General features: G+C 36.6%; 3 protein-coding genes across 6 annotated transcripts; 2 read left to right on the top strand and 1 right to left on the bottom strand.

Annotated features, from left to right (window-relative positions):
* Positions 1-9,843: 9,843 nt before the first annotated feature.
* Positions 9,844-12,985, bottom strand: LOC149843587 (protein CORTICAL MICROTUBULE DISORDERING 4-like). Its single transcript, XM_090000934.1, has 4 exons — positions 12,227-12,985; positions 10,793-10,969; positions 10,600-10,691; positions 9,844-10,507 (listed from the first exon to the last, which is right to left on the bottom strand). The coding sequence occupies exons 1-4, from the start codon at positions 12,983-12,985 to the stop codon at positions 9,844-9,846; spliced, it is 1,692 nt and encodes a 563-aa protein (XP_089857060.1).
* A 25,445-nt stretch (positions 12,986-38,430) lies between these two features.
* Positions 38,431-46,615, top strand: LOC149843586 (uncharacterized protein At4g28440-like). 3 transcript variants are annotated; one of them, XM_090001869.1, is made up of 3 exons: positions 38,431-38,571; positions 39,804-40,041; positions 46,183-46,615. In XM_090001869.1, the coding sequence occupies exons 2-3, from the start codon at positions 39,819-39,821 to the stop codon at positions 46,371-46,373; spliced, it is 414 nt and encodes a 137-aa protein (XP_089857995.1). In that variant the 5' UTR covers positions 38,431-38,571; positions 39,804-39,818; the 3' UTR covers positions 46,374-46,615. The 3 variants fall into 3 exon arrangements, with proteins under 3 accessions (XP_089857995.1, XP_089857996.1, XP_089857997.1); XM_090001870.1 differs by having other exon boundaries at positions 38,533-38,673; XM_090001871.1 differs by lacking the exon at positions 38,431-38,571 and adding an exon at positions 38,973-39,082.
* A 12,332-nt stretch (positions 46,616-58,947) lies between these two features.
* Positions 58,948-70,018, top strand: LOC149843585 (uncharacterized protein At4g28440-like). 2 transcript variants are annotated; one of them, XM_089999936.1, is made up of 3 exons: positions 58,948-59,161; positions 60,302-60,540; positions 69,468-70,018. In XM_089999936.1, the coding sequence occupies exons 2-3, from the start codon at positions 60,318-60,320 to the stop codon at positions 69,656-69,658; spliced, it is 414 nt and encodes a 137-aa protein (XP_089856062.1). In that variant the 5' UTR covers positions 58,948-59,161; positions 60,302-60,317; the 3' UTR covers positions 69,659-70,018. The 2 variants fall into 2 exon arrangements, with proteins under 2 accessions (XP_089856062.1, XP_089856063.1); XM_089999937.1 differs by having other exon boundaries at positions 58,990-59,275.
* Positions 70,019-72,089: the final 2,071 nt, after the last annotated feature.

The following is a 72,089-nucleotide window of genomic DNA, read 5'->3' as shown; positions in this document are numbered from 1 at the left end:
CCCTTAGCCTATGTCGGCCCCTTTGCCTTAGCTAACCCTCCCTGCATCCGGCTACCTGCCGCCGGCAGCCCAGACTGAATCCACCCCACCGTTTCTCTTTTCCCTGAGCCCCTATCCTCACCTCATCGAAGGTCACCCGATGTCAGAACCCCCGTGCACAATCTGTCGCTGGCGACACCCTCCGCCTTTTGCCCCCGCTCAGGTCTCTCTCTCTCTCTCTCTCTCTCTCTCTCTCTCTCTCTCTCTCTCTCTCTCTCTCTCTCTCTCTCTTCCTCTTCGTCTCCTTCTGTTTTTCGGTCGACAGACAAAGGCTGCCTGTCCTCTATTTTTTTTCGGTAGACAGACAGGGGTTGTGCTCCAGCTTGTCTCCCTTTTTCGACCGGCAAGCAGAGGCACCCCTGCCAGTTTTTTCGACAGGTCGACAGGGAAGACACCCCTTGTCGCCTATGACAAAGAACGAGGCAAGGGATTTGGGCACCTCCCTCATTCCTTCCAGTCGGCAGGGGCTTTGCCCCTACTGCTTGGGTGTTTTTGGCATGCGGGTGCAAAGCCCTTGCCCCACCCGTTCCTTCTTTTTTGCCAAAGAGGGGTCGAGTTCCCTCCCTGTCTTCTTTTTCTTGGGTTTTGAGGGAGGGGCTCAGCCCCCTCCCATTTTTCCTTCTTCGTAAGGGAGGGGTTGAGACCCCCTCCCTATTGCTTGGGTTACGAGGGAGGGGTTTGGCTCCGATTGTGCCTCCCTTCTCACTGTCGTCCTCGTCCCTCTTTGCCGTATATAAATATGCATTGCAATATATAAATGTGCATTACAGATAGGTAGCTGAGCTAATTGCATGATGCTTAGTTCTAAGCATCGCATGCGGCTAAAAATGCAATGCAAAAAGAAATAAGAAAAAAATACAAAGACAAAAGCAATGCAAATCGGGTAAATACCCATGGTGAGTAAGTGATGCAAGTGCATTACATGTTATTTACTTTTTTGGATACAACACTTTCATGTTCACACACTCAGTTATAGATATCTAAGACTGCTTTGCTGGACTTTGGAGATCATGCTGAGCATGATTTGAATGTATGAAAATAAGAAGTGCTCTTATTTTTGTAGTTCGGAGTCCATGCTAGTCATGGTAGTAGTTAGCAGGATATTGAAGTGTGTTTGTTGCAGGTACATGTTTGACATTATTGTGATATGAATTATTGAATGTATTGCAATGTTTGATGTGACTGTATCCATGCTTGCATGAAGTTATTTTTGAATTAATTATGCCCTTCATGTGAAATTATATTATAATTGAATGTATCATGTTTATGAATGTAATTTTATCTTTCTAAATATCTTTGTAATATATATATATATATATATATATATATGTGTGTGTGTGTGTGTGTCGTGTATCCATGCTTGCATACCCACCTACACCAGCTATCAACGTGTATTATGTGAATTTCTAACTTATTTTTCTATAGATGATGTTTCGCGTGCACATGACCCACCTACACCAGTTATTCATACACATCACGAGACAACGCCGGATGCAGGGTCTTCTTAATCTCACATACGATGACTCATTCAAATAATGTATATCGATAGTCGACCGTAAGTATTTCATTTTCACTTATCTGATACTTATCTTATAAATAGTGTATATCGATAGTTGATTGTTAATGTGTACCAATTCATGTGCAACGCGAGGTTCGAACCACAAGAAGTAATATAAGGAATTAGACAGTCACTACTTCAACATCTTTCAGGATCAATCGCTCAATGGAAAGAGTACCCGAAGGTGGTGTTGAACAGATTGTGGTCCTCATTCATGGTATACAATCATTTATCATATTTAATGTGTTTCATATTTAATTTTTTGTTATAGTCATGTATACTAACTTTCTGAAATTATTTGTAGGCTTCGAATCGCTTTGTAATTGCGAAGGAGGAACATGACGTAAGGCGGGTATGGCAGAAGGTGGTTGTCAGTCGATTTGCAAACATGCTGCACAATATGAAGACTGCAGTAATAAAAGCATCTGGTGGGATAGATGATCCACTGCAGTGGAAGGGTCATGACCCTCCTACTATCAGGTCAGATTATTAGGATACAATGTGCGACAAGCGGGCGGGTCATAAATTTCGAAATCGCTTAGCAAAGGCTGCATAAAACTAAGCGAAGATGCTCGATGCCCATCTACACACAGGTGGATCTAAGACTTTTGGAAGCCACTAGAAGAAAATGACAACTCATTAATATATATATTGACAAATTTATAAGTATTGTTGCATACCTTTTAATTGATTTTTTTTATCATTTAACCTCACAGGAAGTAGAAAAAAAGGCATTGTGCATTATAAAGATATGTTTTTTGAAACACATAAACGTAAAAGCATGAGAGAGTTCGTATAAGAGAAGGCGAGAGCGACAACAGTATGTATTTATTGTATTAATAAATATTGTAATAGACAAGTTACCATGAATATTGTAATTCTTAATTATTAATCTATATTGTAATTATTACTTTGTAGGAGTCATATGAGCAACATATGATAAAATGATATGGTGATGACTCCACTCAGCATCTGCCTTTTGATCTTGCAGCATGGGTGACTGCAATTGGTGAACCAAAAAAGGGTTGTATGTGTGAGTTTAGGAGTAATATGAACATCACACCAGTTATTGCGTCCTCTAGCTAGGGCTCTCAGAGTTCTTCCGCTAGCATCAACTCCCAGTGTCTGATTGACCCTGCTAATTCTTAGGATGGTGCATGCCAGCTTGTTAAGGACACAATGTGTAACTTTTTACATGAAGTTATTCTCAACGTTGTCCATAATGAGTTATGCAACTTTTCTCGGGATAGGGGAACTTCGTCTGCAGGTGCCCATCAGGTATGAAAGTTTCATGCCATTTATTTCATGTCGTTAGAATTCAAGCTAGTATATTCATGATTTCATCACATATGAGCATGATTTCATCACTATGAAATTGTTTGACTACCTTATAACACATATATGCATGATTTAATCATTATGAGAGATTTTTGACAACCTTAAAACATATATAAGCATGATTTCATCACTATGAAAGTTTTTTTACAACCTTAGAACACATATATGCATGATTGAATTACTATGAAAGTTTTTTGACAACCTTAAAACATATATATATATATATGCATGATTTCATCACTATGAAAGTTTTTTGACAACCTTAGAGCACATATAAGCATAATTTCATCACTATGAAAGTTTTTTGACTGCCTTATAACACATATATGCATAATTATGATACATAACACATTTATTTGACAGCCTTATAAACCATATATGCATGCTTGAATCACTATGACATTTTTTTGACAACCTTAGAACACATATCTGCATGATTGAATCACTGTGAATTTTTTTTGCCAGCCTTAGAACACATATCTAAAATTTGTTAATGTCCTTCACTTTATTGCTAGTCCATGTGTCATTCATCCATGTTACTTTGATTGCCTTAGATTAGGTGTATTGCATATAATTTATTTCATTATATTTTGTTTGTCAATACTAACCTTTCAGTTCTCTTGTAGGATGTTGGAGATAATCAACATAGAAGAGCTGATGGAGGCATGGATGAAGGTGCAGATTGAGACAATGAAGTGGATGATGCTCCAAATCTTGGCACTGATTAGATTCATGTGTTGGATTTGTTGTACCTTCTTGTTGTTTCAAACGAAACTCTTTGTATATGTTCACTTGTAAATAATTAGAACTTGACGAGGATTATAGTGGATCGATAATTTTTTTTTCCCTTGTAATTTGTGTTAAATTTGTTTCACCTACTTTGTATATGTATTTTTTATGTGTACTTTGTTTTTTATACATAGGATATATAAATTGTATAGCGAGAAATTTTTTCTCAATATTTATATTTCAAACAAAATTTTTAATTTTATTTTTGTGACGGTTTAGCGATGGATAATATCTGTCACTAATTAGTATCAACCTTTAATTTAGCGACGGATATTTATCCATCATAAAACTGAATCAACTGATGTTTTGCAATGGATTGTAATCCATCGCAAATTCGTCGTTACAATAGCAACAGAATTAGCGACGGATGTGTATCTGTCGTAAAACCAAATCTCTACGAATTAGCGATGACCTCGTGATGGATCATGACATTCGCTAATTCATCGCAAATTAGCGATGAAAGTAGCGACAAATATGTTTCATCGCTAATTAGCGACTAGAAAATTGTGATGAAAGTTATCCAACGCTAATCTGTCGCTAAACTGTTCAGCGACGGATTACATCCATCGCTAATCCACAGGTTTCTTGTAGTATAATCTGATAGGGGTCTAGATCGTTGTCAAGTAGAGCGCCGAAGCTCCAAAGTATTGTTTAAAAGTGCAGTAGGATCGAGGCAACGAGCACTAGAGGGGGGGGGGGTGAATAGTGCTTTTAAATATCGTCTGCGGAATTTTGACAGATTTTGCAATTCGCAAAGCAATCACACAAAGAACATAATAATTTATTTTGGTTCGGTCTTTCCCGACCTACATTTAGTCCCCAAGCAAAACCAGTTTGAGATTTTCACTATCAACCTTGTGTAACTACAAGATCATACAGACCAAATCCGTCCCACTTTCAGTAACACACCTACTGAAAGCAAACAACTCCTTTAAACCAATGAGTCCTTTTACAGAAAATTGAAATAAGTAACAACTTACAAAACAACCTACGAGCCCTTCTTATTAATGCAAATGAGATGCAATTGGCTTTTGAGGTTGTTGAAATACTCTACTCACGAATTCACTATCACTCGAAGGAATTTGAGTGAAAAGCTAAAGTGAAAAATATCAAGTGAGTGAGAAAATAAATACTTGAATTAATAGGAGTGAAAAGCAAGAAATAATTCAATTGGATTGCATTCAAATTGATTGATTTTGAATATAGAATGCACTCATATTTATAGTTGAAAGATTCCATACGTTGAGGGTATGAAAGGGTGTCAAAACAGTCCATTTTGAATGATCAAAATGTTTGAAAAATGAAAAGACACACCTTTTAAAAGGTTCAGGAAAAACGGCCAAATTAGTCAACTGGAACAGTAGTTAGTCCACTGATAATTAGCTATTAGTAGACTGACAGTTATCATCGGTCGATTGATCTGTTTATCAAGCCATTTGAAAATCTGAAGATTTGAAACTTAGTCGACTAGAGAAAAAATTAGTCGACTGATAATATCATCAGTAGACTGAAAAACCTTTCAGTCGACTGCTGCAAAACTTTTCTGAAAAAACATGTTCTGTTCGGTCGACTGATAAAATCATTAGTCGACTGCTGCTAAATTTCCAAAAAACAGACATTCTGTCTAGTCGACTGATAAAACCTTCGGTCGACTAATTTGACAAAAATGACATTTTGTTTAGAAAATTTGGCGCGAAAGGATTAGTCGACTGGTGAGTCTATTGGTCGACTAATAAACATGAAAAAATAAATAAAGAGTTTTCTAAAAAGATTTTCATGAAGGGTTCTTTTAGAAAAGTTTTTCTAAAGACTTTTTAGGTGAAATGTAACCAAAATATGCACTCTAAGTAAGGCTCTTACAAGAATCAAAGACTTTTAATGAATTTAACATTTGCACACTAGTCTTCAAAGATTTTTTATCGAATTCTTCAATGCTTGTCATCTTTCTTCATTACCTTAGCTGAAATGCAGTTGCTTCACTTGTTCATTATCAAAACCTTGTACTTTAAGTATCATGTATGGCTTCATTGTCGTAACAATCTCCCCCTTTTTTATAATGACAAACTAATCAAAGATAGAGCATATAGATGCATAGATGAAGATTTTACTCCCCCTATCAATATGCTGCAAAACTTTAGAAGTTAGTACAATCAAAGCACATATATCACATATTGATTGGTTTGCATTTCTATTATTACTTCATGCTTTTTTAAAACTTTTTCATAAATGCAATTTTCAATGCTTTCACATGATGTAATTTCCATGTCATAATGCAATATGCAATTTCTATCTTTTTCTTTTAATTTCTCATGTTTCTCATGCAAGTTTTCTCATGTTTCTCATGCATGTTCTATCTTTTTCTCTTAATTTTATATGCTCATGCAAGTTATATCTTATCTTTTTCTCCCCCTTTGTCATAATAAAAAAGAGTAAGGGCATACATAGCATAAGCAAAATATAAGTTCAAGTTCAAAATATTAAAACCCATAAAGTATCAAAGTTCAGTAAGGACTGTAAACAAAGATCAGAAGAGTTGGTTGAGCATCTCCTTGAGTTCAGTAATATCTTTCTGAATTGAAGAAAGTTGTTGAGTCACATCTTCAGGAAAAGTGTGTTGATGCAGCTCCAAAGCTTCCATTCGCTGTAAAACTTCATCATTGTCTTGACTAGTAGAAAATTTCTTTCGTTTTGCTTGAGATGAAGGTGTCACAGAAGATGGTGAGGGTTCAGAGAGTGGTGGTTCAGTTTGATCAAAGTTTAAAGGAGGCAGATATTTGATTTTCATACATTTAAAAATAGTTTGATCAAAGAACTCCTTTTATTCAATATATTTTTCATTGGTTAAGGGTACTTTGAAATATCTGAAAATACAAGTAAGAAGACATCCATACGGAAGAAATGGTTTTTGTTTCCACAAATTAGTAAAATACACGTTGGCCCAATTTACAGAAATATTTTCAAATAAGACATAAAAAGCCATAGAAAGATCTGTGGAATAGTAATCAAAAGATCCAGTTTTAGGTAGAACATTGTGGGCAAGAATTCATCCAGCAATGCGTGCACGAGTTTGAAGATTGGTATTTTTGAAAGGAGGACAATGAGGTGCACCAGGAAGAAGAATTTGTTCAAAAATTCTTTCATCATTAAGTTCAATAGTATTGAAAAGAGTGCCTGAAGGTGGTATATCTAGGATTTGTCCAAGCAGTTTAAAATCAAACTCAATTTCAACATCGCGAACAAGAGAGGAAAGAATTTCAGTTTCATGATCAATTTGTAAATTTGTGTAAAACAAGTGGATCAGAAAAGGATAATGAAAAGGGTTTGCACCGACATCAAAAAGATGTGAAATACCAGGAAATAATTCTCTGATTTTGTAACGAGAAAACAGATGAAACAGGATATTTCAGCCTGGTAAAATAGGAAGTGCATAAATTGATCCAAAAGTATCATATAAAAGAGAATTTCTGAGTAGTCTGAGAGAAAATCCTTGATGTGCTGGAGGTGTAGTAGATGGAGAACCTTGTGCGGATGCAGTCTTCTGACGAGGCATGGTTGATAAGGAATGAAACAGATTCACCTGTCAAAGAAGAATCACAGTTGATGTCGGCTTTCAAATGACGTCTGGTGGGAGTGATTGATCAACAAGTAGAGATGCTTTGAAGACTCTGTAGAGGAGTTGGCTGCTATAAAAAATGATGAGTCTCAGAGAAGAGCAGGTTGAGACACAATAGATGTAGTTTGGCTTTTCAACATTGCCATGGATGTCATTAGGCGTTGCAGTAGAAACTCTTTAGTTGCACCAGGAGGGTTTTGTTGAGAAGGAGTTCGTCTGCTACTTGCATATATGTGATCTAAGGTTGTCAAAAAAAATTATAGTGATTCAATCATGCATATATTTGTTCTAAGGTTGTAAAAAAAAAATCATAGTGACTCAATCATGCATATATGTTCTAACATTGTCAAAAAAATCATAGTGACTCAATCATGCATATACACTCAATCATGCATATACCTTAGAACACATATATACATGATTGAATCACTATGAATTTTTTTTATAGACTTAGAACACACATATGCATGATTGAGTCACCATGGTTTTTTTTTATAGCCTTAGAACACATATATGCATGATTGAATCACAACAATATTTTTTTGACAGCAATAGAACAAATATATGCATGATTGAATCACTATAATTTTTTTTAACAACCTTAGAACAATATATGCAAGATTGAAACACTATAAATTTTTTTGATAGCCTTAGAACAGATATATGCATGATTGAGTTACTATGATTTTTTTTACAGCCTTAGAACACATATATGCATGATTGAATCACCATGGGTTTTTTTTTATATCCTTAGAACACATATATGCATAATTGAATCACTATAAATTTCTTCATGGTAGGCTTTCTATCTTTTCATTGTCGATCATCTTACCCTTATTAGGCATGTCTTATCCTCTATCCCGAAATTTTTTATGTTCATGTTTTTTATGCCCAAGAGTGTGGAGAAGAAGTTCTCCAGTTTGATGACAGATTTTCCTTAGTCTGGTTGCCAACTTCGGACTAAGCGCCACCTGGTTGGATGGAGCTCGTTGGTGTTACCAAGGCGTATGCCTGGTCTGGGGATCTTTGCTCCTAGATTAAGAAGTATTACTCTCGTCGTGAAGCAATGCTGGATGACGCACCGTTCAAGCAATCCGTGTGCTCCTCTGCTCCATGCTAAGTACGGTTCCCTTGAGGCGATCTATTATAGTCGTCGTCCCTGCAGGCTTCATATCTCGCACTTGCATCGCATGTGGCTTAAGGTCATGTCTTTCGTCCTCATGCAAGATGGTGATCCCGGTCCTGGCGTACAATTTTTGCAATAGGCAATTGGGCCTAACATCATTTTTTGCACCAAAACTCTGTATCAGTCTTTTCTTCCACCTGGGGTTGATTGGCTTCATCAGCATCTTTTATGGGCTAATGAACCAACTCCCCGCTCTCGGTTCTTAGCCTGGTTAATTTTACATGTTAGGGTACAGATGAACAACTTTCTTAAGAAGATGGGTTTTCAGTATCCGAGTAGGTGCGTCCTTTGCCAAGCAACGAAAGAATCCACCTACCATCTATTTTGGGCATGCCCAATCTTTGTGGGTCTTTTTAAAAGTACGTCAAATCAGCCTGAAGTCATTGTGAGATAGGAATTCTTCACGCTTGACCTTCTGTGGGGTCTGCTGCGGGTTCGCAGTTGCAAGCGGTGGAGGCTGATCTGGAGAACTTGACTTCTTACTTTCTGGTGGGTTGTGTGGATGACTCGCATCAATGCGATCTTTCATCAAATTTTGGTTGCCTTCAATAAGCTCGTCCATTGCATCTTGGACGATGTGTACACAATTCTGCGCCTCTCTTTCCATGTTATCCATCCCTTTCAGCTGCCTTCTCTTCTTCGATACCTGGTTGATCTTTGTGTTCTTTTATTTTTATGTTTTTCCTTCGTGCTTTCGGCCCTTTGTTTTAAGTCTGTTTTTTTATTTTTTCGCGGGCTCAACTTTTTATTGATCCCTCTCTCTCTCTCTCTCTATATATATATATATATATATATATATATATATATATATATATATATATATATATATATATATAGCTCTCTATGAGACATTTCCGGAGAAGGTTTTGGCTTTTATAAGCTTTTCGAGATTTTATTGAGATGAGCCAAAGACGTTTAAGTCCATTAAGTGCAAGTGAAGCTTTTCCAATTCGGTCCTTTTTTATTTAAATGGTATAGGGTCACCTCTCTCTCTCTCTCTCTCTCTCTCTCTCTCTCTCTCTGGGACATTTCCGGAGAAACTCTTGTTTTATAAGCTTTCCGAGATTTTATCGAAATGAGCCAAAGATGTTTAAGTCCATTTAAATGTGCATTTCAAACATAAAAAGTGTAAAAAGAAAGGTATTTTCCTTAAGATAAAGAATGACGATGCTGTCTATGTATTTTCCTTAAGATAAAGAATAATAATTCTCTATTTCAAGGCGATTCATAAGGTACACTGGCACATGGTACAGCCCTCGATTGTCTGTTCCAATGGCTGAACAAATGAAATATAAATTGGGAAAACAAATAAAATAACGATCATGGATTTTTGGCTTTGATTCTTAACTTTCTTGCTACCACTGAAGCTCTAGGATGAACAGGCCGCTTGTTGGAGTCAGACTGCTCCACCTCCACCCAATTTATAACTTTGAGTATGAGAGATTGTGGGCAGAAGCTACATTTTCTTCCTTCACCATTTGCAGTCCCCCTTGATCTTTTCATGCCCATTTCCAGAGCCTTCTCCAAGAACTCCATGAACCAATTTCCAGCCTCTGTATCTATCTGCTTTCCCAGTTTAATAAGACTGGACAAGCAAGAAGGCTTTGTTTTACAGTCATTTTCAGGTGGTGCTTGATTTTTACTTTCTGCAACTCTCTGATTCAAAATGGACTTCAGAAATTTTCCTTGACTCGTTTCGTTGCCCGGTTTTTCTGAAGCCAGTGAAACTGATTGGGATACAATTGACTTCTTTGCCGAACGCGAGCTTCTTTTCAACAGTCCGCAATGATCAGCAGAATTGTGCTCTATTTCATTTAGAACAGATGATTCCTGATCCTTCGGTTGACTGGTTGTCGAAGTAGCTGCCAGGATTGATTCCATATCCACCATTGCTTGTGTAATTTGTCGATGTAAATTCAGAAAACGATCAAAAGCATCGGCGGGTTCATCGGGTTTAGCTGATGAGCATAAATCAGAAAGCATCCTGTGATAGGAAAGAACAAGTAATTAATCATTCAATACAATAAAAAAGAAGGAAAGAAGTTTTAAAGCATCCTGTGTTTGGGAGTAGCATACTTGAGAACTCGAACAATGGTTTCAGTTGCAGATGCATCTCTTAGTGCTTGAAGTGCAACTCTTTGAGCTGCCTCTTTCTGCTGTATTGCCTCCTGTTATAATTTTGCAGATTTCATGTAAGAGTTCTTGTTGATTGAATTCGTTTGAAACCAATCATTTGACGATAATTAGCGAGGGCAGGGACAAAATTTGCCTTTCCAAGTAAAGAGAGTTTTCCTGGTAACATCAGCTGGTTGTTTGTGTTCTTCGAAGCCGAGCTGCCAATTTTAGATTGTTGTGGAAGAATTGTGCCGGAACTAGACTTATGTGCATCACAAGGAGAACTCAAAGAGGATGATGCTCTTGGTAGCGTCGTTGAAGTCATAGTCTCCTGTCAAATGTTCAATTGCAACCGAACATTAAACTGAAATGTAAGCAGAGAGCAGAATGCAATTTTGCTATCTGTAAAGCAAATGGAAAAATAGTTATCAACTCTGAAGCTGTATCAATAAATTAAGCATAGTAAATCTAAAGGGGGAAAACAGAAAAGAAAATTAGTTTCAAATTTGATTGTTATTGAAAGTAATCATTGTAGAAACACAAAAAGAGAATAAAAAAGAGGGAATAAAAACCATTTCGGAATCACACTTGAAAGAAAACATAGAGGGTAAAACATAAGCACCATGCTCATGTGTCTTTTTTTATGAAAGTCGAGCTGGGTTGAGGCAGACCCCTACCAGTTAAACTATACCATTAGGTTTTGAACCTGCAACGTCCCAACACAAGGTGACGTGCACTAGATACTCATACCGGACAAGCCGAGCCCCCGTTGGTGCTCATGAGACTCTTTATGAAGCTCACTTGATCAAGACCATTTGAGAATCATGGCATTGTGGGATTACTTGAATTTGGACAACTGAAATTAAATTTTCATGGCCCACATGGTGCAATAACATTCTACCATTAGTTAAATTGCTCCAACTGAGAACGTACTGGTTATTAGTCAAATATTCCAGAAAAATATGCAGAACTAACCAAATCTCTCCAACTGTAGTTGAATTACTCCAACTGAGAAAGCACTGGTCATTAGTCAAATATCCCAGCAAAATATGCAGAACTAACCAAATCTCCTCAACAAGGACATGACACTAAAATAGGGGTAATACCAACGGGGGGCTCCGCTTGTTTGGTAGGAGCTGTTAGTGCACGTCACCATGTTGTGTTGGGACGTTGCAAGTTCAAAACGTAATGGTAAGTTGTGTAACTGGTGGGGGTCTGCCAAACCCCAGCTTGCCTATCAAAAAAATAAAAATAAAGGATAAAAAGAAAAAACAAAGGGAAAACTTTTAATTATATGAAACTTCATGTTTATAACAGTGACCATGTAAAGAAAAACCACTATCATGATCAGATTGCAGAAATAAAAAAAATTCACTCGAAAACTATATTGTCAATATGCATGTAAATACGTTCCCCTCTCTCTAGTAACAATAATTTTCTTTTTGGCATAATCTCATTCATTGTCGAACAAATCAAGCTCCATATGCAATCCATATAGTCGCATGTCCAAAAAGAAAGTGAAAAAGAATAAGGGGACACACAAAAGAACTTGCAGGCTCCATTGAGCTGCCAAGAGTAATGTACCTACAGAATTGAGGGGAGATTTCGGTATCCTCGGTTGCCGCTCTCCAATGCTCCTACTCCTCTGAATCCTGGAAGCAGAATCCAACACCACACAATTTTTGAGAACCGGAACAGGGCTCTCCCGCTTCGAATCCCCAATCTTGTCAAACAGAGTACCGCAAACAGACGCCCTGTTCGTCACCGTCCCCGAATTCTCCATCTTCGTTCTTCTCAAAGGTGAAGCTGGATGGCTACCCTTTTCCCTAATCTGTGTCACCTGTTCAAGATCCAAAGCAATCGGCCTGATGCCGACGCAACCCGACGGTTCCCCATCCTGACTCCACGAACCTCGTCGGTGGTGGATCGACCCACCGATCTTCTTGCTCCTGGCATCCACCGACCTCTCCCCCTTCTCTCTCAGACCCATTATCGGCTCAGGCGTTCCGAGCAGAGGGTGCCTTCCGGGGATCGGTTTCGCGCCTTTGAGAAGAGGGACGGGCGATCCGGGCTCCAACCGATCGATGTGGATGAACTGTCCCAGCTGAATTTTGTTGCTGAGAACGAGTTCGTCCTGATCGAGAGGCAGGGTGACGTATATGGAATGCGAGGAGTCGGAGACTTTTATGTAGAACCCGTGCTTGGGCCACAGGTTTTTCTCGTCGAGATCGGCCGGGACGATGTCGGTGACCTGCAAGAGAGCCGATCTGTGCTCCCCTGTGGCCTTGGTGCCCGTGTTCATGGCATTGAGGAGCTTCAGGACGATTCCTGGTGCTAACGTCGCCATCGCCTAAGAAAAAGAAGGAAGAAAGAAGTTGGAAGTGAGAAGTAAGCAGTGAGAAATTGATGAGCGAAGAAGGCTTTCTTTCTCTTTCTCAGGGTTCTTCTTTGCAAACGGTAACCGTGGAGGTGGTGAATGAATGAATTTGAATTTCTGGGGGTCTTTCGGACCGTTGCAGTAACGGTCTGATTTTGGGGGGTGGGGGTGGTAAGACAGGGTTTTATAACAAATCTTCTCCAGTGATGTCCCTATCTTTCAATTAAATGACGGGTAAGTGAGTCTTTAGCTATTATTATTTATTAGGTGAGGACTGAGGAAAAGATTATACATTGATGTGTCTTTTAGAAAAATAAAATCTTTACTGTTACAGCTTTCTCCTGCCACCTGTAAAGATAATTAAACCTCTTACTGACAACATATTCATTAACTTGTTAAGAAGTTTTTTTTTTTAAATAGACTTATTCTTTACTTTATATCTCAAAAAATAAATTTAAAATTTTACAAAAAAGCACCCAACTTTTATCCTACTTACCAACACAGATAATCTTTTGAAATATTACAAATACACTCCTAACTTTTGAGAATTCTATGTAAACTAAGTGAATATTTGTAATATTTAAAAAGATAGATGTGTTTGTAAATAGTCCAAAGGTTAGGCATGTTAATGTTTTGGATTTCAAAAGCGACATATTAAAAGCCAAGTAGCTAAATAGGAAACCAGGTCTTCTTGACATAAGGGTAAACTGCTTCTTTGAAGATAAAGTTGAAATTTGAAAAGAATACCTCTGGTGATTCTTCACCATCAATTCATTAAACTAGCTTTAGCTCTCCCTTCGACTGTTTTGTGAAAAGAAAGAATGGGGCATAGATTTTTTTTTAGACCGTGGGTGTTTATGGAATATAGTAGAAAATGGGTCCTTTTTTTATTTTTCTACACAGAGGGCAACTAGGTTGTTTGGGTTCTATGATGATCAACCAATAGCTCAGACATTCGGGGCTTCCTTGCCCGGTGTCTGAATCGGTGGTTTCACATGGACCATCCAATTAGAAATCGAACATTTCTGTTTTTTAATATTATTATTTTTTTACTTTTTGTTTAGGTAAGGATTTTTTTTTTTGAAGGCAAGCTGGGGTTAGACAGACCTCTACCAGTAATACAATTATTCTACTGGATTTTGAACCTGCAACCTCCCAACATAAGACAAGCTGAGCCCCCATTGGTAAGTAAGGAAAACTTTATCCTAGGCAAGCAGGTCAAATTGTATTTAATCAATTATCAGTTATATTCAATCCCCATCACACGTTAGGGATGGCAGTAGACCGGAGGGAAATGGGGCCTGCCCCTGCTCCATTCCCAATCCTTCTTTTTAGATGACAGTGGACCGAGAGAAAATGGAGCCCCACCTTGCCTCACCCCATTTGAAGAACCGGGGATGAAGGACATGAAACAAGGATGAAGGTTAAAATCAAAACATGTGCGGGGATGGAGGGTAAGATTTTGAGATGGGGTGGGGGTGGAGACCTTTGTTGGCGAATCCTATAAAACAAATACTGACAAGAAGTGTACCTGAATTCGCCATAGTGTGTGTAGGAAATTCGGCATTCTCCTCAGTCGGTCGACGCCCACAATGAGCCCAGGCCTTAGATCGACGGTGAGCAGGACCCTGTTTTGCTGTATCCGAATGCGGAACTGAATTTGGCAAGGTAAATGCTATGAATGTCTCATAATCCTCACAGCCCCTAACCCCTTATGTAATGGGAGATTAGGTAGTTACGTGAATGTGATTTTCTCCACATTTACGTAACTCCCACCCACTATCCTCATTACGTGGCCACTAACGTGACCCACTAATGGGTGTCAAACAGGGTCAGACTTGTGGGTTGGACCCATAACCGATAATGTCCAACATTCTCCCACTTGACCCATTGACACCAAAAGTGTACTAAATCGAGGTATATACTGTTATCTCGATTTAATTCTTCATGTGAGTTCACATGCCACCCTTTATCACAAGGATGAATCGTATGAGTCATGGATATGAACACTCTTTTATAAAATGTCATATTCTCATGTACTACGCTACAATTTACCTTCAGTGCTTAGGCATGTAGAAAATTACCTTTATAAATAGGCTGGTCTCTTACCTATTCTATTGGTCCTTTAATATTGTTATTCTGCTATTCTCTCTAACCCATATGAGAGATTCTTTATGCAAAATCAACAATAACACAAAACCTTAGAGAATCAAAACATAAATATAAATGTGATCACATAATGTATTGTCATACATCAGAAGGAATAAAAAAGACCCATCCCTTTTACATGATGGGAATACAATCCCGGTGCTAGCCCTTTAGTAAGGGGATTTGCAGTCATTTCCTTCGTCCCAATTGTATCAATACATACCAGATGATTCTCAGTCCTTTCTTTAACAACAAAATATTTTAACTCCATGTGACGACACGATGTTGAGCTCTTGTTGTTATTTGAAAATGACACGACTGCTTCATTGTCACAAAAGATCTTTAGTGGTCTCTCAATAGAGTCCACTATACCAAGACCCATAATAAAATTTCTTATCCAAATGGTCTGTGACGAAGTCTCGTATAAAGCAATAAATTTCGCCTCCATGGTATGAGCAGCAGTGGTAGACTGTTTTCCATTTCTCCATGAGACAACACCACCCGCTAGAAGGAAAATGTATCCAGTAGTGGATTTTCTACTGTCAATACACCCTCCTAAGTCCGCATCAGAGTATCCAACGATCTCTAGGTGGTCAACTTTCATATAGGTCAACATATAGTCTTCCGTTTCTTGTAAATAGCGCATGACCTCCTTCGTTGCCTTTCAGTGCGCAATGCCTGGATTTGACTGATATCTACCAAGCATTCCCACAACAAATGTTATATCAGGTCGAGTGCAGGTCTGCGCGTACTGTAAACTCCCAACTGCCAAAGCATATGGGACAACATCTATCTGAGCCTTCACAATATCATCCTGAGGACAGTCTTTTAAGCTCAATTTATCCCTTTTCACTATAGGTGTCGAACAAGGAGAACAATTCTTCATCCCATATCTTTTAAGAACCTTAAGAATATAGGATTTCTGAGATAGGACAAGAACACCCTTAGTTCTGTTACGACAAATCTCGATTCCAAGGACATAAGTGACCTCACCCATGTCTTTCATATCGAAATGAGAGGAAAGAAAATCTTTTGTTTCATGTAAAAGACTCAAATCATTAGTTGCAAAAAGAATATCGTCAACATATAAAACCAAAATTATGAACTTACTTCCACTAGTCTTAATGTAAATACACTGATCAACAATGTTTTTAGTGAATCCAAAGTTCATAATTACCTGATTGAACTTCTTATACCACTAGCGGGACGCTTGTTTAAGTCCATAAATTGACTTATTCAATTTACAAACTAAGTTATTCGAGTCATCTATACAGAAACCAGGAGGTTGTTGCATGTATACCTCCTCATTCAGATCCCCATTTAGGAAGGCAGTTTTCACATCCATCTGATGCAGCTCTAAATCAAAATGAGCTACGAGGGCCATGATTATCCTCAATGATTCCTTAGTTGAGACAGAAGAAAAAGTCTCATTATAATCAATTCCCTCTATCTCTGTAAAACATTTTGCAACAAGCCTAGCCTTGTACCTCTTCATATGACCTTTAGAGTCTGTTTTGGTTTTATAAACCCATTTACAACCAACAGGTCTAACTCCATCAGGTCGAGATACAAGATCCCACACTTGGTTCTTTGCCATAGAGTCAAACTCTTCTTTCATGGCATTAATCCAATGTGTTGATCTTTCACTTTCAATGGCTTCTGCAAATGTGAAGAGATCTTCATCAATGTCTATGAAATCATTTGACTCTTGTAAATACACCACATATTCCGGATGGATAACATATTTCCTAATTTTGGTGGACCTCCATACAGGTACTACAGGTGGTTCAAAATGAGCCTCTGTATCATGTTGTTGTTGTATATCCTCATCAACAACTGGATCTATTTGGTATTGATGTTCATTGACTGAACTTTCTCTTATATTACTCGAAGGAACAATGATAGAGAAAATCGGGTCTTTATCCTTAGCAGGTTTGGAACCTGAATCCTGCATTTCTTCAAAATCAATATTTTGAGACGCATTTATCCCAACAGAACCATTTTCAAGAAATCTTGCTTTATCTGTTTTCACTATATGTGGTATATGAGATGGACAATAAAACCTAAAGCATTTCGATATTTTTGAATAACCAACGAAGAAACACCATAACAAAGCAGTGGACTAGCGGCTACCACATTTCGTCGCTAATCCGTCGCTAACCGGCTTAGTAACGACAAAGCGACGGAAAGCTTACGTCGTGAATTTTTCGATGCTAATTGGCGATGGAATACATCTGTCACAAATTTCGTCGCTAATTGCTACAGAATAACGAACGACGTATTCCGTCGCCAATCTGTCGGTACTAAACGGCGACCTCGATTGTCGTCGCTAGATTTATATGCATAGCGACAGAAAAATCTCACGCAAACACGAAAAAAAATAAAATAAAAATTTATTTGAAAATTAAATATCGAGAACGGTACAATTTATATTTCCTGTACAATTTATATTTCTTGTAAATAAAAAATAAAGTACACATAAAATTTCATATAAAAGGAATCTACAACAATTAATCGTTCCACCTTAAAATTAACAAGTTTAATTATTTACAATTCGACAATTAATATTTCGAAACAAAAAAAATAGAACTTCTTCAACACAGTTCTCTAATCATCGCCAAGATTTTGTGCGTCTTCTTGTTCATTGCCTTAATTTGTCCCTTCAGCTCCGCTACGTTGATTATCGCTAGCAGCCTACACAAGAAAAGAATAGTCAGTATTGATAAACAAAATATTATGAAATAAATTATACACTATATGTGATTCTATCATGTGCTCATATGTGTTCTAAGGCAGTAAAAAAACTTTATATGTGATTCTATCATGTTCATATGTGCTCTAAGGCAGGCAAACAACTCAATATGTGATTCTATCATGAATGATATGTGTTTTAAGGCAGTAAAAAAACTTTATATGTGATTATATCATGCTCATATGTGTTCTAAGGCAGTTAGAAAAACTCTATATGTGATTCTACAATGCTCATTTGTGCTCTAAAGCAGGCAAAAAGCTATATATGTGATTCGATCATGCTCATATGTCTTCTAAGGCAGTCAAAAAAACTTTATATGTGATTCTATCATGCTCATATGTCTTCTAAGGCAGTCAAAAAAACTTTATATGTGATTCTATCATGCTCATATGTGCTCTAAGGCAGGCAAAAAAACTTTATATGTGATTATAGCATGCTCATATGTGCTCTAAGGCAGGCAAAAAACTCTATATGTGATTCTATCATGCTCATATGTACTCTAAGGCAGGCAGAAAGTTATATATGTGATTCAATTATGCTCATATGTGTTCTAATGCAGTCAAAAAACTGAATATGTGATTATACCTGAGAGGGACCTGCAATCGAAGATCACCTGTTCAACAAAAAACTATTGAACTCATCTCGGAGAACGTTGACGACGGTTTCATGGAAGTAGTCACGCAGTGTGTCCATAACGATCTGGCGTATATCTTCACCGGAAAGAATAGCCTGCTGCTTGGAGCTTATGTCGGCGGAAGAAGTCTGTGAGCCGTAACTTGAAGAAGCAATAACAGGTGAAGTGTTCATATTACTCCCAAACCTGAACACACGACCTTTTTTGGGTTCACCTGCTGCAGTCACCCATGCTATATGATCAAATGATGGATGCTGAGTAGCATCATAGACATATCGCTCTACCATCTGTTGATCATATGCCTCCTATAAAATAATGTTTAAAGTATGCATTAATAATTAATGATAACATTATGATAACTTGCATATTGCAATGATTATTAATAGAATAAATACATACCGTTGTCGTTCTCGCCTTCTCTGATACGAAGCCTCCCGTGGTCTTCCGTTTATGTGTTTCAACAAACACATCCTTATATGTTACAATGCCTCTTTTTTTTGCTTCCTGCGAAGTTAAATGATAAAAGACTTAGTTAACAAGTTTGCAACAATACTTATAAAATTAATATTATATATTGACGAGTTACCATTTTCTTCAAGTGGCGCCCAAATGTCTTACATCCACTTGTGTGTAGATGGGCTTCAGGCATTTTCGCTCAATTTTGTGCAGCCTTCGCAGAGCAATTTTGAAATGCATCTCCCGCCCACTTATCGCACATTTTATCCCAATAATCTCTTTGAATAGTAATAGGGCCATGGCCCTTCCACTGTAATGGATCATCTATTCCGTCAGATGCTTTTTTTGTTGCAGTCTTCATATTGTGCAGCGTGTCTGCAAACCGATTGACAGCCACCTTCTGCCACACCTTCCTTGCATCATTTTCTTCCACCGTAGTTGCGAAGCGATTCAGAGCCTACAAATATTTTCAGAAAGTTAGTAGATATGACTAAAAAAATAAATATGAAACACATTAACTATGAGAAACAACAGTATACCGTGAATGAGGACCATAATCTATCTAACACCTCCTTTGGATACTCTTTTCATTGAGCAACCGGTACTGGTAGATGTTGAAGAAGTGAATTCCTAATCTCGCGTACTACTTCTTGTGGCTCAAACCTCGTGTTGCACATGAATTGGTACATAATAAATATCAATATAAAATATTTATAAGATATGCAATAATTGAAAATAAAATACTTACGGTCGACTATCGATATACACTATTCGAATGAGTCTTCTTGTGCCAGACTGAGAAGACCCTGCTTCATGTGTTGGCTCCTGACTTGTGTGATCAACTGGTGTAGGTGGGTCATGTACAGGCGAAACATCATCTGTAAAAAAATAAGTTAGAAATTCTCAGAATGCGCATTTGAACTAATAAAGCATCCAATTAGTTAAATGATATACCTATCACAGGAGCCCATGAAGATGAAGACTGAGCCTGACTACTACTGGATGAGCGACCATTGTAGTCTCCACGAACCATATTCTAACAAATAACATATGTCATACAATACATTCAAATAATTCGCATCAAGTATTACAATACATTAAAGTCATTCACATCAAGTATTACAATAATTCAAATCATTCGCATAAAGTATTGCAATACATTCAAATGATTCGCAACAAGTATTCCAATATATTCAAATCATTCATATCAGGTACTGCAATGCATTCAAATCATTCACATCAAGCATTGCAATGCATTCGAATCATTCACATCAAGTATTACAATGCATTCAAATAATTCAAATCATTCACATCAAGTATTGCAATGCATTAAAATAATTCAAATCATTCATATTAAGTATTGCAATGCATTCAAATCATTTGGATCAAGTATTATAATACATTCAAATAATTCACATCATTCACATCAAGTATTGCAATACAACTTATTCATTCGTATCAAGTATTACAATGCATTCAAATAATTCAAATCATTCACATCAAGTATTGCAATGTATTCAAATCATTCGTATCAAGTATTACAATACATTCAAATAATTCAAATCATTCACATCAAGTATTGCAATGCATTCGAATCATTCGTATCAAGTATTATAATGCATTCAAATCATTCACATCAAGTATTGTAATAGAACTCATTCATTCGCATCAAGTATTACAATACATTCAAATTATTCACATTAAGTATTACAATGCATTCAAATCATTTGTATCAAGTATTACAATATATTCAAATAATTCAAATCATTCACATCAAGTATTGCAATACAACTCATTCATTTGCATCAAGTATTACAAAGTATTACAATAATTCAAATCATTTACATCATTCATTGCAATACATTCAAATCATTCGTATCAAGTATTACAATACATTTAAATAATTCAAATCATTCACATCAAGTATTGCAATACAACTCATTCATTCACATCAAGTATTACAATACATTCAAATAATTCAAATCATTCACATCAAATATTGCAATGCATTTAAATAAACGTTTGTATTACAAGATTTTGCTCACTAGCTTGAGAATTCTTCATCGTCACTTGTTTGACTTTCTTCTTCTTCTTCTTCTTCATTGTTTACCTATCCACTTGGTATATCATTTGGATTACATTCTTCTATGATTGTTTCATCGGCCAATGGAGATATGACATGCATATTATGCGCAACATTGTGACCATAAGAAAAGTCATAGATATCATCTAATTGATAGTAATCGCTGTCTTCAGCTAACTTATCTTCCTGTAACTGATCATACTCAGGGTATAGTTTGTATTTCACCTTGCAAACTACCCACCATTCATTTCTATCTGACTTTTTTATACTCGGATATGAAGTATAATAAACTTGTTGAGCTTGCGAGGCTAATATGAATGGTTCATATGTTCCAGACCTGAATTTATGATTCACCTCCACAATGCCTGAAGCTTTGTCGAGTCTTGTTGCAGTTGGATCAAACCAATGATACTTGAATAAAGTTACCCTGTTATTTATGCATAAGTAAGTCAACTTCATTATTTCCTCTATAACACCGTAGTAATCATGTTCATTTTCACCGTAGATGCTACCCTTGACACACACGCCACTATTCATCGTTGATTTGTTTATACTGTAATCTTTTGTATGAAATCGATAGTCATTTACGATGTACCCGTTGTAGCATTGCACAACTTTGGTCGGACCATTTTCTAAATCACATATTCCTTGATCTTTAACATTACCATGGCGGACCTACCCACAAACATAAACAATGATTGTGATCACGACCAATTAAGTAACTTAGTGTTGTTTACAAGTACAAAATTTATGTTAGCTTCTTTACCAACTGTTTCAACCACTCCACAAACTTAGTTTCATGTTCTTTTTCTACTTCTGCATTAGTGAGATGTGAAACTTCTCTTTGCAACTCCAGATCAAATCGTCTGCAAACCACAAATACTTATATTACCGAGTCATGTATCCACGTATAAAACATAAAAGGATTTATAATTGTGTTGCGTCTACATATACTTACTCGATATATGGGTCGATCGCTGAGCAATTAAAAAGAATATAGATGTGTGTTGTGTCTTGCTCTCGATCTGTCAAGAGCCTTGATCGGCAACTACCAAATGCATGCCCAAGTGGTTGAAATATCGACAGCTTGTCAGCTACAGTTACTTGTTCTCCATCATCGTTACGGGGCAGACATGTGTAACGTGTTGAAATATGAGGTTCGAAGTACATAGATGAGAAATTTGAAATCTCTTCTAAAGTGTACGCCTCACAAATAAAGCCTTCTACTCTTGCTTTATTACGAACCTTTTTTTTTGAGGTCAAACATGCATCTGGCAAAAATATACATTTCAAATTTTAAATATTTGTTATTAAAGAGACAAATATAAAAAAACATATACCTTTCAAATGGGTACATTCATCGATATTGCACAGGGCCACCAACCCTTAGTTCATATGACAAATGTATGATCAAATGTTTCATAACATCGAAAAATGCTGGCGGAAATATCTTTTCTAGCAGATAAACAGTGGTAATGACAGAGTCGTCGAGATTCTTTACATTTGATATTACGACCTCCGATGTGCACAATGTTCTGAAAAATCTACTCAACTCAAACAATACCCACCATATAGGTTTGTCTAACATATCATGGAATGCTAGGGGTATCAATCGTTGCATAAATATATGACAATCATGGCTCTTCAACCCATATAACTGTTCATCGCCAATCTTCATAGCCCGAGCAATGTTAGAGACATATCCATTTGGAAATCTCAATTGTCTCAACCATTGACACACATGTTTTATTTGATTAGGTTCAAACACATACTTTGCCTTTGGTTTCAGTACTTTGACATTATACTCTTTGAATTCCAATTCTGGTCTTTTACATATTACTTTTAAATCCATATGGGCCTTCGGATTATCCTTTGTTTTCCCTTTAACATTCATTATTGTATTGAACACATTATCAAACACATTTTTCTCTACATGCATCACAGCCAAATTATGTCGTATCAATAAGGTCGGCCAATACGACAGTTCCCAAAAAAAAGATTTCTTCGTCCAATTGTGATCCTTCTCAAATCCACGGAAGGGTGTAGGACTGCGGGCATCTGTTAATACATCTGAAAAGTATCACAATCTTCTTATAATCTCTAAGCCAGCCAATCTTGAGGATGGACCTTCTATTTCAGTTGTGTCTGCTTTAAACACATTCTTTTGTCGTCGAAACGGATGGTCGCTGGGTAGAAATCGACGATGGCACTCAAACCAGCAAGGCTTCCTTCCATACGTCAATCTATAAGCTTTGGAATCCTCCATGCAGTACGGACATGCCAACCTCTCATGTGTGATTCAACCAGATAGCATACCATATGCAGGGAAGTCAGTGATTGTCCATAGAATAATGACCTTCATTATAAAATTTTGTTTTTTGTGGGCATCATACGTGGTAACATCGTCATCCCACAATACTTTTAGTTCATCAATCAATGACTTTAAATATACATCAAGATTTTGGCCAGGTGAGGTCGGACCAGGGATCAACAGAGACAAGAAAAGATTTGGATGTTTCATACACAAGCTTAGTGGAAGGTTATATGGAGTTACAAATACTGGCCAACATGAGTATCGAGTTTATCTACCCCCAAATGAATTAAATCCATCTGTACATAGACTGAGTCTAACATTTCGCACTTTCATTGCGAAGTTCTGATGAGTACAATCAAAGTGCTTCCAAGCTTCAGCGTCAACAGGATGCGTGATCTTGTTTTCATTGTGTCAAACTTTATTTGCATGCCATCTCATGTGTTTAGCTGTCCTTGAAGACATATACAATCGCTGCAATTTAGGAGTGATAGGAAAGTAGCGGAGCGACTTGTATGAAACTTCCTTTGATCTCGTGCTACCATTGTCTCTTGTCTTTGGCTTGAACCGAGGATGCCTACATGACGGGCATGATATGTTGTTTTCCTGCTTCTTAAAATACAACATACAGTGATTTAGACAAGCATCAATCTTTTTGTAACCCATACCTAGAGCGTTGACCAAAACTTTCACACAATAGAAATTTTGTGGCAATTTCTCATCTTTGGGCAACATACTCTTCACAATCATTCACAAATGGTCAAAACATGATTGACTCAAATTATACTTGGACTTCAAATTCATTAGTTGAAGAACCGCAGACAAGATAGTGTGACTTATCAAATCCATATATGAATTATCATGCACCACATTCACCCGTGCATCAAACTTGTTTCTAAAATCTTCTACATGAAACGTCCAGTTCTGATAATCACTCACAAAACCCTTCTTGTATAGGTGATGTCTAACGCCATGAGGTTCTACAAATCGATTATTCTTAAAAATCTTGCAGGGACACCTAATCCGACCTGTGGGATCCACTGTACTGACACTTGCCATTGCAAATTCAATAAAACTTTTAACATCATCCATATATTCATGCGATAACTCATTGTCCACTATCCTACGATACATCCATTCACGGTTTGCAGTTATTTTCTTATAATGTTACGAATAATAACCTAACGAATTAAAAGAGAACAATCAGAATGCTACGATGAAGAAAATATCAAATTTATCATGCAATATATGATGTCATACAATAACAAGAATTTTGATGCATGCATTGATAACTTAATATTTTCATGTGCAAACTATTAATGACACGATACAATCATTTGAAGCATGCTTTCATTATACAATTTCACATGGAAGTCATAATCAAATTGAAAGTAACTACTTGCAAGCATGAATACAATTACATCAAACATTGCGATACATCGTAATCATTCATATCAAATAAATAGCAAACATGTACCTACAACAAACACACTTTAATATTTCACTAACTACTACCATGCCTAGCATGGACCCCGTACTCAAAAAATAAGAACACTTCCATATTCATACATTAAAATCATGCTTAGCATGATCTCCGAACTCCAACAAAGCAACCCTAAATATCAATAACTAAGTGAGTGTGTGGACAATAAAGTGTTACATCTAATAAATTAAATAACATGTGATACGCTTGCATCACTTACTCGCCACGGGTATTTACCCGATTTGCATTGTTTTTGTCACTTACTTACCACAGGTGGCTGAGCACAAGCTGGTTCCGTTGAAAAATCTACACAAAAAACACTATTTTAAAATAAAGTCACCACAAAAAAAATGAGGTTGTTCCGACAAGGGATCGACTCCCCTGCTGTTCCGGCAGGGGGTCGACCCCCTGCCGGAACAGGGGGTCGGTTAACCCCCTATGTTCCGTAAGGGGGTCGACCCCCTGTTCCGGCAGGGGTCGACCCCCTGCCTATTCTGGCACGGGGTTGACCCCCAGCCTTTCCGGCAGTGAGTTGACCCCCTGCCGGAAAATGCGTGGGGGCCGACCCCCTCGTTTACCTGTCTCCGAGCGGCGGCGAACGGCGGGGCCTACAGACGGTGGGACCGGAGAACGGCGGGAGCGGGCGAACAACGGGAACGGCGGGAGCGAGAGCAGCGAAAGAAGAAAAGGAAAAGTTGTCTGGGATTAGGGTTATTCGAAAATTCGCGACGGCTTAGCGACAGATTAATTTTGCCGCTAAGCCAATGTAAATCAAATTTACTAAACTAGTGACGAAATATATTTCGTCGCCCATTCCGTCGCTAAGTAGCGACGGAAAATATTTCGTCGCCAAGGCCGTCGCCAAATGTTTCATCCATTATGACAAAACACTATGTCGCAAAATCCATCGCTAAGTAGCGATGGATTGTGCGACGAGATATCTTTCGTTGCTATTTTCGTAAATTTCATTCATTATAGCGACGGGTGGATTTCGCTCATTAATCCGTCGCTAACTAGCGACGGAATACTTCTATCACTAAAGTTTGTCGCTAACAACGTATTTTCTTGTAATGAAACAACTAGTTATCCTAGGATCAAAAGCTTTTATATGTGGGTTATACAATTTAGCTTCTACTAGTCATCCTCATATGTGCATATATGATAAAGAAGGTTTTCTACCTGTCCATAACTCGTAAGGAGTCTTTTAAACAGCCTTCGTAGGAACCTTATTCAGAATATGCACTGTAGTCCTAAGAGCTTCACCCCACAAGGTCAAAGGAAGGTTTGAGTGATTCAACATCGCTCGAACCATTTCTTTAAGCATACGGTTTTCCCATTTAGCTACACCATTCTGGTAATCACTATCAGGCATGGTATACTGTGGTACAATGCCTTCCTCTTTTAGAAACCGCGCTAATGGACCTTTCTTTTGTCCCATCTCAGTGAAACGACCATAATATTCGCCACCTCTATCAGATCTGATAACCTTAATAACTTCACCGGTTTGTTTCTCTGCTGTTTTCTTGAAGTCCTTAAAAAACCTGAAAGATTTCTGATTTTTCAGATAATAAGTAAATATACATATACCGTGAGTAATCGTTTATAAAGGTGATAAACTATTTTTCACCCGTATAACACGATGAAAAAGGGTCACAGACATCCGTATGCACTACTTCTAACTTTCCATTGTTGCATTTGGCATCTTTTTCATATGTGTTAGACTGCTTAGCCTTTATGCAGTCAACACATGGCTCTACATTCGTAAAATCAAGGGATCCAAAGATTCTCTCTTTCACGAGTCTTTGGACTCTCTCTTTCGAGATATGTCCTAACCTCCGATGCCAAAACAAATAGGATTGATCATTCTTTAGGCCACGTTTATTACTAATCATTGTGTTCTCAATGAAATGAGATTCCCGAATTTTAAATTTGGTTCTTAATCGATACAAACCATCACACATATATGCAAAACCTATATTCATTGAATTTTTCAAAATGATAAGTTCAGATTTTTCAAATTTAAATACAAAGTCAAACTTATCAAGTTTTGAAATTGAAATTAGGTTCCGACTATAAGATGAAACATAAAAAGTATCGACCAAATCCAATATAAATCCGGACTCCAACACAATTCTGCAGGTCCCAACGCTCTTGACATGCGAACGCATCTTATTTCCTGAAAAGATGCTTCTATCATGCTTCATTGGTTCTTTTTTGTTCAGAAATGTCTGCAAAGAGTTGGAAATGTGCACCATGGCACCAGAATCAATCCACCAACTATGCAATGGAACATGAATTAGATTGCACTCATGAGAAACGAATGACCTATTACCATTATTTTTGAGCCACTTATTGTACTTCAAACAGTCCACCTTCTTATGCCCTTTCTTTTTGCAGAAGAAACACTTTATAGAAGGGTCTCCTAACTGGGATTTAGCTTTCGCCTGAGAGTTTGAACTCTCCTCAGTGGCTCTCTTATAATTCTTCCTTTTGAATGGGCTTTTCTTTGTTCTCGACCTCTGTTTATCCTTATGAGAGGCCATATGTGCACTTGACACCCTCTCACCCTTCAATCTCTCATCTTCCTCAACGCACTTGGCCAATAGGTCATTAAAAGATCACTCATCATTATGTGTGTTGTAGAAAATTTTAAAGGGTCCATACTGTAATACCCAAAATTTTTAATGATTTATAAATTCTGAAGAAAATTCAAGTTTCAATTTTGATTTATTCTGAATGTGAATTATAGTGTTAAAACCCTAAATTTTATGGTTAGTACTGTTCAAAGTAAAGATCTGAATCTATATTTGAAGTCCTGATAAAATTTTGTTGAGGCTTGTTCAAAAATCAGGATTCAGGGACATTCTAGTCATTAGTCAAATTGTTAAAGGGTGGCTTAGTAATTTGCCAATTCAGTGGCATTTTTCGGTAAAATGCCCAACTATATAAGGTCAAAATAGTAATTTTTCTGTTAGGGATATTTTCAGGGAATTAATAAATTTTTCAGGGACGAAAACGGTAAATTACCATTTTCAATGGCAAGCTATGTAATTTATTGAACTAGAGAAGGACAATCAAGTGATTTTAAATCCCCTTATCGCAGTTCTGAAAGATGGGATTTGAATTAGGGTATAAAAGGTATAAAAAGATTAGCAATCAAATAAAATATAATATTTTATATTAAAATATTCAAGAGACCATGGTTTTGGAAAACCACTGGCCCAAAACCATGGGCAGCCATGGTTTTTCCAAAACCATGAGCTGACAAGTGTCACCTCACAATGAGGAGGTGACACCCATCCCTCTTCTCTCTCTGACACATGTCAAAAAAATTAATAAAATAATTTAGAATTGACAAGTGTCAAAATAAAGTATTATTTTAATTAAAAAAGGTGACAAGTGTCACCAAAATGGGACCCATAGGGGGGGCGACACCTCCTCTCTCTCCTATAAATACCCCTCACCCCCTCTCTCTCTCTACCCAAGTCCAAAACCCTCTCTTTCTCTCTCTAAGCTCTCTCTCTCCTACTTTCTCTCTCTACCTTTGATTTTCTCTCTCTAACTTTTAAACCTAAACCTCCGTAGAATCTCAGATTTTTTCTGGGAAACCTCTTCTAGCCCTTTTCCTCTTTCCTTAAGCGAAGTCCGTTCTTCTGCAAGAAGCTCCGTCAGATCAGAAACAGCCTCGGAAGCGCTGCGTGCAGGAGTTCTGCTAACCTTAGCAGAAAGGTCGGATTTGGAAAGCGGAAGCGCTGCTCAAATCAACTAAACAAGGTTAGTATTTAGAAACCCTCTTCTAAATTTGAATTTATACCTTTTGAGCTTCCCTATTCTCTTTCTGAACCCCGACTCTATTTCTTTTGGATTTAAATTTTGGCAATTTTGCCAAAATTTAATCCAACCCAACCTTTACTTAGGGGAAGCTCTGTTCAAATTTTTCTAAATATTTTTAAGTATTCAGAACTACTTTAGCAGTAGTTCTGGCAAAATTTTCTAAAAGACTTTTGAAAAATTGAGTTTTTATAGTAGAAATTCTGCCAAAATGATTTAAAGATTTTTGGAAAAAGTAGAATTAGTATAGCAGTAATTCTGGCCAAAATTTTAAATGATTTCTAAAAAAATCAATTATTTTAATTAGAATTCTTTCAGATATTTTAGAAATTTTGAGTTTATTTAGTAGAGGTTATATCAAAATTTTTATAACTATTTTAGAAAAAAATCGATTTTTATAAAGGAAATTCTATTAAAATTTTCAAAAATCAGTTTTAATATTTGAATCAATTTTGTTGAAAAAACTTTATAAAAATATTTGTGACGCAAAGTCATGTTCGAATTCTTACAACTCGAATTCAAGTTCAAACCCTTTTTCGAACATTTGAGTTATTACAGAGGGAACTCTGTGAAAATTCTTATAAAAGTTTTAAAGTCGATTAGAAATAAATTTTTAGATTTTTTTATAATTTCTTCAAAAGATATTTCTTTAAATTTATAGGACAAATACTACCCAAAATTCGATAAAAAAATATTAACTGATATAATGAATTCTATCAGATTAAATCAAAGCACGAGCGCTTTATCCTGTTCTCCTTAGTTCTATCAAAATCCAAGTAAGTTATTCTATCAAAATCTTATAATTTTGCATTAAACATGTTTTTGATTCATATTTTTTATTCATGCATGATTATTTAAATTTGATTCATAATCAAATGCATATTTCAATATCTGCAAAATTAAGTACATGTTTTGATTTCAAATATTGTGATTTTAAATCAAATACTATGGTTAAAACATTTATGAAAAGAAGAATTTTGTATAGCATGTTGATTTTCAAAAGATTTTATTGTTGCAGGAGTCATGTCTATACAAACTTAATTCTCGCCTTCATAGGCGAATGCTCGTTATGATAGAGCAAAATTCTGGATGGGCTGGATATATATGAACCGTGTTTATTTGAAAGGAATGATTTGACTATTGAGCCTAGTTTTGAAAAGATGAAAAGTCCTATAAAAGAATCCTTCAAGCCCATCTAGGTTTAGCCTACCCTGGAAGGGGTAGTGGTACAACCAGGAGTGACATTGTGAAGATGATGATTGTTTGGGAGTGATAGATTCCCTGGACCTCCTGTCACTCGGGTTGAGGAGGTCGAGACAACGGGTCTCAAGGCTGCTGCATGCCAGTGGATGCATCCAACTCTCCTTGTTTGCTCTCCATTGCTGAGAATCTTCCTGGTCGTTGACCGCTCGCTTGGGAGCCCGTTTCACTCAGGTATCCGGGTAATCCACAATAGAATAATATACCCCGAAATACTTATTTTGAGATCGGAGTACTCTCCACCGTACCAGGAGGGCGTTAATATCGAAACAATGACCTTTTTCTTTCACAGAATTTGATCTGAGATTATGCATTGTTTTAAATTGTTTTAAATTGCCTTATTTTTAATTGCATAATTGTTCTTGAATGAATGCATTTTGATTTGTAAATTATTGAAATCATGCTTAATATTTGAATTATATGGTTTTGATTAATGACTTACTTGGCTATCATAAGTCTAACCCCGTTTTATGGGGATTTCAGGTTCAGATATGGAATAGGAGATCTTACAGTGGATGTTGGACAAGTGTGGCATCGAAGAATCCAGATTCTCAAGATCCTGAGATTAATTTAGGATTTATTTTAAATTTAATCCTAAATGTTTTCATTTTTGAACCTTGTGAAAAGACTATGTATATAATGTTGATATAAATTATTGTTGTTTTTGTTGTTAATTGGAATGTGACGTGCCTGAGGTTTAGGAAACCGAAAATCAAAAGTTATTTCCGCTGTTTAAAAAAAAAAAACTGCATTTTTAAAGGTTTTAAAACCCCGGGGCGTTACACATACTCAGTAGGTAACTAGGTTAAGATCAGATGGACTAGGAAGGAGTCAGAGATGGTGAACTTCATGTCATTCAGTTGAGTCGCAATATTCCTCATTTCCAAAATGTGCTGTCGGATGTGACTGTCACCAACATATTTCATAGACACTAATTTGGACATGAGCGTACTAGCCCTTGCCTTATTAGAAGTGACGAACTGAACCTCAATGGCTCCCAGAAATTTCTTCACAGTCCTACAATGAGGAATGACGCATCGAATATTCTTAGCCACTCGAGATTGCAAAAGCAACAGGCTAAGTCTGTTCGAGCGCTCCCACTTCTCAGAGTCAACCTTCTGATCGGCTTTACTCTGCTCTGTAAGAGCGGGAGGTTCGTCAATTCTAAGGGTCATATTTAAATTCATATAGCCCAAAGTGAATAACACGATTTCTTTCCAATCAAAAAAATTTGATCCGTCTAAGATAGGGATATTACTAGAACCGTCGATATGGAAGGAACCTGATAAAACAAGGAACGAAAAGACATTACTATTATTGCTCAGACGGGACTCGTGTTGAAAAGGTAAAAGTGAGACCCTTTATTTTCACCTTTTCTGAGACAAGCATAATTGAGCCAATATCGTTCCACTTTGGTGAAAATGATAATACTTATAGTTGCTCCGTCTTTTCAATTCTTAAGGAATTGACTTCAGCTTGTAAAACTAGTAGATCATATATCCAGAGGCAATTTAGCATTGTACATTTGTGTACGAACATGCTTCATGGGCTGAAATACACATCTACTATCACACCCTGTGTAAATTTAGAACACAACAACGTACCTTTGGGTAGAATCGATGTTTCATAAATTCACACACAATCATAATAACGAATCTTAATACGGTTCAAAGAATCCTTAATTAACACGACTCAGATCACTTTGGTGATTACATCAATCGGTCAATCAAGATCTTTTACCGAAAATCCTATTCGTATTATGGAGCACGCCCATGCACACATTTTAATGCATGTATATTCATGACATGATATAAGTTCATGCTTCAACTAATATACATAAACTAATTGTCATGAATTTAGTTACAATTCATGCTTAAAATCATCATGCACAACTTAACCAACGCAAAATACATGAATTAACATGCATAAGTCATGCTTTATTTAAAACAAATACTTTATAAAGCATGAAAAATAACAAAAGCATGTTCATATGGGTAAAACCCAGGGTTCTCAAGTAGGAACCGGTTTAAAAACACTCTGAACCGGTCTGAAACCGCCCCGAACCGGTCATTAAAGGGTCTGAACCAGTTCTAAACCTTATGAACCGATACTAAATATGAACAAAAGTTCATAAAACCCTACAACCGTATGCCAAAATCCCTGTATCTCTTTATATATATAAAAACAGGGTCTCAGCATCTCAGAACCGGTGAAAAACTAAAAAGAACCGGTCAAAAATGGCTCTGAACCGGTTCTGGAAAGGGCTGGGTCAGGTTCTTGTTCCGATTCAGTCTTAATAGTGTTCAGATCCTGCTTAACATGGATTCGACCCAGTTCAAATGGGATTTGGGTCTGACCCGGACCCATACTTGATATGGGTCAGACCCGGCCCGAACAGACCCGGTCCAAAAAGGACCCGAGTTGTACCCGACTCTTAATGAATCCGGATCGGACCCAGTCCTAAATGGACCGCGTCTAACCCGATCCAAGAGAGACCCGATTCTTTCCGGATCAGACCCAGACCCAGAACCATCATGGGTCCGGGTCTGATCCAAGAATAAACCACAGACCCGATCCATCCAAAATGGATTTGGATCGGGTCTGTCATCGGATCACTCCAGACTCGATCCGATCCATTGTTAAAATGAAACAAAAACCCGATTTCAGTTTTCATTTTAACAGGGAAACCGAAAGGGTTTTTGCCCTTTTCGGTTCCACAGCGACCCACATCGATGAATGGCGGCCCACACCGGCTGCCGGCGTTTGATGCCGCCTGCCGGCGACCGACGTCAACCCACAGACGAATGACGTCGCCCCACGACGACGATGCGAGTTTTTGCCGTCCGATGGCTGAAGCGGCACAGGAAGAAAGGGCACGACTGGTGCAGTAGCGCTGGTAAGGTCGTCGACGACCGACGCTCGATCCAGCCGGCACATCGCCCCACGACGATCGTCCGATCCGGCGACAGACCCGACACTGGTTGATCCTGATGCTGTTTACAGATGCCCAAAGATCCTTCGGCAACCCACGTCGCCCTCCCATCGACGAACGACGTCGCCCCACGGTGGCGTGCGATTGCCGACACCGGCTACTGGCTGGAATCGCCCGCAGACGCCCTGGCGACGACGACTTCACTGACAGCCTAATGGAATGCTGAGCAGAGAAAAGGGGGTTTTCGAACCCCAGACGTTGGCCATCTGGCATTTTCAACCCCGACAACTCCTCCGGCATATGCCGACCACCCTGTAACCTGACAGTGCAGGGGAACTCAGGTGACGGCTCCAGCGGCGATCCTGGCAACGACAGATCCTCCCTGTAGCCCGACGGCCACAGGTATACATCAATCATTTTTTTTAATGAGGGTCGCCTGAGCCGACCGCTGCTGGGAAAATGTTGTCGCCCCCGTGGCGACAGTTGCCGATGAAGGTTGTCGCCCCACGACGACAGTCTGCCGGAAAAATGATTTCCATCCTCTGTCGCAAACATTGATGTTTGCGTTTGCCAGGATGTCACCCCACGGTGACATGCTGTCGCAGAATCCAGAATTCAAATAATAGGGCGAAACGCCAAAAGGGCCTACACGGCCACGCGCAGCGGAAATGCGTGGTAGCGTGGGCACATAACCCAATTTTGGTGAATCCTGGAAAACAAATACTGACATGAAGCGTACCTGAATTCGCCATAGTGTGTGTAGGAAATTCGGCGTTCTCCTCATGCGTTCGACGCCCACAATGAGCCCAGGCCTTAGGTCGACAGTGAGAAGGACCATGTTCCGTTGTATCCAAATGCATTACTGAATTTGGCAGGGTAAATGCTATGAATGTCTCATTATCCTCACAGCCCCTAACCCCTTATGTAATGGGAGATTAGGTAGTTACGTGAATGTGATTTTCTCTACATTCACGTAACTCCCAGCCACTATCCTCATTACGTGGCCACTAACGTGACCCACTAATGGGTGTCAAACATGGTCACACTTGTGGGTTGGACCCATAACCAATAATGTCCAACAACCTTGTCCCCCACCCTGGTCCACTGCCATCCCTACGTCTAGTGTCTCACTTAGGAGCGGTCCATCTCACTTGGGATACATGAGGGTAAGGCCCACATAAACATCATTGATGTGTTCACCATCATCAAAATAGTTGAGTATACTGTAAAAATTGTGAATTATCATCCACAGAGTTGTACAATTTCATTTACAAGATCATGTTTAAACTCCTGTCTAGAATAGTTATTATTGTAGGGTTACAGAGGTGGTACATAGTGCAAGAAAAAATTTGAACATCTATGAGATAAGGCTCTACTAAACTGAGTTGCTTAAGGTAATAGAATAATTATATACCTTGGGCAAACGCGAAAAGCAGTCACAATATAATAGCCAACAAAGTTGGACTAAGTGTAAATTGTGACGTGCAAGTTGGACAATTTTCTATGTTACACCTTTTTGGCTGTATATTATTCAATCAAATATCGAATCCACTATCTAATTAGGCTGATGTAGCAATACACAAGTCTAAAAGACCTGTTTACACCATTAGGTTACTAGAAAGTGATAGTGAGAACATAATCATGCGTCAAAAAAGTTTAAAAAGGAAACTAAATATTTAATGACTTCAACATATAAGCAATTAAGGGTAGGGGTGTCAATGGGTTGGGTTTGACCCGGACCAAATCCGTACCAAAACCCTATAGGGTCAGGGTTTGGTGATAAATAAGAAGACCAGATTAGAATCCGGGTTGGACCCAAATGGTCCGATTAATATATGGAGTCGGGTATGGTTTGTGAAATTTCACACTATACCCGGGCTTGACCCGAGTTCTGATTAAGATCTGTAATTTTTTAATGTAAAATGGTAAAAAAAATTATTTTATATATCAAGTATAGTCCAAGTATGGTTCATGTAATCGTTATAGGATTTGGGTATGGTTTCTCTTATCATGGGTCCGATTAGACCTGGGTCTGTACTCTACCATCGTCTCAAATCAAGTTTGGGTATGCTTCCAAAACCGACCAGTTGACACCCCTAATCAAGGGTAACATGGCACGTCTCTTGCTAAAACTTACGGTTTAAAACTTATTATTCAAGTGCATATCAAAATTCACACGAAGCAAATAGAGTAATTTACAAAAAGTTGCCCAACTTATTAAATATTTACAGAAAACCTCTAACCTTACAATTATTGTGTTTAACGACCTTTTGTTTTTATGTATAAGTCGTATTTCAATCATGTGCTTGGTCCTAAATAGGGATGGCAGTGGACCGGGGTGGGGGACAAGGTCTCCACCCCCGCCGCGTCTCAAAATCCTATCCTCCATCCCTGCCTCCATTATGGATTTTAACCTCCATCCCCGCACAGGTATTGATTTTAACCTCCATCCCCGTTTATGTCCTCCATCCCTGGTCCAAACAGGACGAGGTGGGGCCCCATTTTCCCTTGATCCATTGCCATCCTTAAAGAAGGATTGAAGAGGGGGCAGGATGAGGCTGGGCAGGGATTGAAGACGGGGATGAGGCGGGGCGGGGAAAAGCGTAAGTTCATCCCCGCCCGCCTCCATCCCAGCACGGATTTTGATTTTAACCTCCATCCCCCATCCAAACGAACTGAGGTGGGGCGGGGCTCCGTTTTCCCCTGATCCACTGCCATCCCTAATTTTAAAATCAGACAGCTGACCATAATATGCATAGTAAAAAGAAATGAATGGAATGCCTTCATTGCTATTTTGTTCAAGGAAAGACCTTAAGATTTAATAGGATCACTGTTGTAAGAATCGTTGTGAATCGGTGGGTTCATATCCAATCAGCTCAAAATTGATTTTACAAGGGGGCCGATTCAGTTTAATATTTTTCAAGGGACTATTTTTTATTTTTATTTTGTAATGACACGTGTCATCTGATACTAAAAGATCAATTGATTCAGCTTGATTAGGTTCAAGTGCTAATAGACCGATTTCTCTTAATTGTGCTGAAAATTGGTTCAAGCTGGAAATAGATTTTGACAACATTGCATAGGATGTGTTGTTTAGCAAAAAAGAATAAAAAATGTCATTTTATATCTCAATGGAGTTGGCGGTTAAATATAATAACTCAAATGTTCAACGGCTTTTTATAATTAGTCAAAATTTTAGGTGGCTCTTTGTAAATTACTCTAACAATAAATATGTTAAAACAATTTAAAAGATAAAAAGAAGCCATAATGTTTATAGTATCCAATTCTTTCCAAATCATACAGATCGATGTCTACACGAGTGCAAGGAGAGCATGCCAAGCCATTTTGACTGACCCGGTCTTGGTACGACCGGGTCAGTAAAATTCAGGCCAGGTTTAGATCCAGTTCTCATCGAACCCAGTCAAAAGTGAGTTACAATTACCCAATTTTTTACCACTAAACATTATAATCTTCCTAAAAAAGGGTAATCAAGTTGGATCGGGCTAAAACACCACCTAAAGCTGAATTAAAAATAACATTACAAAAACTATTTTAAATTATTTTTCATCTTTTAACGGATTCATTAGCCTCTCTTGGGTCAGACTAGACATAACCCAATTATAAGTGTGTACTATTTTGGTTCAGGTCTTGTCAAACCCCAGCCAAGGTAGTTGGTCCAAAATAAATGGGCTGGTAGTCATGATAAATATTTTATTGTTTTTATAAGTTCTTATAAAATTTAAAGGATATTTTATAGAATCTTAAATATGTTTTTACACTTACCATTGTTGTACAAAAAAAAAAATTATAACAAATAATATATTTTAGAAGAATGCCCAAAAAAATTAACTTGCTTAACCTTTTCCCTAATGGCCTTTTACTATGATGACTAAAGGTTATTCTTTTAATGTTTTTTTTTTTAATTCAATTGATAAAAAAAAGCAATAATTTGCCTTAAAATTTTCAGCAACATGTTTTTCACTTTAAACTTGTGGAAATGGGCGCCCTTGGTGGGGTTTAGACCATAAGGGTCTTAATAAACATGTTAAAATACTCATATGGTGTGGCAGATTGAGTCAAAGTTATCCGATTCATTATCCACATGTGTCTAAGTTGTGCGCACAATGTAAAAATCAAACGCCAGATACAAACACCACAACTTCATGTACAGTCTAAACAAATACTTTATGTAGTACAATTGTGACAAAACAGGCAGAACATGTTGTCTTCTGTTGTTTTGTCCAATCTTAGATAAGCAATCAAACACACCCTAATGATCTGTGACATCCAAGCGGGGGCGAGGCAAGGCGGGGCTGGGCCCCGTTTTCCCCACTGCCATCCCTAGCAAAAGCTCCACTCAAAAGCACATCATTTTTTATAAACTTTGCAAATGAAGAAACAAATGAAGCTCCCTTATTTTTAATAAATTCTGGAAAAAGCTTATCTTCAAAAATATGTTTAGAAAAAATTTGTACTAAAAAAATACTTTTGAAAAAAGTCACTTGTGGATCCAATTCATTGGATCTGTAGTTCAGATCAAACTGATTAGGGAATTTGGTCTCACAGTTTCTTGGTCCAGATCCGATTATGTTATATTTGGGTTTGGTTACTCATATCTAGGCCAAAAATAGGCAGTGGGGCCCAACCTGGTGGATCTAGGTATTGCATTTCATCCACAGGGCTGAAACTAGTGAATTTTGGGTTAAACTCAAGCCTAGATCACCTCAAACCGTGTTTTGGGCCTGAGAATTGGTTTCAAACCCGGTTTGGTGGTTGAACAAGTTCATAGAACTGAGTCTCCGCCTTGGACCATTGTGTGGTACTGCACCCACGATAGATAGGGATCTTGTTGCCCTGCATCATTTGGCAGATGACTGTCCAACAGTGACAACCCTCAGTCCACCTGGTAGCCTCCTGTCCATGGGGATGGCTCTTGCTACTAAGCCAAGTTGGGGAGACAAGTAGAGATGTAAACGGGTCAGACTCGGTTTGGATCCAGACATTCTTGAATTCAAATCTACTAGCGTATTGATTAGTAGTATTCAGATTCAGATTCATGATCAAATACTGAATTAAAATCCAATTAGCCAATCAAATATATTTTATATGAAATCAAGTCAGATTATCTGTCATATTTGGATGCAAAATGCATACAGAATCCAAATCTGATTATTAATCGGATTTCTCCTGCTTTACCAAATCGAATTCGGATTCGATTGGATATTTGACCCAAAAGTGATCTTTTGACATCCTACAGGCTACAGCCAACTGAGCCAAGGCATGAAACAGTGAAACTTCACTTTCTGGGTTCGGGTCACGCATCTCAACCCGAACCAAGCATCCCACCGTCGTTAGGTTAACCATTGATTGCGGGAGCCACCGTAAAGTAATGGCAACATTGAAATTTATCATAAATTATCGGGCAATTATGGAACTGCAGCAGCACGGCGTCCCCAAAACAGTTCCCATCTTCATTCCCGAGCGTCCAGATGGAAGGCGGATATTGGGTAGACAGCGGCCTACCGTCGATATCGTGAGATCGGACGGTCAGGAGGGACGCTCGTCCTCTTTCTTAAACGCGGGTTTTGGTGGTTTCTTCCCTCAACGGAAATCACAATCCCTTCTGCAAAACACTTCCTTTTTTCTTTCTTATTCTTCCTTCTGAGGTAAGATTCCCTAGCCCTAATTCCTCCTTTTCACTCTCTGGTTCGTGTCCTTGATCGATCCGTGGATTTAGGGTTTCAATCTATCTTTCTCTCTCTCAAAAGGTGATCTGGTCTTTATTTTTTCTTGCTTTTTCTTACGATTCTGTTTTCTCCTGATGATAATGTATGTTTACGGTGTTTTCTAATGTTGGCAGTTTTTTCTTCTTTATTTTTGGTGTTTTTTTTGGAGGAATTAATTTTTTCAGATCTGTGTGTTTGGTGGTTGTGTAGTGCTGCTTTGAGATTTAGGGTTTTATTTTTTTTCATTATGGGATCATTTTTTTTTTTGCATTTTAGGCTTTCTGGTTTTGATTGTTAGTTTGATGCGGTCGAGTTTTGTTGGTTTTAGGGATTATCGTCTTTGGATTTTGTTGGGGTCGAGTGAGATAATCGGATGGTTAATCTCGCGCCATCACAAGAGGTCTCGGGTTCGAATCACACGGGAAGTTATCTCCCAGCTTGCCTATCAAAAGTAAAAAACAAAACTTTGGATTTTGTTTGACTTGTTTTTCTAGATTTTGATTCCGTTTAGTTATAGGGTTTTCCTTTTTTTTTTTTCAAAAAATCGGGTGTTTGAGCGGTCGTGTAATTTTTTCTGTGTATTTCTTACAGGATCTGTTGGATATTTGTTGCAATTGTAGGTGATTATTTTTTTATAAGTATTTTGTGTCTGTTATTCATCCGCTACGTGACATATACACGGCTAAAAGGACTTGAGTCGCATGATTTCTGTGTAATTTCCATTAAGAATAGCTTACGAATCAGCATAATACAAGAGTACATTAAGGTCTTCTTGGGACATAGTGACCCAATTGACGGTGTTGCTCATCTCTACGTGATGTAAAATCTGATGGTGTTCGTCGTTTAACTTTCGATTTTGCCTCTGCAACTAGCAGGCTGTCGTGTGTCATTATCATTGTGCGTGCAAATTTTGGCATATTTTAGGCTGTTTGTTTTTCGTTCCTTTTCTTTTGTCTGTCCTTTCAAAAGCATTCTGTCTACTGGTTTCTCTTTGTTCGTGATTCTGGTTGTAAATTCTTTTTTTTATTAGTTTAAGATGTTTCAGTGGCTAAAAACCGAGTGTTTGTTAAATGTTGGTACGTGCTGTTTTTCTAAATTTTTGTGCTTGTGCAGGGTTAGTTACTAACTGGAAATTTTGTTTTCTGCAACTATGTGTTTGATCATGAATTCAGATCTGATAACTCACAATGGCAGAGGCAAAGCCTGGTATGAGGAAACCTGTTTTCACCAAGGTTGAACAGCTTAGGCCTGGGACTAGTGGGCACACACTCACAGGGAAAGTTGTAAGCTCCAAAATGGTGTTGCAAAAGGGGCGTCCTGATGGGCAGCATGCTCGCCAGATGCGTATTGCTGAATGCTTAGTTGGAGATGAGACTGGAATGATTGTCTTCACTGCCAGGAATGAGCAAGGTACATGATCTTCATTGACAGTTGTGCATACCTGAATAAGGGTCTGTATGTTTCCAAATTCCTTGTTCTGATTATCATTGTCCTACATGATCTTTGTCTGATAGATTTGGTCACATGTTTTCTTTGCCCGTTTATCACACTCTCGTGAGATGTTTTTTTGTTATCTCTGATTGTCTGGTGGAAAACATACTGATATTTTGCATTTAAGAGAATGCATCAGTGTCCTGTAGTTTTTGCCTTTTAGGTTTTATTTTTGTTGATATTTGTGCTTTGAGATTTTCATTTTCAAATATAAGATTCTCTCTGCTGTATGCGCTTCATCTGTATCAACCACCTTTTCCTTTTTTTTTTGTGAACTCGCAAACTTTTTTCCCAAATGAGAACATGTAGAATTCCAACAAATAAGTTCATACATGTCAAAAAAGGTGTAAATTTTGTTAAATGTATATACATGCTTCTGCAAGATTCCTGCATTTTCTCGCTTTCTATCCTCCTCATTGAATTGCAGTATTGCTAATATATGTGATAAAATACACCCTGCAAACTGGAAAGAAGGACGTATCACATCATGTTGTAACATAATTGTATGACACATGCTATTAATTTTGGTTGATGTATGATTTTCTCGCTTTCTATCCTCAATAAATTGCAGTGTTGCTAATATATGTGATAAAATACACCCTGCAAACTGGAAAGAATGATGTATCACATCATGTTGTAACATAATTGTATGACACATGCTATATTATTAATTTTGGCTGATGTATGATACATGTCATGATTTTCTACTTCTGTAAATGTTATGTGTTTGATTTTCACCTACATTATCTTAGAGGAGTGTCCAAACCAGAGTTACCAGAAGCGCCTAGGAGTAAGGGGAAGCGCGCTTCCCCGATACGTGCTTCGGAATTTTCTTCTAAGTGGTCCCACGCTTCCCCGCTTCCTAAATTTTTGAAAGTGCCTCGCTTCCTGCTCCCGCTTCCCGCTCCCGCTTCCTCGACTGGTAACTCTGGTCCAAACATCTTGACACTTTTCAATTTATTTGTGTTTTATGAAGGATTCTTCTCAGAAGTGCCTAAAACTCCAAGATATTGTAATAAGAAAATTTTGCAACTCAAAATGTCACATCTTGCTCTTTGATATTCTCATGATATTTTCTTAATAATCATTTTGCAATTTTTATTTTTTGAATAAAATTTCCAAGTTCTTCTTGAAAAATTATTTTGCAATATTTTCATGAAAAGTCCCAAGTTTTTATTCAAAAACCATTTTGCATTTTTTTTAAAAATTTCCATTTTTCTGAGAAATAATAGTTATCTTTAAATTCTTCTGATGTGTCCTTTGTGCGTGCGTGAATATTTTCAATCAGTCATCTCCTTGCTATGTTACAAATATTTTAAGACCCGGTAAATGGAACGAGCAATATGTCCTGTGCCATTGGATAATTTCTATCATTTGCATTCTACTTTTGTGTTATAGCTTCTTCTTTTTTTAAATTATAGTGAGCTGATGTTTTCATCTGCAACCATAAATGCAAACTGATGTTTGTGAATAAGGTAGTTTAACATTGCATTTTTTATTGTTTTAGTCTTCAGCCTTTATTTTGTAAAACATCTGAAGATCCTAAGGTTATTTTAGTGTTTTTGAAGCTTATGTATTGTTTGAGTCTTGACTTTCCTTGCCATATTTTGCTTTTAAGTTATTGCATGTTAACCTTTCTTTTATTTCTGTTTTTCTTCATTCAAATGAACTCTGTAGTATGGGAATTTTATTGTGTCTTCATCTTCACTATAATCTTAGCGTTATCTAACTTATATCTTTGCATTGGCTTTGGATTGTATATTACTTTTGTTGTGTTCTTTACTGCTCTGTGTAGCCATGGTTGATACATGAGGCCATTATAGCTACAAGAGCAACATCTTAGTCTGTTATTGATAACAAAATCCTAGTTTAGTTGAGCTTGCAGAAATTACTGTATGTTGGGATAGTAGTACGTGTTTTACAAAGATGTGCGCCTCTAGAATGTATACATTAGAGGTATTGTTGTGAATCAATTTAAGTATATGAATTCCTGTTTATGGATTTGCATTGCTGCAAATATTTGCAACAAACTATCTGAAGCTTCTGTTACAACTTATTATCTCACTTTTCTGGGCTTGGTCCTGCATTCCTAGGGTTCTGCTTCCCTTGGACATGATGTTTCACACTCTCTATTATAGTTTATGCCAATTCTGTGTGATATTTCCCAATTCATGCTGTTCATCCATAAATGCTAACTTGTAAAGTCATTACTACTATTTTAAAATTTGTTATGGGTGAGCTCTTCTCGTTGATTACTGGATTTGCTTCATCCATGGGAATTATGGTATCTTTTTAGTTTGATTTCAAATGTTGAAGTCACAACGAGAAATTTTATAGCCCTTTTCTCTTTTGGTTTTTTTGGTAGACCCAATGTGTGAGCATGTGTTAGTACTTGGTACTTGTTCCTGAAATCTGACATGCATGTGCATGTGTACTTGGATTGTATAGTGCACTTGATTGGCTTAAAGTAAACCCTCTCAAATGTCACTTAGATTGGGGCCAAAATGTTCCATATTGCTACTTCAAGTTGGGGGCTTAGCATGTTCTTATTATCTGGTTTAGCCTGTGGCTAAAATCTGAACCTGATTTGGTTTGCTCTATGTTTAAAAACTGCACTTGATTCCTGTTGGACAGATGAACCTGATTTGGTTTGTCCTGTAGTTAAAAACTGGACCTAATTCTTGTTGGACAGCTGATTGATCTTAGTCTCACTCCAATATATGGCTTACCAATGCCAATGTTTCATAAGCTTCTTGTGTTCTTTTTTCCCTGTCACAGCTGGTCTATCCTGGGTTTTAACCACAAACCTTACTGTCAAGTAAATCCTGCATATTCTGATAGGTTCATCTGTTTTGTATTGGAACCATATGAAACAACGTTCAAAGTTAAGGCAGCTAGTCGATTGATGCCTCTTTATGTGATGCTTGTGTCCTCTTGTTGTTATCCTCTTCGGATCAGGTCTGGGGTGGTTGGTAGCATAATGCATCTTTAGAATTGGGAATCTCTGAGAAGCTCATTTCTCAAATTTGGGGAAGGCATGATGCCTTGTTCTTGGAACTGTGAATATTTTTAATGTAATTACCTAGACACCAGTATCAACTATGGTGTGTGCATGTATGACACCGACACTTATATGGCAGGCACATAAACAAATTCTAATTTTTTGATTGGGCACTTAGACACTTTTGATTAGTGGGTATCCGATGCTTGCTTTTTGGTGAATGCTGCTTTGACTCTTCCTTTTGCATATTGGATTTCAATGTGCTTTTTGTGATTTTGTTTCTTTTCTAAGTGTTGGACAGGGTAAAAGTAGATTACAAAGGTCTGGGGTGGTGGGAAGCATAATGCATCTTTAGAATTGGGAATCTCTGAGAAGCTCATTTCTCAAATTTGGGGAAGGCATGATGCCTTGTGCTTGGAACTGTGAATATTTTTAATGTAATTACCTAGACACCAGTATCAACTATGGTGTGTGCATGTATGACACCGGCACTTATATGGCAGGCACATAAACAAATTCTAATTTTTTGATTGGGCACTTAGACACTTTTGATTAGTGGGTATCCGATGCTTGCTTTTTGTTGAATGCTGCTTTGACTCTTCCTTTTGCATATTGGATTTCAACGTGCTTTTTGTGATTTTGTTTCTTTTCTAAGTGTTAGAGAGGGTAAAGTAGATTACAAATGTAGTTGGTGCTGCCTTGCTATAGAATTTGGGTGCTAGGTTTCTATTTTATATCTTGTGGTGGGGTGGGAAGGGCCGCAGGGGGTTGTTATATATATTTGAGTTCTTGCAAAATTGCTATTTTGGAATATGTTTAAATAAAACAACTTCCCCCAAGATTTTTCGCCTTTGCTACTTGTGTATGACTTTGAAACATAGTTATAAAAAACACGCCTCAATGCGCAAATAGCAAGCCTCGCCTTGAGGCGAGGCCCTCTGCTCCTCAAGGCACAGGTAAATAGCGCAACAAAGAAAAAAAGAAAAAAAAAGAAAGAAAAGAAAGAAAGAAAGAAATGGAAGGAAAAAAAGAAAGAAAAGGAAAGAAAAGAAAGAAAGAAAGAAAGAAAGAAAGGAAGAACGGAAGAAAGAAAGAAAAAAAAGAGAGAGATAGAGAGACAGAAAAAGAAAGAAAGAAAACTATTTATATTTGCAATTTTCTGTAGAAGAAGAAAAAATGTTAATTTTGTTATTTATTTGTAAAGCGTTTCTATTATTTATGTGTATTTTTAGATATTTTTAAAGGTTTTTTTAAAGTTAAAGAAAAAATTCTGAGGCTTACGCCTCGCTTCAGTTTTTGGTGGATCACTACACTATGCCACAATGCTTTTCACAACATTGCTCTGAAAGCATGTATGATGCATTTATTTTTGGAATCTTAGTGTATAATACACATTCATGGTTGCATGCATGATGTAATGCATGAAAAAACATACTGAAGATACACATATATCTATTAAAAAACCCTGAATTTGCCATCTTTTATTTTATTTTAAATTTATTTTCCTTTTAAAGGTCAGTAGCATGTCTCGATGAATCCTTCACTACCTTAATGTGTGGTTTCCTAGAAATTGCATTTGCACATTTTCATATGTAGTTAACGCCGCAATCATGCTTGAGTATATATCCCTGTGATATGGGGAGCTGCAAATATCCCTCTTGTAGAAGCTGCTTTTTATAATTTTTCATTTTTTGGATATTTGCAATCTTTTATCTTTTGGATAATTTTCAAAATTGGCATATATCTTTTCAGCATAATTTAAAAATGCATCTATGTTTTTTATTTTTTTCAGAAAAACTCCTCACTTTTCTTGCTATGATTGATAAATAAAAAACCAAATACAGTTTTGGCACTAAATTTAAAGTGAAATCTCAAATATGACCTTTAAAATTCATGTCACTTTTCCTTTAATCTTCTCCTATAAAGTTTGAACTTTCTTGCTATAAGTTGAAACAATTTATTGTGGCATCAGGACGATTCATTTTCAGGATGAATAAAAAACATTAAAATAAAGGAAAATATCAAATCAATACCCATCTAATTCACAAGCCTACCAAACCTTTGTCGTGATATAACACCAAGAGTATATTCTAATTGTTGGAGGGTAGAATGACAATATCTTCATATGAATCCAAGATGGGTTAGTAGTAATTGCAGCTAATTTTAAAGAATTTTATTTTTGGTCTACATAAACAAATTATAGGCGCCTTTTTGAGAATTTCCAAATGTTGGTAGAATTTTTGGATTATGTCAAAAATACTATGGCTTAGCTGAAATCATAGTCACCTGTATCAGTCTTGTTAACTTGTCGCCAAGGGGTTTTCCCAGAGAGATTCAAAAGTTAGTTTTTCTTGGAAAATTCTCGTGAGTTTGAAAAATTGAAAAATATAAATAATAATAAAATTTTTAAAAAAAACCTTGAATTATTTTTCTTGCAAAAAAGATATAAAGAAACAAGTTTTAAAATATAAAAGAAACAAAAAATAGAAAATATAAGCTTCAAATATAAAAAGGTTTTACCCCCAAAATATTGTGATATTATTGTGATACGATATTTTTAAAATATCACAATGTATTGCCGAGAATATCAGCTGACCTTAAATCACTGATACTATTGTGATATTTTCATAATATTGTTGATAATCAGTGGCACTGGCTGAATTTAATAAGTTCTTGGATTTGTTGGCATGTTGCGTATGGAAGGGTGTCTATTGATTGCCTTACCATGTTAATGCCATGCCTGAGTTATGGTGATGGGATCTGCATATTTAAGAATAACTGGCATTAGCTTCTTGAAATCTTGACACACCAAACATGTTCACTTTTTTTGGAAACTTGAACCTCAAAAACCTGTTTGTTAGTGATGTGTTCAGCTGTGCCCGAGTCCAGGTAACATAACCATACCCTGTACATATCCTTTTAAAAACTTGTTTATCTTGTCCTTCATGTTCGTGTTGTACCACGCACCCGCACTGTATGTATGTGACAGCTTATTACTTCTGTTTGATTGGCTGTCCTTCCTTTTTTGATTAGTTGCAATGCTCTTTATGATTTTCCAGTGGATCTGATGAAACCAAACACGACGGTGATCCTGAGAAATGCAAAAATTGATATGTTTAAGGGGTCAATGAGGCTTGCTGTTGATAAATGGGGACGTGTTGAAGTCACTGATCCTGCTGATTTCACAGTTAAAGAAGATAACAATCTGTCTCTGGTTGAGTATGAGCTTGTTAACGTGGTAGAAGAGTGATAATTGACTGCTGCTCCCTGTTAACAGCTGAAGAAGGATGAGGCAAATATGATTTTGTGGTTTTCTGATCGTGGTATGTCTGTTCCTGTTTTCCCGGTCCATGGGTCATCCATGTCTACCAATACCCGTGGCATTGAATGCTTCTGGCTGGATTTGCCTGATGAACTGAGCAGATGATTGCACCAGTATACACCAGTAGTAACTTTGATATAACTCGTATAATCTAAAGCTTTTATTATCAATGGTATCTGAGAACTGCTCTTGATATTTGCATTGTCATATGGATATCTTTACCCTACGCAATGCCGTATCTGATGTTCGCCTCTCAGAATTGTGCGATACATCGTGTTTGTCTTCTTTCAGCACACATCCTGATTTCTCCTTGCACGTACATGATCTTATGCAATGTCTTCCTCATTTTCTCTTCTTTTAACAATTTAACACTTGTTCCTTTTGCGTAACTCTTTTGTTTGCGTTTACAGTTTGTTTGGGCGCTGCATATTGTGGAATATTTTTGTATGCAATTCCTTCAACGCGCCAGCCTAAGGCGTGGAAGAAGAAGAAGAATTAATCTCATATATTTTAGTAAGATTTTTTATATTTTATTGCTTGTTGCTTCGTTAATAGAGTATTTTTTTATTTAAAAAATATTTGAGGCTTACTCTTTATGCCAATCTCATATATTTTATTAAGAATTTGTATTTTTTTATTGTTTGTTGCTTCATTAATAAAGCATTTTTTATTTATTTGTATTTTTAGATATTTTTTTTAAGGTTTTTAAGTTTTCAAAAAAAATTTGTTGAGGCTTACGCTTTATAAGCCTCGCCTCAGTTTTTTTGGTGGAGCCCCTTTTTGCTTTACCTTAATTCATTTTCCTCATTAATCCAGAGTTACCTGACCACAGTGCACGAGATATTTTGAATGCGCATAAATTATATGGCAATCATATAAGATCTATGTTCACGTGTTGAGCTTTCGTGATTTGGAATTTTAAGACTGCTATTCAAACCGGCCGATCAGAAACAGTTTAAAAAATATTCAAGTAACCATGACTATACACCCCCACCAGAGGGTTATGGATTGGGGGGGAGGAGTCTAAGAATCTGAGAAATATGGGTATGGGACTCAGATTTGGGATGAAATATTCCCCTGAAGAATTCTCCAGTTCTGCATTGAACTTTATTCGCCTTTTTTTGTTTTTTTGGAAAGGCAAGCTAAGCTGGGGTTAGGTGGACCCCTACCAGAACAACAGCTGCCTCATGTGACCGTGGGATTCGATCCTGGGCCTTCAGCTTGACACAGGACCCAGCTTACCACATGGGTTACCACCTCGGTGATTACTTTATTTGGCTTTACCAAAGGAAAGGTCCGTATGAAGGGCTTATCAAGGTTCACTTTTTTCTCGCATGTAGCTGGTATGGAATGTTAACCCTTCATACGAAGCGTTGCAATGAGGGTTCCCTCCAATGGGTGCTTGCTGCTCAGAATTGTGGTCATACATCGTTGTTGATTGGGATGGTACAACACTATTAACCTGCCAGGCAATCACTAGTATGTCAAAGTCTCCCTCATTCAAGCCCGGTGCAGCATGCTTTGTGAACCTAAAGCCTTAAATCTTGAGTTGGGGGTGTATGGAATGAGGCTCATGTGCTTGATGTGTACATTTCCATCATCCTCTGGAATCATAAAAGCCAGTCTCTCTGTGCCTAGTATTCTGGCTACCACATTTGAGCTCACTAATAGATTTAGCCTGCTTAGTGGAACTTGCTACCCCATTAGTGATATGGCACAATGCGCGATTGAAAAGCATAAATTCAGACTGCAATCAATGTAAAAATGAAGAAAGCCTTGATGACAAATTACTTGTGTTTTTCTTTCTTGACATATACAAACCGTTGTTTTGCATGATCTTCAGAAATGTGGTATAGTGTTTTCACAGCCACTGTTAGAATACTCTTTGAAATATCATTCTCTTGCAGTTTTGGTTAGAGTGTTGACTCTTCGAGAACATGAAAAGAAGGATAGAGAGACAGATTAGAGGGGGATTTTTTTGGAGTCAGTTGTCTTCCACATAGTTTGCTATTGTTGGCTAACAAAGAATGATAAAAGATGTGTTTTTGTCCTATACAGCTTTGAAAATGAAAAAACAAATAAAGCTATGTCTTCTTCTTCAAAACATCAGTTAAAAAGAGACGTTCTTTTGTGTGAAATATTTAGAACATAAAGAATTATTTTAAAAAAATAGTTATAGAAAAAACTCAATTGTGGATTCAATTCATTGGATTTCTAGTTGGGATCACAATGATTCTTGAATTTTAATCTCATAGTTTCTATGCTTAACTTTTTACTTGATTTGATAAAATTAAAACCAGTGGAATTTATTTTTTTTGAAAGGCAAGCCCCCTACCAGTTACACTATATCATTGGATTTTGAACCTGCAACGTCCCAACACAAGGTGACGTGCACTAGCTGTTCCTACCAGACAAGCAGAGCCCCCGATGGTGAAAAGTTTATGTCTACTGTTTGCTGTTTTTTTTTTTAAACTCATTTTTTTGTCCTGTTTTCTTCCCTCCCTTGAGAATTTGCAAAACCTTTTTAAATCATGTATATAATGTTCCATTTCCTTAAAATCTTGACATCTATGAGCCACATTGGCTACACCAACACGGTTGATTCATTAATATTTGTTACCTTACCTAATGAGTTGTCACAAAGATACAGTTATGACCTGACGTATAAGTTTTTTTTTTTGAAAAATAAGTTCTAATTTTAATGAGTAAAAATAATTTTGATATTTTAATATGTAAAATATATTTCTATTAAAACATTATTAAATATTGAATGATGTTCATATGTGCCAAGGTCGCGTGTCATCGTTGCATAGTGTCTCCCGCTTGTGTCACTCACCAAAACAGTGTCACTGTGACATAGGAAGAAAGAAAGAAAGGCCATGGCCCGTGGGCATCATCTTCATTGCCTTCATTATATATTAGTTATAGTTAGCGATATGAATGGTTCGAATTCGGGTGGGATCTAGGCATTACCAAGTCTGACTTAATTGAGTTTGGCTTAATCGGATTCAGATTCAGATGAAAAAAAAAAGATAAAACCAAACCTTGTTTCCGACTAGCTTAAAATTTGGAATTTACATTTTACATTTAATCGGGTCAGATTTTTAGTTGGTTTTGGATGCAAATCTTAATACCAAACTCAGATCTGATTAATAATTGGATCCAGATTTGGCAAACAAACACGCTTAATGGACTCATAATCTGGTTGGGTATCGGGTTGCACCCGAACCGTTTACATCCCTGATTACAGTGGGCAGGAGGGACCCCAAGAGTTTTAGCAATCGGAGGCCAATCAATGTGTGGTTGGTGACTTTTTTTTCCTTGGACTGTCTGAAAAACAAGTTAAAAATTGATTCCTCCTAATAAAATGCCAAAAGTACTCAAATATAACCTGATGTAGCTAAGTTGCATGTTTTTTTTTTGAAAGAGTAGCTAAGTTGCATGTTTTTTTTTGAAAGAGTAGCTAAGTTGCATGTTAACACCTAATATGATACAGATTTAGAGAGGGGCCAGCCGATGGGATTTCATTTTTTAGGTGAGATCGGGAATACTAGATCTGGATCTGAATTGGATATTGATTTACTTGACTGAGACCAACATATCCATTTCCCAATAAGAAGGCATCACAAAATAAGGCTATGTTTGGGAACCTGTGTTAGAGGGATTTGCAAGGAGTTGGAGGTACAACTACTGGACTTCAAGAGAAATGGATTTCAAAGGAGTTGTGGACTTCTTCTATTATTTGAAAGCACAAATAACTCCATCAAGGATTCAGACTTTCAACTACTCTTGATTCTTCATCATGTTTGAAATATGTAGCATGATATTTGAGTAGAAAAGAATATAGAGAAGTTATATCAGATTTAATTGCGTCATTGACATTTAATTTTTTTTTGACAAACAAGTGACATTTAAATTAAACATAAGTATTAATTAAACCCACTCAAATATCAAGTGTTATAATAAATTAAGTCCAAAAATATGAACATAAAAATAGAAGTCTATTACAATCAAGTATAATATAATCACTTTATTCAAAAGTCTATCATTAAAAATATATATCTAATTTAGTCTTTCTTTATTTCCATTTCTCCAAGGATCCATTCACACTTCATGTCTGTGAGACAAGACAAATACATTCGTCAAGTGCTTCTTCTCAGCAAAAAACTTTATAGCATCATAAAACAATGCCTTCTCAAAACTTAATGCGCATAATTCCTTTGTAAAATTTTTTGGCAGAGTAATTTAACATTATTGGCCATTGTCTCTGACAAACTTTGAATTGCCAAAGATAATGAAGTGAACACATCCTTTAGTTTCTCCTTTATATTAAATTATTTTTATTTCTTATTGTTTTACTTTGAGATATTGGCTAAGAAGATCTAGTAGAACATGAGCTATCCTCAATAGGTGTGGATTATCGTGGATACTTTGGTAATCATGGTCCTCTAAATCTTTAGGCATTTTTGAAATATAATAATCATCATTAGAATTTTGCATGGATGACTGATTTAAATTAGTGAAACGATCACGAAGGGATACAACAACTTGAACATATGCCTGGCCATTTTCTATAATGATGCAAAGTTGTATGTAGTTTGCAATACTCTTGCCACAAAAATATTTCAGTTCAGGTTTAATATTTGCATGCAACAAATATAAATCAAATCATACAATTAAATTGAGAATCTCAATAAAGTAATATCAATATACCTTTATATAATCTTCTTATATTTGAAATGATGTGGTAACACGATTAGAGCCAAACCCACTAATGTTCATTAGTTCTTTAATATGATTATAAGTCTTTCTCAATGTTCACAATTAAGAATTCACATTGTCAGTTGCAACGCCTTCTAATCTGAGTGGCCATTTGATTTTTTATTGACTTTTAAAAACTTTTATCGAGGTTGTGACCTCGCTGAACGACTTCATTGCATAAATCCATCAATAGGTTATATGTATCTTTATGATATTCCCAACGAAATTAAGATTTGACATTTTTCTCATTGTCATCCATATTGAAACTACCTTATACTATTGTTTCCATTTCCTTAAATGCAGGGTTATCCATATTTCTTATACAAAATAAACATCAAATATATATAGTACAATGTTTAACAATGTTGTAAACATGTTAGAAAATGCATTCATCACAAAAAGGTATTAAATAAATATCATAACATATATCATTATTCATGTTAATTACATCATAATATTTAAGATTATGATGAATCACATAATCTGACAACTATTAAAATTCATCTTTCTTCAACTACTAAGATGTACATCATCCCATATCTTTTGTGCAAGTTCATCTCTAAATTTATTTCATTCATCTCTTTCATGTTGTGATCATGATAAACCTCAAATCTCAGTATCAGGATCATCTTTATGTACTTTATTATTGTTTATGTCTTCAACAACATTAGCATTTTGTTCATCAAACATGTCACCTCTCATGCTTCTAATAAAATTGTGCAAGCTAACACAATTTTAGTTTGTGTCTTAATAGAGTATTGATGAACTATTTTTATAAACCTAAATCGCCCCTTTAAGACACCAAACACACGTTTAACAATGTAATGATATTGAGAATGATGATGGTTGAAAATTTCATCCACTTCAATTGCAGGGCCACCAATTCTAAATTCTCTAAAATGATAGTGTGCATCACAAAAAGGGATTAAAAATCCTGAAACATTGGCAAAACCACCATTACGACATAATATTTTCCTATATTTCATATTTCATGCATTAATAAGTTTTAAATATGATGTAAATGCAAATGATATATATATATTGCAATGAATTTTATACTTTCCACGAGGAACTATAAGTTTGTATTCTCTACGAAGAGCATCTTCTAAAACCCTACCACCATAAGGAGAGCCTCCCAAACCAGCTAACACATATTGAAATTTCATGTCAAAAGAAATGACTCCAAGAACATTCTGCGTTATATTATGATTTCGGGCACGCCATGTGTGTTGATGATTATGATGTGGAATGAATGTTGGAATATGTGTTTCATCGATTGCTCGAATGCAATCTTATTTGCATTATACACATAATCAATTTAAAATATAATATATAATTTTGTTTAAATAAATTATATAAAAATATACATAATAACAAAATTTACTTAAATTATGGATGAAATTTTAGATTAGACAAAATTTCAGGTGATATTTCTGAAGTAGTCTATCTTACAAAATCATAATATAATTGTGGTACTATATTTAAAACTCTATAAAAATGACAACTAATTGTTTTTCTAGACATGAAAAAATGTCATCCTATAACACAATTGTGAACATTTTGACGAGAGTGTGTAAGAACATCACTACTTGCTCTCTTCCAACATTACACCATTTGAATCAGATAATATTTTTTCTCGCATAATAGATAACATAAGCGACAAAAACCATCCTTGATCATTCTGAGTTTGCTAATACAAGCTATATCAGTTGCACCAATTATTTCATTAATGTAGTATTGTCTGTATATGTCCTTATTTTGTGCTGGCTCTAAACTTATATATGTGTTAATGACATAATTCATGATAGTATATACAACCATTGTCTGTGCTAATCTTAGCAACTATCAGTGGTCTTTGTCAAAATTTAAGGTGAGGCATCTGTAAATTTGCAAAACATAAAGATAAAGTCAAAATATATTATTAGAAAATAAAAACACAAGTGGATAAATTTTGTATTGAAAGGCTTGTTTGTCCTTCAATATGTTGAAAGTCTAAAATTCTTAGTAGAAAATTAAATGAAAAGTTTGATAATTTTTTTTTTATTGAAAAAACTTGTTGAGTATTGCAAATACATGAACATGTTGTGTGTGTCATGCATGTGGGTAAAGATTAGATTCTCATGCAAGGTGCAATATAACAGGTGGCTGCACAAGTATATGCTTATTTCCACTGTTGGCAAAGAGGAACGCCTGATAAGACTTTGGTGGGTAGCCTATTGCAGCTATATGATGTTTGGTGAACTATTGATTATTTGCTATAATGTGACTTATAGGTGCAATGTGACTTATAGCTACATGTTTTAGTTTTTTTTATTTTCAAATCCAAGATAAACCTACTTTTTTTTGTATTTGGATTCAACTTTACCTCATCGAATTCATTCCAAATCGACCAGAATCCAACCTCTATGCCCTAGTGCACGCGTGCATGTGTTCCCTCACACACACATGAGACAAACTTTAGGACTAATTTGGTTATATGGTTCAAAGTAGAAAAATAGTCTATGAGTTAAGCAAGAGAGTATTAGAAATTTTATATGGCCTTGGATAACTTTTGATAAAATCTTTCGATATTCAAATATGACAGTGATTGTGTTCATGAATTGTTGGTCTGGTATTGGATGCAATTATGTCTTATGTAAGATCTTATCATGGTTTCACTAGTTTTGGTTGCAGCATGAGCTCATCTAGACACTTATATAAGTAGTATTAATTGGAAAAGGAGAAAAAAACTTCAATCTCAGATACACTACATTTGATGTCTCACAAATCATGTGAGAGGTATAAGCCTGAGTAAGTTGGGGCGATGTAGTTTTTCTTTTCTTTTCTATAGTAGAGTATCTTGAAGATGAGACCTTCAAGACATAGACCTACTCACAACGCCAATATGGAAAAATTACTCAAGGATACGTTAGAAACCATGTAACATGTGACACACATGCTTGCTGCAGACTCAAGATTGTTTATTTGCAGGTAGGCAATTTAATATGCATGAGAGTAGGTACCTTATTGAGAGACAATGGTTAATAACCACACTCGTTAGTAACCTTCGAGATAGATTTGGCTACTCGAACTTTGGTCTTAGACAATCAATGTGTCCTATATTGGTATCATACATCTATCTCCTGGGTGAGCTAAGATTTTTTGATGCTCAAATGGTAACTAACATGAGCACGTTATATTAAGGTTAGACCTTTTGTACGCCTTTCAATATGATCTTAGATAGTATTTTAGTAAATATGAATATAATACGTAAAAGTTGTGATTTGCTAAACAAGTTTTTTGTAAATCTTGTTTTTGGGACATGTTTATAATTATTATGTTTGTTAAATTTTATTTTTTGTATTCATAAAATCTCTACAACTTTTAGAGTTCTATTTTAATTAAAAATATTATCTAATGAGTGCTGACCTCATCAATTATGAAAGTGTAGTTGAAGGTTGATATCAACTAAGACACATTTTTTAATGGGAGATTAGAGTCCCCATACTCTATAAATAGAGGGAGTGTTCTGAACTCTTTCCTGTTCCGAGTTTGACCATCCAGATCCTCCTAGCTAGGAATTGTGTAGTAGAAAGAAAGAGAGCTTCTCAAGACTCTTCCAAAGTGAAATGCCCCCTGAGACTCTCACCTATTCTAAGACTCTCTAAGAGAGTGTGACGCCTCCCCAAAATCTCATCTAGAGAGGAATTGTGGATGTATGGTTTATTTAAATCTCTCTTTTTGTTTTATAAATAGGTATGTATAGTTCATTTATTTTTCAATGAGATTGATTGAGTTCAACCTTTAATGCTCCCTGAGGAAAAGATTCTGCTCCCTCAATCGCCCTTCCATCTCCATCCATCGTCGGCTAGTTGAAAACAAATTTCTCCCTTCTAATCATACCTTCACTTTCGTCTCGATCCTCATGCTTGTCAAGTGAGGTCCCATCTCTCCTTGCATTTTCTCCCATGGCCGTGTCCCTACCCTGAGACACGACCATGCCTTCTTTTCCCCTGCACTTTCCCTATGGATGTCCTACCAGGCGACATGCCTGGTGCAATGTGTCTAACTCTGACCTAGACATGTCATAGCATTCTATGCTACTATTGCTGCTGCACCCTCGCTTCTACCACCACACCCCTTGTTAGTGCTGCAGCAACCTTATGACAGCTTCAAAACCAACTGTGCCTTAACCACATATATAGGTCCTGCTCCATCTCGGGCTTGGATATGTGCTTCGCTAGGCTGTACTGATAGAACCGATCTATCTAGGAGTCGAGTTCTATCATTTGATATCAGAGTAGGTCCTCTTCGAACTATGAAAACATCGTTCAACTTCTGCAACAAGGGCCCAAGCCCTTTATGTATCCGCTTGTCCGATTTAGTCGCCATCAAAGGTGATCGTTAGCAACCGTGCTTACCAATGTCCAGATCATCCCTCTGAGCGATCTTACGAGATCAATGCTTCATCTAGGAGTGTCAATGGGTCGGGTTTGGTTCAGACCCAGGTGGAACCAGACCTGACGCCCATATTTTTGGATATGGTATTGAGTCTGAACCCGGGTCTAATCGGACCCACCATAAGAGAAATCATACCCGGACCCGATAAGAACTACATGACGAGTAAAATACTATTTTTTATTATTTTTATATTAAAAAATTGTAGGTCTTAATCGGAACTCAGATAGTCACCGAGTCTAGTATAAAATTTCATAAACTATACCCAGATCCATATATTAATCTGAACTTTGGGTTCCATCTATACTTTTGGTAACAAATTCTTCAGACTCTATACTTTTAAATCAAGTATTTATTCATTAGAATCTGATATTTGATCCCCCAATCGGACATGTGAAAGATTGACCTCATTTTTCCTGATCCCAGAAAGGTTCGGCACACCATTTCACTTGGAATCTGAAACTAAACATTGACTTGTAATGCAGGGTTGTACTTTGCTTTGAAACAATTTGATTGATATTAGTTTGTACATGTATATTATACAACAAGAGCCCCATTCTATAAGACAATCTTTAGAAACTGTTCCCCCAGCAGTTGGGATAGCTCATTTGACACAAATGTGTTCCAATCATTGTGATAACACAGTCCAAATATTGGCACGTGTGAAACACTTAATACTATCATCACGTTGTTATGAAACCAAATCACATTAGAAGGACAAACCGTCTTGCTCATAGATGAGAAGAGCCAGTTGAACTGGTTTGACCAAGAACAGAGGAAGTGATTCTCATTTATGAAGCAAATTTTGATTTTAGAACATGATTTGATTTGATGATATATCAATGGTGGTGGTAATGATTATCTACGCACTCATGTGGAACCATTTGCAAGGGAATATTGATGATGGATGACCTCCCATGCAGTAAAAAGAAAAAAAAAAGGTGTTCCAAGTGTCTAAAAACCATTAGAACAACACCTCAGTCTATTGGGTTTCACTCGACACATTGTATGGCCATATTTCACAATAAGCAAGGGCAATCAAAACTTCTTTAAACATGAACTATAAGGAACAGTTCTAGAAGCATATTCACTCACCATTGTCTAAAACTAAATTCCATATGCATATTAACTTATCACTATCTATAACTAAGTTAATCTTCTCAACCAGAGAAAACTTGACATTGACACCAAGGGATGGAGCCACGTTATGGGTATGGCAAGGCGACAGTGCCCACACTAACCCTTGGACAACTCCTTTGAATTCTGAGTCTCCCAAGTCTTAAGATTGGCCTACTCTCTCTACCTCTCGAGTCTCACGAGCCCCTACCATGCCTCCGCAGTCAATAGAACATGGCAACATCTTCCTGCTGGCCACACCATCGGCCCATCAACTGTCTTTCGGTGCATCGGCGCACACAAAGGACATTTTCTTTTTTTTTGGTAATTTTTAATTATTATATAATTAACTTTTTTATTAAGATTTTTTTAATTAGCATATGAAATTATAAATGTTGTTTGATAGGATTAGGATTTAGGCTTTTGATTTATTTTTTCTTAAATAGTGTCATTTCAATAACTAGGGTTTAAGGCATTTTATACTTGTTTTTCCAATTAACATTTAGGTTTTTAATTAAATGAATGTTAATTAGTTAAATCTATATTTGTTTTAGACGACATTAGACATGATTCACATGTTGATTTTAGTTAGAAATTTAGGGATTTTATTATTTTTTTTGTTTCAATTAGCTTATGTATGAAAATTATGAATGATGTTTTCTAGGATTGAGGTTTTTATTTAATTTTTTTTAAATAACATGAATATTTAATTAGGTTTTAAAAGTTGTTATTTTTTTCTCGAATAGCATTTTGATTTTTATTTTTTATTTAAATAATATGAATATTTAATTTAGGTAAATTTATAATTTTAATTAACATTAAACATGATTCTACATTCTTGATTAGCATAAATGCATAATTGATGGTATAAGAATTAAAGTTTCAATTTTGTATTGATTTAAATGACATAAATTTTTTATTATGCTTTTAGGATATTATGTATTTTTTTAATTAATATTAAACATGAATAATGAATACTTGACTTTGGTTAAAACTTAAATTTTTAGTCTTTTTTTTGTTTTAATTAGCATAAATTAGAACTTTAGTTTTTTGTTTTGTTTTAATTAACATGTACTTGTTAATTAAATAACAATAATCATGATTTTATCTTTGATTTTTGGTATGTGTTAGATTAACTATTTGATTTTTTTGAATAATGTTAATATATTTCAGTTTCCCATTAGTTTTATTATCTTTTGTTCATTGGATTAATGCTTTAATTTATTCATTTTATGATGTTCTTCTTCATTTTGAGCGAGTTGATTTTTTTTTTTAATTATTTATAAATTATTTATGATATTTTTTATATTTTTTTTGAAAGATTAGCTAATTAATTGACTATTTATTTGTAGGATGTTTGTGTTCTTTTCTTACATCTGGCTTAATGCATTTCAAGATCAGAACTTAAGCTTAGTCAAACTTTATTATTCATGAAAGGTACTTCTTATGGTCTTTGTATTAAACAAAGCTAACTTTTGAAAGGGGTTTTTAATAAATTTTTTTATTACTGAAAATATGTTTAGTGTCAATTAAGGTCACACCTGTAATCTTTCAATTTTCTTTGCACTTATTAACATAGTTTATTGTTATAGGAATTTTTATTTTTTTTCCAGTGCATTTGTGCCCACTTTAAATTCCTGGCTACTGTCCATTGAAATTGTCTCGGGTTGCTAAACCAACTTGGGCAGCCAAGTAAAGATGTAAACCGGCCAGACTCGACTTGGATCCAGACATTTTTGAATTCGATCCAATCTTGTATTGCCTAATCGAATTCAATGGCAATACTGAATCTGAATCCAAATCCAATTAGCTAATCAAATATATTTTATATGTAATCGAGTCAGATTATTTGCTAGATTCGGATGCAAAACTGCCTAACGAATCCAAATCAGATGGTATCTGATTTACCAAATCAGATTGACGGAATTCGGACTCGATCAGATGTCTGGCCCACATACCTGCAGTGCAGGCGAGGCCTGAAACAGTGAAACTTCAGTTTCTGGGTTCGGGCCATCCGTGTCAACCCGAACCAAGCATCTCAACCACCGTTAGGTCAACCCTGGAATCCGCCAATCCGGGACCCAACCTACAGAAATGGCAACGCTGAAATTTATATCAACTTATCGGACAATTCTAGAATAGTAGCAACACGAGTTCCCCCAAAAGAGTTTTCCATCTTCATTCGCGAGCGTCGAGGTGGACGGCTGGGATTGGGCGGCGAGCGTCGAGGTGGACGGCTGGGATTGGGCGGCGAGCGTTCTACCGTCGAAATCTTAACATCGGACGGTTACGAGGGACGCTCGTCCTCTTCCTTAACGCGGGTTTCGGTGGTCTCCTCCTTCAACGGAAATCACCGATCCCTTCCGCAAAACCCTTCCCCTTCCCTTCTTCTTCCTTCTGAGGTAAGATTCACTAACCCTGATTCTTCCATTTGTTTCCCCCTTCCATCCTCGGGATTTGAGTCATTGATCGATCCGTGGATTTGGTGTTTCAATCTACCTCTATCTCTCTCTAAGGTGATTTGGTTGCTATTTTTTTTGTTACGGTTCATTTTTATCACAATGTAATGTATGTTTATGGTGTTTTCCATTGTAGGAAGTTATTTTTCTTTATTTTTTGTGTTTTTTTGGAGACATTGAATTTTCATGTGTTGTTTTCTGGTGGTTTGATGATGGAAAATGGTGCATTCGTTTAGTTGTGAACTGATGCTCTCAGATTTAGGGTTTTACTTTTCTCCTTTAGGTTTTGTTATGAGTTTCCTTTATTTTTTTTAAGAGGATTTTATGGTTTCGGCCGTCAGGTTGATGTTGTAGATTTTTATTTGTTTTAGGGAGCCTCGAAAGGGATTTCCGGTTGGTTGAGCCGTCAAGAGGGGGGTGTCGGGTTCGAATCCCACGGAGGGTTTATCCCCCCTCCCCCCAAGCTTGTCTTCAAAAGGAAAACAAGTTTTTTCTGTTTTGCTCAGTGTTTGAGCGATTATGTAAATTTTTGTGTATTAATATAGACGATTATTCCTTTGTAAATACTGGGTGTCTGTTATTGATCGGCTATGCTACGTATACACAGCTAATAGGACATGAGAAACTTGATTCCTGTGTATTTTCCATTAAGAATAGGATATGAATCAGGAATGATGCGGGAATACATTGGAATCTTCATGGACATAGCAACCCAGTTGACAGTGTTGCTTATCTCTATGTGATGTGGAATCTGATGGTGTTCGTCGTTTAACTCTCAATTTCGCCTCAGCAACCTGCAGGCTGGCATGTGTGCGAGTTTTGGCATATTTTAAACTGTTGGGTTGCCATTCTTTTTCTTCTGTTTGTCCTTTCAAAAGCGTTCAGTCTACTGGTTTCTCTTTATTTGTGACTCTGGTTGTCAATTCTTTTTTTTTAGTTTAAGATGTTTCAGTGAATAAAAACTAATTGCTTGTAAAATGTTGGTACGTGCTGTTTTACTAAATTTTTGTACTTGTGCTGGGTTAGTTGCTAACTAGTTTTTTTGTTTTGTGCAACTCTGTGCTTTATCATGAATGAAATTAGAAACTAGTAACTCACAATGTCAGAGGCAAAGCCTGGGATGAGGAAACCTGTTTTCACCAAAGTTGATCAGCTTAGGCCTGGGACCAGTGGGCACACACTTACTGTGAAGGTTGTAAGCTCCAAAATGGTATTGCAAAAGGGGCGTCCTGATGGGCAGCACGTTCACCAGATGCGCGTTGCTGAATGCTTGGTTGGAGACGAGACTGGAATGATCGTCTTCACTGCGAGAAATGAGCAAGGTACATGATCTTCATTCACAGTTGTGCAAACCTGCATAAGGGCCTGTAAGTTTCCAAATTCCTTATTCTGTTTATCATTGACCTACATGATTTTCGTCTGATAGATTTAGTCACATGTTTTCTTTGCCCATGCATCACGCAGTTGGCTGTCATTTTCTGCATGAAAATATACTGATATTTTGCATTTAAGAGAATGCATGTGTCCTACGTGTTAAATTTTATTTTCTTTGATATTTGTAAAGGGAAATGCTCATTTTCAAATATTTCTCTGGATTGTAATCCCTTCACCAGTATCAACCATCTTTTGTTGTCCACCAACACACTTTTTTCTCACATGCCAACATAAAGAATTCCAACAAATGGGATTAAGGCTCTCTTTGGGCGTTGGAGTTGGAGAGAGGATGAGAGAGGTTATGGGGGCGTTGGAGTTGAAAAGAGACCTTCTCCAACGTCATGTCCACTCTCATCACCATTCTCATCACCGGTCACATATCCCAAATCCAGATTTATAAGTGAGGGTTGGTGGGATTTATTATATCCCCATCGCCCCTTCCATCTGCAGCCCCCCGACAGAGCCTAAGACATGTCAAAAAAGTTGTAAAATTTATTAAATATATATGTATGTCTCAGCAAGATTAATGCATTGTCTCGCCTTGTCTCCTTCTCTTGCATTTACTGTAGCATTCACTTGGATCCTTGAAGATTGTGCTGAACAATTTTAAGTTCATGCTTTTATACTACATTTGGAGAGAGATGCTGATGTTAAGAAGTCCAGTGATCTCCTGGCGTCCAAGGTGTAATAAAATCATCTTGAAATTCCAGGCTACAGAACCCTAAACTGACCATGACCTGGCCCAAGGAAACATTGGCCGTGTTGAGGAGGAAAAAGGCATTTAACGTTTTATTGGATCAAATGCATTTGCACAGTGAACTTCATTGCGGGAGGGCAAAGAATGCACTGATATCTGCTATAAAACAATGACATTACTTCAAAAGAAATTAGGATGGGGGCATAACCTTGCACCTTAAATTTGTGGATTCCAAAAAGACATGCAACATGCTTGTACCATTAGCAGAACCCATGTAGGTTATACAACTACTAGGCTTATTGTTCATGATGATATAACAACAACAACAACAACAACAACAACTACGCCTTCATCCCAAAACAATTGGGGTCGGCGATATGAACCAAAAAAGAAATTCATTTTGGGTCTTCCACATGAATCCTTTTCCTCCATTCATTTCTATCCAATGCCATGTCCTCGGTGAGGTTCAAAGCATTCATATCCTTTCCTGTCATCTTCATCCAAGTCTTCCTAGGCCTACCTCGACCTCTTTTAACTAATATATTTTCCCATTTCTCGATCCTTCTAACTGGAGCATCATTAGGCCTACGCCGAATATGTCCAAACCACCGTAAACGATTCTCTCTCATCTTATTTTCAATGGGTGCAACGCCTATCTTCTTACGTATCTCCTCGTTTCGAATCTTATCTTTTATTGTATTTCCACACATCCATCTAAGCATCCACATCTCAGCTACACTCATTTTTTGAATATAATGTCTCTTGGCAGCCCAACATTCCGTACCATATAGTAAAGCGGGCCTAATAGTTGTCCTATAAAACTCTCCCTTCAACCGCAATGGCATTCTACGATCGCACAACACTCCAGTTGCACTTTTCCATTTCATCGCACAACCTTTATCCTATGATTTACATCTCCATCAATTTCTCCATACTTTTGAATGATGGATCCCAAATATTTGAAATAATCATCCACCGGTATTTCTTGCTCACCAAGCTTCACTGCACTCTCATCACTACTTCGTTGCTTACTAAACCGACATTCCATATATTCAGTCTTACTTTTACTCAACTTAAAACCTCTTGCTTCCAATGTCTGTCTCCATAATTCTAACTTAGCATTAACCCCAGCTCTAGACTCATCAATCAAAACAATATCATCAGCAAACAACATACACCATAATACATTTTCTTGAATTGATCTCGTAAGCTCATCCATTACTATAGCAAATAGGAAAGGGCTTAAAGCAGATCCTTGATGTAACCCAACCGTTATCGGAAAATTGGTTGTCACCCCTCCACAAGTGCGTACATTGGTTACTACTCCTTCATACATATCTTTAATTATACTAATGTACTTGAGAGAAACACCTTTCTTCATCATTGTCCACCAGAGAACGTCCCTAGGTACTCTATCGTATGCCTTCTACAAATCAATAAAAACCATGTGCAAATCTTTGTTCCTCTCTCTATATCTTTCAATAAGTTGTCTAAGAAGATGTATAGCTTCCATAGTTGATCTTCCAGGCATAAAACCAAATTGATTCTCCGATATCATGACAACCTTCCTCAATCTAGACTCAATCACCCTCTCCCAAAGTTTCATAGTATGACTCATGAGTTTTATACCACGATAGTTTGTGCAATCTTGTATATCACCCTTATTCTTATATAGAGGCACCAAAGTACTTTTCCTCCACTCATTAGGAATCTTGTTTGTTCGCCAAATCTTGTTAAAAAGATTTGTCAACCATTCTAAACCTTTCTCTCCCAAGCATTTCCAAGCCTCGATAGGTATACCATCTGGGCCAACTGCCCTTTTTGATTACATTTTCTTCAAAGCCTATGCAATTTCTTGTTGTTCATGATGATGATGATGGTATATATTCCTGGATCTATCCCTCCCTTCAGGTTCTTGCTTTTATTTTATATGTTTTAGTTAAATTTATAGAACATTCGATTTTCCCTTTATGGCTGATAATGTTTTACTTGCTATCTTTTTTGTAGTTTTCCAAGTCAAAATATTGCAGCTTGCCCTTTGTTATTCTTATGATATTTTCTTGAAAAATCAATTTGCATTTTTTCTTATTTTTTTGAAAATAGTCCCAAGTTTTTCTTGAAAAATAAGTTTGCAATCTTTATTTTTCAAAATGTCCCAAGTTTTTCATGTAAATATTTTTGTTCTTCTCTCAAAAAATATTTTCATATAAAAATTTCCCACTTTAAATTCTTCTGATGCTCTGTGTTTGTGCGTGTGCTGGTATTTTCAATCAGTCATCTCCTTTCTATGTTGCAAATATTTTAAGACATGATAAATGGAAGGACTAAGTGGGTAATGAGCAAGTGGGTTACAAAGTGGTTTGACTATGTCCATGGTGTCGTGTTGTGTCGACAGGGGATACACTTGGTAAGTGAAGTGTTCCGTGACATAGATTGATTCCTGTTGGACTGCTGGGCTTGATTTGGTCTGCCCTGATTTAAAAATACTGGACCAAATTCCTTTTGGATAACTCATTTTTTCTCTGTGTCATTCCCATGCTTTGCCTATGACAACATTTTGTGAGCTTCTTGTGCTATTATTTTCCCTGGCACAGCTGGTCCATCCTGGACTTGAACCAGCGACCTTACTGTGAAGTAAATTACACATATTCTGATAGAGTCATCTGTTCTGTATTGGAACCATATGCGTCAACGTTCTGAGTCAAGGCAGCTGTTAGAATGATTCCTCTCTCGATGTGATGCCTGTGTCCTCTTACTGTTGTTATCCTCATCTGATCAGTTCTGGGGTGGTGGGAAGCATAATGCATCTTTAGAATTGGGATTCGTTGAGAAGCTCATTTCCCATTTTTGGGTAAGGCATGATGCCTTATGCTTGGGATTCTGAATACTTTGAATGTAATTGCCTAGGCACCAGTCTCAACAGTGGTGTGTGCATGTACGACACTGACACTCATTGGGCGCACACATAAGCAAATTCCAGTTTTTTGATATGGGAGTAAGACACTTCTGATTAGTGAGCATCAGACACTTTGTTTTTGGTGAATGTTCTTTTGACTCTTGCTTTTGCATTTTGGATTTAAAAGTACTTTTTGGAGTTGTTTTCTTTCCTGTCATGATAAATGGAGGCGGTGCCACCTTGTTATATAATTTGGACTCTAGCTTTCTTTTTTATATCTTCAGGGTAGGTGGAAAGGGTGTCCAGCAGGGGGGTAGATTATCGACCACAGTAAAATTCTTGGAAAATGCTTGGTGCTCATTATTTTGAAATGTGTTCTAATAGATCTGTTTACCCCCCAAGATCGTTCACCTCTTCTACTTGTGTATGATACCGTAAGCATGTATGATATGTTTATTGTTGGAACCTATTGTGGTCTTTCATGTATAATGTACATGCAAGTTTGCATGATATAATACAGAAAAAACATACAGAAGCTACGTAAATATCGATTACAGAAATCTGAGTTTTGCCATCTTCTAATCTGTTTTAAATTTCTTTTCCTTTCAAAAGTCAGTAGCATGTCTTGTTGATTCCTTTACTGCACTAGCGAGTGGTTTTCCAGAAATTGCATTTGCACATTTGCAGATGCAGTAGGTGTCACAATCATACTTTGAGTAAATATCCCTTGGATATGCAACAACAACAACAACAACAACTACGCCTTCATCCCAAAATAATTGGGGTCGGCGATATGAACCAAAAAAGAAAATCATTATGGGTCTTCCACATGAATCCTTCTCCTCCAATCATTTCTATCCAATGCCATGTCCTCGGTAAGGTTCAAAGCATTCATATCCTTTCCTATCACCTCCATCCATGTCTTCCTAGGCCTACCCCGACCTCTTTTAACTAATATATTTTCCCATTTCTCCATCCTTCTAACTGGAGCATCATTAGGCCTTCGCCGAATATGTCCAAACCACCGTAAACGATTATCTCTCATCTTATTTTCAATGGGTGCAATGCCTACCTTCTTACGTATCTCCTCGTTTCGAATCTTATCTTTTATTGTATTTCCACACATCCATCTCAGCATACGCATCTCAGCTACACTCATTTTTTGAATATGATGTCTCTTGGCAGCCCAACATTCCGTACCATATAGTAAAGCCGGCCTAATAGTCGTCCTATAAAACTTTCCCTTCAACCGCAATGGCATTCTACGATCGCACAACACTCCAGTTGCACTTTTCCATTTCATCCACATGAAAATGTCCGTGTTGTAGAAATCTGATTTTTGCAATCTTCTAACTTGGGTAATTTTCAATTCGTGCCTATTTTTTCAGCATATTTTAGAAATGCATATACCTTTTGATTTTTTTTAGAAAACGCCTCACTATATAGTTAATAAAAAAATGCAAAACAGTTTTGACCTTACATTTGTATCAAAATCTCAAATATGATTTTAAAAAAAATTATTAGTCACTTTTGTTTTTCTCTTCTCCGTCAAACTTCAAAATTCGAATTGTCTTGCTACAAGTTGGAACAATTTGTTTGGCATGGGGGACGGCGATGATGATCTAAATATTGTTACATTTTCATTTTTAGGATGAATAAAAAAAAATACATTCAGAAATTGAGGACAATATCAAATCACGACCCCATCTAGTTCACAATCCTGCCATACCTGGGTTGGCATATAACACCAAGAGTATATTCTAATTGTTGGAGTGCAAAATGTCATATTTTCATAATAAACCAGGATATGTTTGTAGCAATGTTATCAAAAACGCGCCTTGAGGAGCAAAAGGCGTGCCTCAAGGCACAAATTTTTTTACAACAAGACTTCTGAGACATAATAAAAAAGATTTTTGTAGGTTAATCTCATATATTTTCCAGTTATTTCAGTTATGTAATAAGTTTCTTAGTATATTACTATATTTTAACTTTTGTTGGTTAATCTCGTATATTTTTTCAGTTATTTCAGTCATGTAATTAGTTTCTTAATATATTTTAACTTTTGTTGGTTAATTTCATATATTTTTCAGTTATGTAATCAGTTTTTAGTTACTTTTATATGTTAATCTCATATTTTTTAGAATAATCTCATATATTTAAACTTTTGTAGGTTAATCTCATATATTTTTCAGTTATTTCAGTTATGTAATCAGTTTCTTAGTATATTTTAACTTTTGTTGATTAATCTCATATATTTTCCAGTTATGTAATCAGTTTTTAGTTACTTTTATATGTTAATCTCATATTTTTTAGAATAATCTCATATATTTTAACTTTTGTAGGTTAATCTCATATATTTTCCAGTTATTTCAGTTATGTAATCAGTTTCTTAGTATATTTTAACTTTTGTTGGTTAATCTCATGTATTTTCCAGTTATGTAAATGGTTTCTTAGTATATTTTTTCTTACATTGGTTAATTTCATATATTTGCCAGTTATGTAATCAGTTTTTTAGTTACTTTTATATGTTAATCTCATATTTTTTAGAATAATCTTATATAGGTTAACTTTTGTTGGTCAATCTCATATATTTTCCAGTTATGTAATCAGTTTTTAGTTACTTTTATATGTTAATCTCATATTTTTACCATAATCTCATATATTTTAACTTTTGTAGGTTAATCTCATATATTTTCCAGTTATTTCAGTTATGTAATAAGTTTCTTAGTATATTTTAACTTTTTTGGTTAAGCTCATATATTTTTCAATTTATAATCAGTTTTTAGTTGCTTTTATATGTTAATCTCATATTTTTAGTACTTATTTGAGATTTTCTATTTCTTATTGGTTGTTATTTCATCCATAAAGCATTTCTTTATTTATTTGTATTTTTAGATATTTTTTTATAATTTTTTAAAAGTTTTCAAATTTCTTTTTAGGCTTACGCTTTACGCCTTGAGGCTTACGCCTTGCCTCGGTTTTTGGTGGAGCGCCTCGCTACGCCTCAACGCTTTTCACAACACTGGTTTGTAGTAACATCAGTTAATTTTGAAAATGTTTACTTTTTGATCTGCATAAACAATACTTCGGTGCCTTTAAGCTTTCCAAATGTTAGTATAATTGCTGAATTAGGAGAAAAAGACTGGCTTTGGTTGGAAGGAAAAAGTTCTTGGAATTGTTGCCAGATCACATATGGAAAGGTGTCTACTGATTGCACTTCCATGTTAATGCCATGCCTGAACTTCAAACTTAATTGCAGTGGTTATGAAGATGAGATCTGAACATTAACCAAGTTTATAACTGGCATTAGCTTTTTCAAATCCTGAGTATCAGATAATGTGTCTGTGTTTTTGCCTAATCAAGTGATGGCATCAATACAACAAATGCTACATTGTGTGTGTGTGTGTGTGGAATTGATGCAGACCTGAACCTGATGATAGTGTATAACACCTACTTAAATCACCTATAGACTTTTGGGATATAACTGTTAATTAAAGCACGCCTGGACCTTGGGAAGCACCTGTATAGACTTATGGTAAGCATGCTTACGGGTGGTTTCTTAGAAGAGGATATATGAGTCCTTTTATGAGAAGGGCACTTACAAAAGCAACTATTCGTACATTCATCTCCTATTCATCATGCGATAGTTTCATGTGCTGGTTTTATCTAAAAATCAAGACGGTCTTAAACAGGATAAGGTGAATTCTATTGTATTCAATGTATGAAAATCTTTTCCTCTCCTGAAATACCATACTTGTCACACCTCTCCTGATGCTTCCTTCTTGCTTCAATGAGGCAAACACACAGACACAAATGGGACTCTATAGGAGTTTGAGACACCAATATGTAATTTTTTTGATAACGGGGTCATGACTCACGAGGATACAGATTTGTTTATTTTTTAATCTACACGATAATATGTTTTTGATATTTTAATATATAAAAATACATTCTGTTTGAAAATATTATTAAAAACATTGTTGTACATGTCATGGCATGTCAGGTGGCAGCATGTCATGCCGCCTAGATACAGGGCCCTGAATGGCGTGTCCATGTGCCATAGTGCTTGAAAAATGCTTCCATAAAGGTTTTTACCTTTTGCATCTTTAATCTTTTTTCTGTTTTGTTTCTAGTTCTGTCAGGCATCTTACTATGTTTTTCTGCTTAATAGCTTGACGATAAATTCAGCTACCTAAACCATGTAATCAGGATGCATTTCTTCTAGGTTTTTTTGAAGTGATGATTCAAGGGTGCATATTTTAGGACATATGTTCTTGATGCCAAATATGTTCTAGTCATTTATGTCTTGTCTTGTCTTGTATTTTTTCTTGTCTACTTTTTGATCTGGAATATCTGGGTGCACGGTGACGATGGAGATGGGTGCTGTTGGATAATGATGATTTGCTCGTTATCTTTGCAACTTGGGTGCTTCTACTAGTCCCCCGTACTTGTGTTCTTCCTGTACTGGTACTTGGGTACCTCCTGTATGGATCAACTCAATTTCGGACTTGACTTGGTAAAATATAGTTGTGCATTTTTATGTGCACTTGTGTGTGTGTGTGTGTGTGTGTGTGTGTGTATATATATATATATATATATATATATATATAGCCATAATTCTATGCTGGACACTGACACCGTTTGTTGTTGTGGGACATAGGCAGGTCTTGGAAAACTAGACACTTGAAAATGTCTATATATACACGTATAGACATGTATGTTTATGTGTGTATGTATAAAGGGAATATTAAAATCAATTATAAAATGCACTTGTAATATTTTTGGAGTTTGATCATTTGGTGATTTACATGAAATATGAACATGTAATTATTAGATACTTTGTCCAACACGCTGCACACTTCATGCCTAAGACATTGGATAGTTTGTTTCCTAAACTGGACATTTAAAGTGCATGACCCCAAAAGTATCATAAATTGGACACATTGTTCATGTACTACACCTATAAGTGTCATAAACTGGACAATTCATGTCCAAAACCCGTGATACTATCCAAGATTAGACACTTCGTTTCCTAAACCAGACATTTTGCTTGAAAGGTAGACACTTCATGTCCAACAGCAGTGTTTGACATTTAGTGATGTCCAGGGAATGTAACTGTACCCTGTACCTGCACCTCGTACATATCTAATATAGTTCATTATTTATGTTTTTCTGGTTGTCCTTTCTTGTGATTAGTTGCAATGCTCTTTATTGTTTTTCAGTGGATCTGTTGAAACCTGACACGACAGTAATACTGCGAAATGCAAAAATTGACATGTTCAAGGGTTCAATGAGGCTTGCTGTGGATAAATGGGGACGTGTTGAAGTCACTGATCCCGCTGATTTCACAGTTAAGGAAGATAACGATCTGTCTTTGGTTGAGTACGAGCTTGTTAACGTGGTAGAAGAGTGACTGAAGTCTACTAGTCACTGTCAGCGGCTGAAGGAGAAGGATGATCAAATATGATTGTGTTTTTTTTAACGTGGTATGTCTGTTCCTGTTTTCCTGGTCCATCAAGCTGCCCTGGTAAGAAAATATCTTTCCTAAGAAAAAAAGGTCTTCAGTTACAATCTTGAAAAGAGAATTGAAATGTGTTATCCATTCTACCAAACTTCCATGGCTTTGAATGCTTCTTGCTGGATTTGCCGGATGAATAGAGCGTATACACCAGCAGTAACTTTGATATGACTCGTATCATCTAAAGCTTTTGTTATAATGGTACCTGAGAACTGCTCTTGATATTTACATTCTTATATGGTACATCTTTACATTGTGCAATGTGCATCTGACAATGGCCTCTTGGAATTGTGCGAGAAATTGTGTCCTCTTACAGTGCATCCTGCATGTGCTTTTGTGGTACTAATGAAGGTACTGAACTAGATTTATAAATCATAGGAGCAACTTGGATCATCTCAATCTGACCACATAGATATGTTAAACATAGTTTGTTGAGGATCAAACCTTGGATGGTATTTTTTCAATGTAAAAATATGCCTTTTTTGCGTCATGAAATTCTGGTACATTGTGGGCCGTTGATTTTTGAAGCCCACGAAACACCTGCTTATATGCCACGATCACATGACACAGAATCCAGTTACTCCTAAACAAATGTTGTAGATCACACCCATAGGGTCCGTTCTACAAAAATATCTAAATTGTGTGAAAAAGGTGAATAATAATAGTATGAAAAAACAGTGAATGATAATAGTTCCGTGCCTTCATTAGTACCAAATATTTACCCTACATGTTTTTATACATCGACACCCTGATTTTTCTCTTATTTTATAACTTGGTCCTTTTGCCTAAACCTTGTATTTGTGTTTATGCGTCTTCATGGTTATCGACTATGGAATTTTCTTAATGTTTTTTTATTCAATGCCTTCGTAATTTCTCTTCTTTTTATATTTCTGGTCCTTTTATAAACCTCTCTCTCTTATATTTTCAGCCTCCTATATTTATTTAACTTTCCGTACAGCACCAATGCTACAGTGACTAATTGAATGTGCTCAAGCTGATTCTTCTTTGTTTAATATATTTCCTGCCCTCATCTCATGTTCCAGTGATTCACAGGCCTCAAGCCCCTCTCTGTAGCCTTCTTAATGTTGGGACATGTTTGACTTCCTGATTCAACAGGTAATTGGTAGCAATCATGTTTGGATGCTGGCCAGCTTTTAGATAAGGTATTGCCAAATGGGGTGTTTTTCTGCAGTCTGTAGATGGATCATGGATTGCTTTTATCAGTGGTTTACCCAATCGAGTTACCCGATTGTAACCAACAACAGAAGAAGAGACACCTTGACCTAAATTAGACCAGGATCATCATTAGATTCATGTTATATGTTCAGTTTTCGTCATTTGAAATGTGGAAACTGTGCTAACTGCTTAGAAAACAATTTAATATAATTGATGTGATAGGGTTGTGCAACAAGCCAAGCTGGTCATGGCTTGGCTTATGTTTAGCTAGTAAAGAGCTCATTCAAACTGGTAAAATAGGTTCGGCAGGCTGAACATTAACAATAGGTACCTTGCTTGTTTGAGTGCGTCAAATTGTCAAAAAATATAGTTTAGATCTATTGATGTCGTATGGGAATTGTAGAACATATGTTTGAATGGTTTAGTTCGCAATATCGGGTTTATTGGTAAAATCTTGTTATTTCTAGCTCTGTAACAATACATTTTTCTGTAATCCTACTTCTTCCAGCTCTAAAACAATGCATTTTTCTGTTTAACAAGCCAGCTCAAACCCTGCTAATTCAACGCAGGCTCATTATGAACTTGAACTTGGCTTGTGAGCTGCCCTTGAACACTTCAAGCTTGGCTCATTCTGCTTGTTTGCCATCCCTAGTGATGGAGGCTTTACACCCTCGGAAGATCATGGATTTCAGAGTGAATCGATAATCTACAATACCTGGTCATGAGACTCAGGTATCAAATTTTCCTCTGGAAGTTTCCAGATTACTAGGAAGTGGAGGTATTGGGCTTGTATGGCAGGAACAGTTAGTGCACACCTTGTGTTGGGACGTTGCAAGTTCGAATCTCAATGGTATATGGTTGTATAACCAGGAGGGGTCTGCCTAACCCCAGCTTTCTCTGTCGAACAAAATAAGTAGACCTCTCGCCTAGTGATCTACTCCCAGTGAGAAACCCTGTAGTGGACTTTACCCATAAATAACGCCAGCCTATGCACGATGCTTCAAATTAAGACTGTCACGGCAACACAGGTTCCTTCCAATGGTTTTTTTGCTGTCCACGTAGAACTGTGGTTGTCTCAATGGTAAATAACGATGTATGATAGGATCAGCTACGGCACGTCACCTTGCATTGAGACGTTGCAGGTTCAAAT

The sequence above is a fragment of the Nuphar pumila genome, chromosome 3 (assembly GCF_984573655.1).
Source record: "Nuphar pumila chromosome 3, dmNupPumi1.hap1.1, whole genome shotgun sequence".
Lineage (NCBI taxonomy): Eukaryota > Viridiplantae > Streptophyta > Magnoliopsida > Nymphaeales > Nymphaeaceae > Nuphar > Nuphar pumila.
Note: the sequence above shows the minus strand (reverse complement) of the source record. Positions and strands in the feature narration are given on the sequence as shown.

Bases quoted from the DNA above. Each gene is read 5' to 3' on its own strand.
- LOC149843587 (XM_090000934.1), bottom strand. From the start codon at position 12,985: ATGGCGACGTTAGCACCAGGAATCGTCCTGAAGCTCCTCAATGCCATG. The intron at 10,970-12,226 runs GTAGGTACATTA...AACATTTGACAG, and splicing joins CGAAATCTCCCCTCAATTCT to GAGACTATGACTTCAACGAC. The intron at 10,508-10,599 runs GTATGCTACTCC...TTCCTATCACAG, and splicing joins ACCATTGTTCGAGTTCTCAA to GATGCTTTCTGATTTATGCT.
- LOC149843586 (XM_090001869.1), top strand. From the start codon at position 39,819: ATGGCAGAGGCAAAGCCTGGTATGAGGAAACCTGTTTTCACCAAGGTT. The intron at 40,042-46,182 runs GTACATGATCTT...ATGATTTTCCAG, and splicing joins CACTGCCAGGAATGAGCAAG to TGGATCTGATGAAACCAAAC.
- LOC149843585 (XM_089999936.1), top strand. From the start codon at position 60,318: ATGTCAGAGGCAAAGCCTGGGATGAGGAAACCTGTTTTCACCAAAGTT. The intron at 60,541-69,467 runs GTACATGATCTT...ATTGTTTTTCAG, and splicing joins CACTGCGAGAAATGAGCAAG to TGGATCTGTTGAAACCTGAC.